Here is a 52,500-nt window from a genome sequence, read left to right as displayed (position 1 = left end):
AATATCAGCCAATCGTCCAGGTAGTTCAAGATCTGGACGCCCTGGAGCCGCAATGGCCTCCATACATTTCGTAAATGTCCGAGGAGCTAAGGCTAGTCCGAATGGAAGGACACTGTATTGGTAAGCTTTGCCCTCGGAAGCAAACCTGAGGAACTTCCTGTGTCTCTTGACGATCTGGATGTGGAAATACGCATCCTTTAGATCGATGGTCACAAACCAATCTCCGATTCGAACCTGAGACAGAATGGACTTCAACATGATTTTGCTCACTCTGAGCGCAAGATTTAAGCGACGTAAGTCCAATATCGGACGCAATCCACCATCCTCTTTGGGCAGCACAAAAGCCTGAGGGGGGGGGGGGTATCTCTTCTAAAGCCCCTTTCTCTAAGAGAGACACAATTTCCTGTCTCAAAGCCGGGGCTCCGCTGGAAAGAGGTGGGCCTTTGAGGAATTGGATGATGTAGGCGTGGCTAATAGTACGTAGCACCCATTGCGAGACCTCGGGCAGGCATTGCCACATCCACTAGGGGGCGCTAACCGCTCTGTTTTTGGCACCTGCAGTACTGTGGGCTCCAATGCATTTCCTCTAACACAGGGGACTGTCCAACCGCCTGATTGGTGGACTGATGAGCGAGTCCTCGGACCAACCCTGGACCTGCGTGGGATGAGTTGGAGAAATTTCTCGACCGCCGTAGTTTAGACTCTCCAAATAGGCCGTCATTGGAAATAAGGGCATCTGACAAGAAAGATTTTTCTTTCTCTTTGACGTCAGTGAGAGTAAGACCTGCTAGCTGAGCTCTCAGCTCCTTCAGTAAACCGGCTTGATGGGCTTGAAGCTCCGCCTTAGAGTGAAGGGAAGCTGCTGCTCGCCCAGCCGCCATGCAGGATCTAACCAAAGAAGAAGAAGAAGAAGAAGAAGAAGAAGAAGAAGAAGAAGAAGTGATTATACACGGTTTGGAGGCAGCAGGGGCGGGACTTCCACTGTGGACTGTGTGTGTGTGTGTGTGTGTGTGTGTGTGTGTGTCGTTCCCTGATGATCTACAACTGTGTGTGTGTGTGTGTATGTGTGTCGTTCCCTGATGATCAACAACTGTGTGTGTGTGTGTATGTGTGTGTGTGTGTATATGTGTGTCGTTCCCTGATGATCAACAACTGTGTGTGTGTGTGTGTGTTTCCCTGATGATCCACGGCTGTGTGTGTGTGTGTGTGTGTGTGTGTGTTTCCCTGATGATCCACTGCTGTGTGTGTGTGTGTGTGTGTGTGTTTCCCTGATGATCCACGGCTGTGTGTGTGTGTGTGTGTGTGTGTGTGTCGTTCCCTGATGATCTACAACTGTGTGTGTGTGTGTGTGTGTGTCGTTCCCTGATGATCCACGACTGTGTGTGTGTGTGTGTGTGTGTGTGTGTGTGTGTGTGTGTGTGTGTCGTTCCCTGATGATCTACAACTGTGTGTGTGTGTATGTGTGTCGTTCCCTGATGATCAACAACTGTGTGTGTGTGTGTATGTGTGTGTGTGTGTATATGTGTGTCGTTCCCTGATGATCAACAACTGTGTGTGTGTGTGTGTGTTTCCCTGATGATCCACAGCTGTGTGTGTGTGTGTGTGTGTGTGTGTGTGTGTGTGTGTGTGTCGTTCCCTGATGATCCACGGCTGTGTTGTGTGTGTGTGTGTGTGTGTGTGTGTGTGTCGTTCCCTGATGATCCACGGCTGTGTGTGTGTGTGTGTGTGTGTGTGTGTGTGTGTGTGTGTCGTTCCCTGATGATCCACGGCTGTGTGTGTGTGTGTGTGTGTGTGTCGTTCCCTGATGATCCACGGCTGTGTGTGTGTGTGTGTCGTTCCCTGATGATCCACGGCTGTGTGTGTGTGTGTGTGTGTGTGTGTGTGTGTGTCGTTCCCTGATGATCCACGGCTGTGTGTGTGTGTGTGTGTGTGTGTGTCGTTCCCTGATGATCCACGGCTGTGTGTGTGTGTGTGTGTGTGTGTGTGTGTGTGTGTCGTTCCCTGATGATCCACGGCTGTGTGTGTGTGTGTGTGTGTGTGTGTGTCGTTCCCTGATGATCCACGGCTGTTCTCATGGTTCATGTTTGTTTAGGTCTTTCCCACTTTTGATCTCAGGCTTCTTTTCTGAGAATTGTGAGTTCTAATGTCCAACTATGAGGGGGAAAGAATGACGTTTTTTTTCTCACAATTGCGACTTTAATAAAAAAAAATTACATTTTTAATTGTGACTTATCTCACTTTAACAAGCAATTGTGAGTTTAAATCTCGCAGTTCTGAGATAAGTTGTGTTGTATAGTTACACTGAGTGGCGGACACAAGCTGAAGCTGCAGCATTAGAGCGGGGGTGAACACTTCCACACAGCCCATCGGCACATGTCTCTAATGCTCTTTAAAGATCATCAATGTTCATTTAGTGCTTCAGAAGCTCATAATGTCTCCCTGACCCTGAGTTCACACACCCAGATCTTCATTTCCTTCTTCAGAATCGGCACTTTCCTTCTGTTTTCTAAGATTGTTTGTGTTACACTTTATTAGTTTTACAAAGTATTCTAAAGTATTTAAGTTACAAAACTTGTGTAATCTAACGGAATACATTACAAATAACTTTAAAAAACAAATATTTTGTAATCTGTAGTGAAACCCTTTTTAAGAGAAGCCTCCCAACCCTGTGATGGACTTTAACACACAGAGGAAGAGCTCGGCCTTTAACACACTCATAACTCATAACTCATAACCAGTGTTTGCTCTTATATAATGCCTGAAGCTCATGCTGGAGAATACATATAGAGCCGTTTATTAAATGAAGCAGGTATTTACGTAAATTCCATGAAATCTGTTGTCATGTGAGTGGTGTGTGTGTGTGTGTGTGTGTGTGTTGATTGACAGGAGCAGCGGTCAGTAACCCAAGAGCAGATGTTTACAGAGTTCGTCCTGAGCAGTTTATACACTTTATAGTGCACTATTGAGCTAGTGTGCATCACACTAGCTCAATAGTGCACTATAAAGTGTATAAACTGCTCAGGACGAACATTCACAGAACACACTGTATATGTGCACATTCCTATAGGCCTCATATGGAAGGCATGCGCACATGAGACATGAGCTGTGAGATATATATGAAGCACATGTGGGATATACTTACATTTATATATAGGCCTAGTACTGTTTACTCAGCACAACATTCTACACCAACTGCATTTATAACTTTACAGCATTCTTTTCTTTTTTAATATTTAACAGCAAACACATAATACAATGCATCAAATAATAAAGAGTGCTTTGAGAGAGAACATGTTTACGTGTGTTTATTGTGGTAAAAACCCTGATCTAAAGCACAAAGAGGGAGCGAGAGCACGTGTAGGCGGGGCTTAGCGCGCTTCTGCGTCTCGATTGGCCGTTGGTTACATCAGTCAAGCGTGGTGTTTACTGATTGGACGGTCCGCGTTATCAATATTCCGCTTAGTCACTTTCTTCGGGGAGTCTGTGAACTTTCAGCGGTCGCTCCCGAGGCGCGGCGTCTTTCCTCCTAAAGAAAAGGCAGTTTGCGGTTCTTCTGCGGGGTACTGTCTCCTTTCATCTCCATCACAAGACACTGGAGTATCAAGCTCAGTTTCCAAATGGAAGAAGCAGATAAAGTTCCATCCAGTGCACCTGACGAAGCTCCGCACGATGTTGCCATGAATGAAGCCGCTGCAGTCGGACCGACACAGACGGACGCGCGGGACGCGGAGGAGGAGATGCCCGGGAAAACTAGTCCTCCTCAGACAACCGAGAAAACTAGTGATACACAGACAAACGAGATAACCAGTGTTTCAAAGATAGATGAAGAAACTAGTTCTTCACAAACAACTGAGGTAACCAGTGCTTCAAAGATAGCTGAAGGAACTAGTTCTTCACAAACAACTGAGGTAACTAACGATAGTCCTCCGCTGATCACTGAGGTAACTAACGATAGTCCTCCGCAGATCACTGAGATAACTAACAATAGTCCTCCGCAGATCACTGAGGTAAATAACGATAGTCCTCCGCAGACAAATGAGGTGACTAGTTCTTCACAAACAACTGAGGTAACCAGTGTTTCAAAGATAACTGAAGAAACTAGTATTCCACAGACAAATGAGGTAAATAACGGTAGTCCTCCGCAGACAACTGAGGTAACCAGTGCTTCAAAGATAACTGAAGAAACGAGTCCTCCACAGATCACTGAGGTAAATAACGATAGTCCTCCGCAGATCACTGAGGTAAATAACGATAGTCCTCCGCTGAGCACTGAGGTAACTAGTTCTCCCGAGCCCGCGGAGGAAAGAGTTGCTCCTGTGAGTGAAGTCCCGGTGAAGCGCACGAGCACAGAGGCAGGAGTAACGGCCACAGATCCGGTGAGCACTGAAGCCGCCGTTACTCCAGAGCCCGCGGAGGAAAGCGTTACTCCACCTGTGAGTGAAGCCGTTACTCCAGCCACAGAACTAACACCACCTCCGCGGACAGAGGCGAGAGACGAGCGCGTGAGCAGCTCATCTGAGGAGAAACACCACCCGCTCACTCTTCCTCCATCCCCATCCCGTGTGTATAAAAGGCTCTGACATTTCAGGGTGCCTTCCCCTTTAAGACTCTTATTCTGTGGTGACGGAAGAGAAATGTGTGGTTAGCGTCAGATATAGCGGGTATGGAAACGAGTTCAAGTTTAACGACATCATTTAGCCTACGTATCTGTGCTGTGCAGCTTCCTTAGTCCCTACTGAACAATCCAGCTTCCAATGTTCATGCGTTGAGTTAATGACGGAAAACTATAATGACAATACTGGATATTGGAATGTTCTGATGAGCACTGCTGAAGTCCAATACAATCTAAAGAAGAAAGAATATCTCCTCGTCTTTATTCCTGTATTCTGACCGATACACCATCCTGTTTATTGCCTGAAACCCTAGATGAACTAGCCCTACTAGATTACCTCTTTTACATTGGTCCTTCGAGCCGGATACAGTATTCAGGATGGAGGCAGATGAAGAGATGTATCCTGATGTGAGACCTAAACGTCAAATACGTCGACCTGTCAGACTTCAGGACTTCGAAGTGGACTATATGGGATATAGTCAAAGAGATCAGTTAAAATGGGATCTGTCATCCCCTGCATTGGATAGGAGGGTGTTCCCCACTCGGGAGGGTCCAGACCAGATGACCCCTTTCCAGACAGCCCACTCTCACTCTGGGGGTTTCCCTGGGAATGCTGCTCACCCTGAGATTTATCAGTTAGTCTCAGACCACGGCCAGAGGAGAGATTTGGATGGGTTTATTCAGCCTGCGCGAACACCCTCATCCCATCAGAGCCCATATCTGGATTCTCGTTTCTCGGAGGAAATTAGAGCTATTCGGGAGGAGAATATTAAGCTGCTCCAAACACAACAGGCCTTCCAGACTGGCATAAAGGAACTCAATGAAGCACGGCATGAGATGAAAGAGCTGTTGGAAGTAGCCCGCTCGCTGAGGGAAAACCTGGCCCAAGTTAATAGTCCAGCCGCAAACTACAGCAACCCCACATCTCCACAGGCCGGTGCTGTGGCCTCAAGAAGTTTCACTGATGCAGCACACTCGAAGAAAATGGAGGATGAGGACTGGCCTGATCCTCCACCCTGGCCTGAACCTGATGAGAACCTGACGGGAGGCATGTGCAATCTCAGGGTCGAAGAACAAGGGCTAGACCGTAACCAGCTCGACCTTTCCCCCGGAGGTAGAGTATGTATGCCTTGTAAGCCTCCACTGCATCCTCAGTACCCCGCTCCTGCTTCTGATAGAGGGATATCATCATACCACTCTAAACGGCCCTCTCAGTTGCTCACACACCCTGCCCCAGCTCATGCACCTGTAATGAAATCGGCACCTGCCCGTGCCTACCATCCCTTAGAGGCCAGATACGGAGCGGTACATGGTATGCCGCCATCTAACCCGTTTATGCAGCCGCTGGGGAATGAACAAGTGTATCGAGGGCCTCAACCCACAATCCCAAGGTTCATTCACCCGGATCCCAGTGAGTTCGCACGGCTTCGCATAGCTTTAGAAAACCTACTCCCATCCACGGCTACAGAACTCTTCAAGTATCAGATACTTGTAGATCATTTAAAGCTGGAGGAAGCCAAGCTGATAGCTGATGCTTATCTAAACTCACCCACCCCTTATAGTGACACTATGTCAGCCCTCCATGACAAATTCGGGCAGCCTCATCAACTTGCCTTAAAGAAGATAGCGAACGTCCTGGAGACTCCCGAGGTGAGGCGAGGTGATACTATGGCATTCCAGAAATTCTCTCTCCAGATACAATCTTTAGTGGGTTTATTGCAGACTCTGGGACCTGAAGGGGAAATCGAACTCAACTGCGGATCACATGTTGCTCGTCTGCTGAGTAAGCTCCCTCCGGAGCAGCGAGCTGATTTCCGTCGACATCAGTTCAAGCAGTTAGGGGCGACCCACACTTTACATGATTTGTCAGAATGGCTCCGCTATGAATCATGGTGTCAGGGCTTCGACAGTCAGGCTACTGGACGCAGCATAAAGGAAAGGCAGAACATGAAGACTGATGGTCGTCCTGGTAGACAGACGGTGACTGTCCTTCATGGAGCTGGTGAGTCGGCAGAGACAGCTTCTTCGTATCTTAAAGAGAGTTCAACTAACCGAGGAGCCAAGAGTAAAGCCTACTGTGCCTACTGTGAGAGTACTGAACATTATCTTAGTCAATGCAGTGCTGTCACCAAACTCTCTAGAGACCAGCTTAGGGAATGGATCCGGGTTAACAAACGGTGCTGGCGCTGCGCACGAACTCATCAAGCTGCTCAGTGCACATTGAAGAAACCTTGCAACATCTGTCAGGGAAAGCACCTACTGGCTCTTCACGAGATAAATACAAGAGCAGAGAGGGGCAATAAAGATGTAGCTGCTAAAGAAGAGAGCTGCTTAACTAGCTCTGCGGCTGATTCGCTCTACCTGGACAGACCTGGAGCCGGGAATCGAGTCATGTTGAAGGTCGTCCCGGTGCTTGTACATTGTGGAGATCGGACGCTGGACACCTTTGCGATCCTCGATGATGGGTCAGAGAGGACCATGTTGTTGCCAGCAGCAGCTAAGTTTCTTGGCCTAAAGGGCAAACCCGAAGCGCTTCCTTTGCGTACAGTCCGACAGGACATCCAGATCCTCCATGGCCACACAGTGTCTTTCAGCGTCTCACCAGTGGCGAACCCTCACATAAGCTATAAGATCAAGGGGGCCTTCACAGCTGGCCGCCTCAGCCTAGCACAGCATACTTACCCCATTGACCGCCTGAAGAGAAAATACAGATACCTAAGTGGTATTCCCCTACCTGCCTTAAGAGATGCTCAGCCAACACTCCTTGTAGGATCTGATAACCCTCAGCTGATAACACCTGTTGAGCCAGTCAGACTTGGTCCATCAGGTGGCCCAGCCGCAGTCCGCACCCGGCTTGGGTGGACTCTTCAGGGCCCCACCCCATTCATGGGGCGGCCTATCCAACCTGCACAGTGCCTGTATACTTCATATGCGCCATCAATGGATGAGCTTTACAAGCATGTTGAGAGGCTCTGGCAAGTAGACACTGTACCTTACCGACCAGAAAGAGAGGTGACTCGGTCAAAGCAGGATCAACAGGCTGTAGCATTGCTTGAATCTAAGACTGTCCGTACTAATGTGGATGGAATTCTTAGGTACGCCACACCATTGCTGCGACAGGCAAGCATGCCACCATTGCACTCGCCAAAGGAGGCAGTTATGCCCATGTTACGTAGTACTGAGAAGCGACTCTTAAAGGACCCCAGGCTGGCGGATGCATACAGGAAGGAAATGCAGAAGCTCATTGAAGCAGGTGCTGTGAGGGAAATCACTGAGGATACCTCAACCAAAGAAGGATGGTATATCTCACATCATCTCGTCAGCCACAACGGGAAACCCCGCCTGGTCTTTAACTGCTCTCACCAGTACCTTGGGCAGACCCTGAACCAGTACCTGTTACCGGGCCCTACTCTTGGTGCCCCTTTGCTGGGAGTTTTACTGAGATTTCGTGAACACCCCATCGCGGTTAGTGGAGACATCAAGGGGATGTTCCATCAAGTCCGCCTCATCCCTGAAGATCGCCGCCTTCTAAGGTTCCTGTGGCGGGACCTGAAGGTGGAAGAGCCCCCAAGAACATTTGAGTGGCAAGTTTTGCCTTTCGGCGCAACCTGTAGCCCGTGCTGTGCGACATATGCCTTACAGCGCCATGTTGTTGACCACTGCGGGCCTGACGATGACCTGAAATTCTCGGTTGAGAACTGCTTTTATGTGGATAATTGCCTGCAGAGCATGGGTACATCGGGTGAGGCCAAACGACTTGTTGATCGACTCAGGGATTTTCTGATATCTGCAGGTTTTGAGTTGCGCCAATGGGCTTGCAACGATCCAAGCGTCCTGCGTCACTTGCCTCAAGAGGCCAGATCGGAAGGCCTGGACCTGTGGCTGGCACAGGATAAGTCCAACCCTCTCGAGTCAACACTTGGTCTCAGCTGGAATTGGGCAACCGACTCCTTGGGCTACAAACATAGGCCTGTGTCCTACGAGGAACCAACCTTGAGGAACATCTACAGAGTTCTAGCTACACAATATGATCCCCTGGGTTATATGTTACCTTTCTCCACCCGAGCAAAGCTCATCATCAGGCAGCTGTGGGATAAGAAGCGAGGATGGGATGACTCGAACTTACCCGCCGACCTCCTGCAGGCCTGGTTCAGCTGGGAGGCTGAACTTGAGTCCTTACCTCTACTTACATTCCCACGTGCATATGTTCCGGCGGACGTTAACCTTGCGGGTGCCACACGTGAGGTGCACATCTTTGCAGACGCCTCTGAGCAAGCATATGGAGCCGTAGCCTACATGAGAACCGAAGACAAGGAAGGACAGGTCCACCTGTCTTTTATCCTTGCTCGTTCACGAGTAGCTCCAAGACGTCTGCATTCTATCCCACGCCTGGAGCTTTGCGGAGCTCTGGTTGCAGCACAGCTGGCTCGCGTTCTCGAGAGGGAACTTACTTTGACAGTGGCTCGAACTGTGATGTGGTCCGACTCCACTACTGTACTGACCTGGCTACACTCTCAGTCTTGTCGATACAAGGTCTTCGTGGGCGCCAGAATAGCTGAGATCCAGGAGTTAACGGAGAAGTGCACTTGGCGCTACGTGGACTCTGCAAATAATCCTGCTGACGATCTGACGAGAGGGAAGACCCTGGAGGCCTTAATAGATCCCAACCGATGGTCTCAAGGACCTCCCTTCCTTCTCCAGAACCCAGCTATTTGGCCAGAAAGACCCAGCACCGAACCATTTGAGGATAAAGCGGAACTCCGGAAGACCACCTTCTGTGGAGTAACGATTACCTCACCAATGTCAATCAGCAGGGATGACAAGCTGTACCGAAACTGGCAGGAGCTCATAGATGCCACTGCTCAAGAAATCCTAGGACAAACCCCTTCTAGTTTCCCACCGAGTGCTGAAGAGTACCAAAAGGCGGAGATGATAGTTCTCCAGCGAGCCCAACAACAGTCTTTCTCAGAGGACTACAAACTCCTTGCAGTAGGGAAGCCTGTCGCACATGGGAGTCGGTTACTCACCTTGGCTCCAGAGTTGGACAAATCCACGGACCTTATAAGAGTAGGAGGTCGGCTGCGACGTTTGGAAGGTCAAGACGACTTGACATTGCACCCTGTGGTTTTGGATGCCTCACACCCCTTTACACGCTTGCTTATCCAAAAGTATGATAGCGACCTGCATCATCCTGGTCCAGAGCGAGTCTTTGCGGAGATGCGGCGGTCATTCTGGATAATCCGTGGGAGGGAGGCAATTCGCAGACACCAGCATTCTTGTGCCGATTGTCAGCGTTGGAGAGCTCAACCCTCCATTCCCCGAATGGCGGACCTTCCCGTTGCTCGTCTCCGATTACACAAACCAGCCTTCCACTCCACTGGCGTGGATTGTTTTGGGCCCATGTTAGTGAAGATAGGCAGACGTCAGGAGAAACGCTGGGGGATAATATTTAAGTGTTTAACAACCAGGGCGGTACACTTGGATCTCCTCAGAAATATGGATGCGGATGCTTATTTGATGGCCCTGAGACGGTTCATCGCCAGAAGGGGGACACCTGCAGAGTTGTTGTCAGATCAGGGAACCAATTTTAAAGGAGGAGAACGGGAAATAAGAGAGGCTTTTGCCAGTATGGAGCCAACCTTGCAGAAACAACTCGCGCGACAGAGGATTAAGTTCCAGTTCAACCCTCCCGCAGCTCCACACTTCGGTGGAGTGTGGGAAAGAGAGGTCCGCTCTGTCAAGTCTGCACTTTACACCTGTGTGGGGGCCCAACCTGTTCATGAGGACGTCCTGCTCACCGTTCTTCTGGAAGTTGAGGCAATTCTCAATTCCAAACCATTGGGTTACGTATCTGCCGACATCGCGGATATCGACCCCGTGACACCCAATAGTCTGCTTATGGGGCGGCCTGATGGATCTCTTCCCCAAGTGGTTTATCCTGAGACGGAGCTCCTGAGCCGTAGACGCTGGAGGCATTCACAGGTTCTCGCTGATCAGTTCTGGTCCAGATTCATCAGGGAATATCTCCCTGGGCTGCAAACTAGACAGAAATGGCACTCCTCTTCCCCTGAACTACTGGAAAAGGCTGTTGTCATGCTGGTGGACCCGCAGCTACCTCGAGCCTTGTGGCCCATTGGGCATGTAATCAAGAGTCACCGCAGCGACGATGGACGCATTAGATCTGCCGATGTGGACATCAAAGGACATGTGTACACCCGACCGGTAGCTCGGTTGGTGATGTTGCCAGCTCTCCCGTCGGGGATGGACGATGCCTCTGTGAGCCCCTCACAGCCTGACTGATAAGCCTTTTAAAGGGAGCAAATGTGCTTGCACATTTGGGGGCGGCTGTATAAAAGGCTCTGACATTTCAGGGTGCCTTCCCCTTTAAGACTCTTATTCTGTGGTGACGGAAGAGAAATGTGTGGTTAGCGTCAGATATAGCGGGTATGGAAACGAGTTCAAGTTTAACGACATCATTTAGCCTACGTATCTGTGCTGTGCAGCTTCCTTAGTCCCTACTGAACAATCCAGCTTCCAATGTTCATGCGTTGAGTTAATGACGGAAAACTATAATGACAATACTGGATATTGGAATGTTCTGATGAGCACTGCTGAAGTCCAATACAATCTAAAGAAGAAAGAATATCTCCTCGTCTTTATTCCTGTATTCTGACCGATACACCATCCTGTTTATTGCCTGAAACCCTAGATGAACTAGCCCTACTAGATTACCTCTTTTACACCGTGAGTATCGCACTCTTCCTCCATCCCCATCCCGGGAGTATCGCACTGATTTCCGCGGTGTTGTGATCGATATGGGCGGCGGGTATTTGTGAATTTGTCGTCGGAGAATCGGAGCGATCAGAACCTGTGAGTGAGACTGAATGAGCTGATGACCGGGATCATGGCTCTTGCTGCAGTGTTGCGGTGGTGTGTGTGTGTGTGTGTGTGTGTGTGTGTGTGTGTGTTTCTGCGGTGGAGATCAGGCGTTATTGTGTGATTATGATGGACGCGGCCCACCCGCTTCCCGAACAAAGACCCGCAGCGGCTGATGCTTTACCGGCACCCGTGTGTGGAAGCCTTGCAGATTATAGGCTTATAAATGAATCGATAGATGGATATAATGTTGACCATGTGACAGTGGGCATTGCTGTGTTTAATGCTACTGTACAGTTGTACGCCCTCGGCCGGTGTGTGTGTAGCCTGAAGGGCCCGAGCCCGACTCCTCCTCCGTCCAGCTGTGGCTGACCCGTCCAGATGTGGCTCTGACCCGTCCAGATGTGGCTCTGACCCCTCGGGTCATCTGATGGGGCAGGTGTGTGTGTGTGAGATGAGGAAGAGTCTTCAGGACGGGTCTCTCAACACACACTTCACATTGTTCCGCATGAGGACGTCTCAGTCTTTATTTAGAGCGGTCCTGAATAACACACAGATCAGTGTGAAGGAGTCAGTCCAACACACACACACACACACACACACACACAGATCAGTGGAGAAGGAGTCAGTCCAACACACACACACACACACACACACACACACACACACACCGAGATCAGTGGAGAAGGAGTCAGTCCAGCACACACACACTCTCTCACACACACACACACACACACACACACACACACACACACACACACACACACACACACACACACACACACACACACACACACACACACACACACACACACACACACACACACACACACACACACACACACACAGATCAGTGGAGAAGGAGTCAGTCCAACACACACACACACACACACACAGATCAGTGGAGAAGGAGTCAGTCCAACACACACACACACACACACACACACAGATCAGTGGAGAAGGAGTCAGTCCAACACACACACACACACACACACACACAGATCAGTGTGAAGGAGTCAGTCCAACACACACACACACACACACACACACACCCTGAACAGAATGCAGCGTTGGAGAAGCGCTAATCCTCCAAGCCGTGTGATTGGCTCTCTGCCGTCTCCCAGTAATCATCTCTGGAAGTTCATAGGGTCTCTGTCATCGGGATTAATCAGTGTGTGTTCTCCTTCAGGTGTGGATGGAGTGTGTGATTTATCTCAAGCGCTTCAGTGTGTTCTCCTTCAGGTGTGGATGGAGTGTGTGTCTGCACATTGTGTCGAAACCTGCTTTATATATGTATAAACTGCAGAATTAGGGCTGTCACGATTATGAAATTTGGCTGACGATTAATTGTCCAATAAATAATTGCGATTATGACGATTAATTGTCTGTTTTAGGGCTTTGGCGATTAATTGCCTGTTTTAGGGCTTTGTCGATTAATTGTCATACAAATTTTTGTGATTATTTAATTGAATCCCTTGTAAGTCGTCACTTGCAATAACACATTAATACACTTAAAGCCTTTAAATATTAAAGTAATTTAATCAATGAAAAATATGTATCTTTCAGAAATGTGTACATTTAAAGAAACAATGTAAATGTATATGAAAGTATAAATAATAGAAACAATCACCATAAAGTTACCATAACACATAAAGGACTGTCAATATCTCATTCCAAACTAAAGTAAAATATAAATATATTTTACAACTTTGAAAATTCTGTAAATAACAGAAACAATGAATCACAAATATAAACTATGACCATAACAGAACAGGCCATAAAAATCTAATTCTGAAATAAAAACAATCATGCTCCTTAATGGCTTGGTAGATTACGGGAAAGAAACACTAGCATGTTGACTTTTTCTGGCTTAAGACAGCATCTAACTGGGGTGACAATGTTGCCAGCTGTACTGAACATTCTTTCAGAAGCAGTACTTGTTGCACATATGCACATGTAGGCTACTTTCTCGCCAACTTGGAAATTAAAGGAAACCTATGACACGCCAAAGGAATTCGCTATGCCATTTTGGAGTGCTATCAAGACGCATAATCGCTTTTTAACGTGTTTATCAACGCCGTTTCATTCTATCCCCCTACACTGCCCCTACCCATCACACACACACACACACTGCCCCTAAACCTACCCATCACAAGAAACATTCTGCATTTTTACATTTTCAAAAAAAAACATAATTTAGTATGTTTATAAATCCATTTACATTCACGCGGAATCACACTGCGTAGACATACACGTGGAGATTATGGTTTGTTTCGGCGTACACATACACGCGGAATCACACGGCGTAGACATACACGCGGATAGCTCAAAATGCGTACAGATAACACGCCATTTGGCTTTAGAAAGTTAAGCAAAGCCATGATGTCATGTTGATTGGCGTTGTCGGCTTTGAAACTAAATCCATCTTTGTTGAATCACTGGGCTGCTCTAACTCAGGATGGAGAAATCAACAGGGCAATATTATTTGAACGTAATGCTCAGCGTAATGAATTCAGAGGGAGACCGGTAGAAGTAGAGTGCTGCAGGTACGTCGTTCATGAACGAATGATTCTTTAATATGACTCGGGACTACCGAGTTGTCTCAGAGAGTGATCCGTTCATTTTGTTGGCCGCGCGTGAGCGCAAAATCCCATAGGTTCTGTACATGAAACAGAAAATGTTAGTTCATCCCTCGAGTTCGGGTTGAGTCTTTCGTTCTTCCTGTCAGTCCTATAGTAGACTATGCTGTCAGAACCGGAAAGAGAAATTATTAGTTCATCTTTCGAGGTTCGCGTTCCGCCGGGTCCGAGTCTTTCGTTCTTCCTGTTATGCTGAAATGACTCAATTATTTTTTTTTTTTTCATTTTGCTGAACGAGATTCAAAGATCCGAGTCTGTAAAATGATCCGAACTTCCCGCTACTAACTACAGGGCCCCCTTGTGTCTTCTAATAGTGGGCAATAATAACGATCACCTGTAATGACCGCGATTAGACCAATTAATCGCGATCAAACGATTATTTTTATAATCGTGACAGGTCTATGCAGAATAGCCTATGGTATTTATTTTCTGTTTAAAGTTACCCTTCAGTGATTTAGCATTAGGCTTTGTATCAGTAGAAATCCTGTAGTATATTTGAGTTATGGTTCTTTCCCCCTCATTTCCCCCTCAGACGAGAGAATTATGCATTTTATTTCTGGAAAAAATCCTCCGATGATGCAAATATCGTCATTTTGCGTCATCGGAGGATTTTTGTCCAGAGCCAAACCTTTTTTCATTTGAGAGCTACTTTTTAAAAGTGAAAGTCAAAGAGAGCTACTCATGTTATACAATACTTAAAACTCTTAAATAATGCATCATAATTCTCATATTAAGAACTATCCTGACAGTTTTACTCCTGAAGGAGTGCAGTAGTAGTTCCAGCAGTCGGGACTAGGGATTTCTGCTGCCGATCCCGATTCCACTGCTTCACTGATTTGCTCTCTGATCACTCTTAAACTTAAAAAAAAACAACAACAACAACAACAAACTATAGATGTTGCCTTTATTATATTTTTGTAAAATGTTTATGGTAATTATGTACTGTAATGTAACTAAATAATCACAAAAATTATTAATTATACAGTGAGCACTTTAAAATGGGGTTTCTGCATAAAACTATGCATATCAGGATACTTAATAGGGCTGTATTTTCTTTGTTTTTCTCTTTGGATAAAAACAAATATGTATTTAATTTAATAATAATTTTATTTCACATCCTGCCCAATGATGTCCTAAAAACAATGTTGATATTGAAGGCTATAAACAAATACAGTGCGCCAGTGTTTAGATAACACAATGAATTACCAACACGAGGAGCTGGTTAACACAAGACTTTAATGGTGAACACCGTCAGACTAATAAGCCATCACACATAGACCCAAATGATGGACTCAACTTTGTAACAATCACTCAGTCGAACTCTATACGAGCCACGTCGTAGCTGTGAGCCTGTAAACTTTCGAATGTTGCTCCATCAGTACTAAGTACCAGATAACGACTCCGGGCCTGAGACTTATTTCGATCACTATACAAGTACACTAGATCTCCTGGGCCAACATCTGGGCAAACTGCAAATCGGTTTGATGGAACTTTAGCCTTACAGCTGTGAGGATGGTTTACCAGACGTTGTGTATGCTGTTGAGCAATTAACTCCTGATCGTGGACCGGTAACTGTTTTAGAGAGAACTGATCACGTTGGAACAGCATCTCACGGGCCGACATGCCCCGTGACCTAATCCGGCTGTTCAACTGAGCGACAGCCATAGACAAAAGAAGAGGTGTGATAAACTGACAATGTGGCTCCAATCGCAAAACCTCATCCTGCAGCTCTTGAATGGCCTTTTCAGCGACAGGGTTTTTGTTAACATTTTTAGCTGCACCCAACTCAATGACCAATCTATGCTGTGCAAGCACCTCGTCATTTGTTAATGCTGCGAATCCTGGTGCCGGATCAGTCCTGACCACTGCCAACGGACCATCGAGTGGACACAGACCAATGCACAAGGTTACGATCCCATCCCGCAATGTCTCTTTTCGCTCATCAGCAATCAAAAGGGCGGTCGTGAAAGACGTCACAGCCTCACGAACAACTAGAATGAGCTGACGTTCACGTTTTAACACATCTGCTGCAAAAGAGGATCCTACAGCCTCAGGCGGGTCACTGCTGGACTGTTCCACTACAAACGAAGGGGACTTTGCTAATGCTGCACATTGATGACAACCCTTATTGGTGTGTTGAATAGCAGCTTCCAAATCCAGTGCATAGAAGTATCGGCTAACTACGAGTCTCAACTGATTTACAGACGGGTGATTCAACCTGATGTGCAATGACATAAGCAAGCCATGCAACACATTCCTTGGAACGACAATGCACTCGGAAGACCTCACCAGCGGTGTATGACGATGTACGACTAAGAGCCCATCCTTTGCCAAAGTGGTATTGTTCAGATAGCGTTTCACATCTCTGACATTGGTCACTCGCTTAGAGGGGCGTATACCTTGGCGAAGATGTGCACATACTCTACGAAGATCTGGACAAGCTGCCTGTATGGACACCCATGACGCTCTATTTGAAAAGGGTACCTTTTGTGCTCCGTGCAAAATGTCACCAACGTCAGACCGGCGTACAACCATATTCATACACTCCTGGACGAATCCACACACCTGACATGTAGGGCTGTTGCACTCTACAGCATTACGACTAGCATGATCTGATGGAAGAATAGCAGCCCCAGCGACATGGCGGACAGACACCTGGAATCGACTTGCAGTTGACAAGAACGTAGTGACACGTGGACTTGCTGAAAACTCACCCCTACATAACTTCTCAAAGGCTTGCACACACGGTTTGCTGTCAGTAAGAACACACGCCTTCTTTGTTGACTGGATAACAAATGGGCCAAAGTGCTTTAATGCAGCCGCTATAGCGAGAGCTTCAATTTCACATGGAAGCCAATTGATCTGGTTTTTGCGAAGTTTAGCACTAAAGTAGCCAGCCACCAGTAATTTTCCCTCACGTGTCACGTACAATGTTGCACCAAGCCCTGGGTCCCTGAAAGCACCGTCAGTAACGATCCAAAGTTGGTCATCGGGTCGTGGTATTGTCACCGCACAGTTACTGGATAATGTCCTCTGAGCCCTGTGAAAACACTGAAGAAGCTCATCTGACCACACGATCGCAGTTTTCGACTCACACCCAGCAACCATATCGTCAAGGGGGGCAAGAACTGAAGCACATCCCTTAAGTACCCGTGCTAAGACTTTATAAGCACCAATAAAAGATCTCAGACCTCTAACACACGTAGGAGGGGTGCATGAGGCTAACGTGGCAATGCGATGTTGACTAGCGCTGATAGTACCCTGGCTCCATACCCATCCTAGGATGTTGGTCTGTGCAGGCGCAACAACTGTTTTTTCTTACTGAGAAAGTGATTATCAGGTCTGTGAGCCTCTTTACATAATGGACATGACTTCCTAAATCGACCCATAGACGACGACGGTCTCTGCCTTGGAAAGTTCGACACAGCAGTGCGCATAGCTCTGGCATCCTCTGACGACTGAAGCTCATCCAATAATGAGCTAAGAGCTTGTGATATCTCTGGTTTTTTAGACGCCAGTGTACGTGATCGTAATTCAGTGCCATACCTCTGCTTTACGAGTTTCGGCAGCTCACTGTGTATAAGTCGAAGCCATGTGAGAACAATAACATTTTCTATTGTGGGAGAGAGTTCTTCATCCTCCACAATAGCTGCCCCTCCATGAGTAATACAAGAGTCTTTACGAAGTAAATTGTCTTCAACAAAGGCCATTAATCTCTGATATAAATCCTCTGGACCCTCATTAGGCTCTAATTTAATGGCAGTAAAGTCAATGAAATGGGCACCCGTGGATTGAAATCCAAAGTGTAGCCTGATTGTCTGCCATATCTGGTCAATGCAAGTGGAGTTCTTAACAAGAGTGTTGCGGGATATAACTGGACAATAATTTGCAAACTGTCCCAGCATAAGCTCAAGCATGCTAACCTTTTGTTGGCGCGTGCGTCGTCGAGCTGCAGGAATCTCCGCATCATCATCGGTGAAACCCCTATATGGTGACGTACGCGTCTTTTTTTCCCATTGCACACCGTCCGTTAAAAACGGGGCAAATTCAGAGTCCAGTAACAGCGTGTATACAAGATTCTGACGCCAATTCTCAAAGGAGTTCACCGTCTCAACTTTAGTAAGGCACCACTGCTTCGGTGCTCTGTGTGTGTTTGCCATGCTTACAACTCGTGTCTCGTCATCAAAGTTACTCCGCTCTTAGTTTACAAACATTCGTAGCGTAAACTGTTCAACGAAAGCTTAACGAATGCATTAAAGGAGTGGATTCGTCACCGCTGCAACCACGCCAGTGTTTAGATAACACAATGAATTACCAACACGAGGAGCTGGTTAACACAAGACTTTAATGGTGAACACCGTCAGACTAATAAGCCATCACACATAGACCCAAACCCCACCCCGCGCTGACATGCCACAACACTGGGGATCAGACGTCACATCCCATCATATACGACACTGGGGATCAGACGTCACATCCCATATATGACACCGGGGATCAGACGTCACATCCCATATACGACACCGGGGATCAGACGTCACATCCCATATACGACACCGGGGATCAGACGTCACATCCCATATACGACACCGGGGATCAGACGTCACATCCCATATACGACACCGGGGATCAGACGTCACATCCCATATACGACACCGGGGATCAGACGTCACATCCCATATACGACACCGGGGATCAGACGTCACATCCCATATACGACACCGGGGATCAGACGTCACATCCCATATACGACACCGGGGATCAGACGTCACATCCCATATACGACACCGGGGATCAGACGTCACATCCAATATACGACACCGGGGATCAGACGTCACATCCCATATACGACACCGGGGATCAGACGTCACATCCCATATACGACACCGGGGATCAGACGTCACATCCCATATACGACACCGGGGATCAGACGTCACATCCCATATACGACACCGGGGATCAGACGTCACATCCCATATACGACACCGGGGATCAGACGTCACATCCCATATACGACACCGGGGATCAGACGTCACATCCCATATACGACACCGGGGATCAGACGTCACATCCCATATACGACACCGGGGATCAGACGTCACATCCCATATACGACACCGGGGATCAGACGTCACATCCCATATACGACACCGGGGATCAGACGTCACATCCCACTGGCGGTGAATGTAATGTAGGCATGTATTAATAATTTTATATTTTAATTCACTGAACTAAAAATGAAAATTAAAACAAAGCATGTGATATTCGCCTATATTTGATTACCCAATTATAATGGCCACTTTCATAAAAATATAGATACTTGTAGGTTTAAAATTTTACATATGGCACATTTATTGTCCAACATCAAATATTTTAGAAATGTGTATATTTTAGTCAGAATTATTGCGCTCCGTCTGTTTTGGCGCGAAGTTGTTTATGATGTTTTTTTAAGATGAGGGTTATGTCCTCATTTAGTGACACACGCAGAGGCTACAAAGACAGTGAGCGAGTGTCACACGTGTGTGTGCGTGCGTGTGTGTGTGTGTGTGTGTGTGTGTGTGTGTGCGCGCATGCCGTGCATGTCTGCACCCACTAGGGTTAGGTATTGTTTGTTTATGGAGGGGTCAGAGAGCTCTGGGGTCATCAGAAATATCTTCACCTGTGTCTGAAGTTGAACAAAGGGCTGATGGGTTTGAGACGACATGTTTTGAAACTGACCCTTTAATGTCCACAACAAAACCTGGCGTTAGTCACACAAACATGGGTTTATTCCTGGGATTTTCTGATTGTGATGGCAGGAGCACAGCTGACTAGAGTTTAAATGGTTTTCTTCAGTGAGTGAAACGTCTTCTTCTGCTGTTTTTCAGATGAGCCGGAACTTCCTGCCGCCCCTCCTGCGCTCTTCCAGCCTCATCTTCCATCAGGTACACTTCTGCCCTCGAATGCTGAAGATGATCTCTGACGTTTGTTTCTTGCTTGCATTTTAGGGTGAGGTTTGACCTGATATTAATGTAAGATCTTGGAAGTTAACCTCTGTTAAACGTGTGTGTGTGTGTATGTGTGTGTGTGTGTGACAGACCTGCTTGTGTTCACTGATCTGGACTAGGGTTGTCATGATGCCAGTAATGCGTACCCATGCCAGTTACTAGGGGTGTAACGACACACACATTACGGTGTGGTGCACGTGTGTGTGTGCTTTAACAGTTAACACTCGGCTTGCTTTACGCCGTAACACACTTCAATCCCAGTTCACACACCAACATATGAAGGGAGATGAACGTCGGTATGATGTTCATCAGCCAAGCCTTCTCTAAAATACCATAATTGTGGCACCAAATGAGTTGGTACTGCCCATAGCACTGTGTTATTAAGATTTGATTGGCACTCTTGACAGCCCTAATGCAGCCTGAGCGAGTGTGTTCTGGAGACGGCTGGGGTTCTGCTCCGATGGCCGATGGATCCTCTGACTTCTCGAGGCTCAGTTAATCTCCGTTAACATCCTCATATATTGCCTATATGTGTGTTAAATGACCAGCTGATTCTAGGGAAAAGTGGATGGTTTCCCTGAAGGAGAAACGGGTGTAATCAAACTCTTGGACGAGTCCTCACCGAGTCTCATTCTGATCCCGCAGACCGCTGGGATTCTCCATCTCTAGCTTCCACCATGGATCCTTTGGGATTTAAGGACCCGGCAGGATTCGACCCGGATGTGCTAAGCCAGTCCGATGACGACTTCATGTTTGAACCGAAGAAGGCGCTTTCCCCTCTCAACGACAACGAGGTGTCTGATAGCCCGTCTCCAGACCTGGTCCAAGACGCGCATGATGGAGACGAAGGTCAAGCGCTGTCCGAGTCCAGAGAGATCCAACGGGAGGCGGACCCGGCGCTCTCAGAGGTCAGCGATGACCGGCCCATGTCTCTCCCAGATATCCTCAAGTCTTCTCCCATGAACCCGGAGAAGGTGGACTCCGGCTCATCAGAAGGAAGTCCCGAGTTCAGCCCGGTTCATCGAAGTGTGAGCGAATCCCCAAATTCCCCATTCTCGGTGTCCGCTAACAACCTGCTGGGACTGGACTCCAAGGTTCTGCTGCTGAAGGAGATGGCGGAGGTCACAGAGGCGAGGATTGCAGAACAGGCCAAGCTGGAGGAAGAGAACCAGTCGGAGCCCAGTTTAGTGGCTTTAGATCTCGTGAAGGAGACAGACGGGCTTCTGAAGGACAGGGACGGTGTGGAGACTTCTGCTCAAACGCCGCTCCGCTTCGAATGCCTCAACTTCCCATTGGGAAAGGCTGAAGAACACTGGGATTCTGAGAGTCCGTCTGCAGACTCCTTCTCCCCGGTTCTGGAGCAGAGGGCCCTGGCGGACGAGGGGTCCGAGCCGTCGTCTGAAGACTTCGAGTTCGTGGAGCGGCCGCCACGAGGAGACGAGTTTCTGGAGACCCAGGATAGCCCGGCGTTCCCCAAACCCTCGGAAGAGCTGCTGGATGAAGAGCGATCAAGCTCTTCCCTTCTTCAGGCGTCAGACGCTTCCTCCACTGGGAGAGAGAAGGCCGGTCTACAAGAACTGTCCCCAACTCCACCAATCAGTCCTCCAGCCGATGAACCCGGACCCGGGAAGCAGGAAGCTGAAGCCAGAGGAGCATGCCCATTGGCCGATGTGAGCGGGGCCGCAGGTAAATTCATCCCGGACCTCCATCAGTGCTCGTTCCCCTTCACTGGACCCTTTCGTTTTCTGTCTGTGTGTGTCTGTGTCCCATCGTTTTCTGTCTGTGTGTGTCCTTTACCCCTCATCTCATGCATCTCACCTTTGGCATGATGTTGCATTATGGGTCTGTTTGCATGATCACCCTCTGGAACATTTGATGTGTACGATGAGCACTTTGGCTCTAATCACAGCTGTCACGATTCCTTGGTTTTAAAAAAATCCACATTTGCAATGTACCCGTGTCGAGTAACCGGCAAAATACCGGAAGTGGTGCTGCACCGACAATGAACCGCATTATTAGACCGTTCTCTACAGCTGAGGAAAAAGCGGGAAACCGGAAGAGCTATCCTGTGTACCCTATATAAACAAAGCAGCTCCGGTGTGTTCTGGGCATCAGAGCGGCACAGTAAACACTGCTCCACATGACCTGAGCGACTCAAACTCTTCTCTGAATGTGCTGAGAGTTCGGCTCGCTTGGGTTCATCTGGGAACATCAGAGATGAGGAAGGTGAATCATTTATAAACCAATAAACACTCTAATAAAAAAGGTTCTATATGGCACCAAAAATGGTTCTTGGCTCGTAATCATAGGGGAACCTTTTTTAGTGCTATATAGCACCAGTTTTGGTGCTTCAGCGGTTCTTCAGAGGTGCTATATAGCACCTAAAGGCCTTTGCACACTGAGTCCGAAATTTTCGCATGTGTTTTTTCGTATACGTGATCCGAAAAATTTGTCACGCACAGAGACCTTGCACACTGAGTCCGATGCGTATTAATGAATGTGTTACGAAAAAAACCCGCAAAACAACACAAAATGGCGTCTTCCACCTCCTTATCAAGGAGCTGCGGATTATCCAGACCAATTCAAAGTTGAATGTCAGTGGCTCAGTTTGATGCTTTGCTAGCGATACTGGAGCCACATATTAAAAAGACCACCAATCTCCAATCCTGAACAGAGACTGGCAGTGCGCGCACACACACACACCAACTCCCTGTAAACCGCGTGTGCTATAATTATAGCTGTGATATTGTTGTATTTTTGATACAATAATATTTGTGTATATATAATTGTAGGTATCTGAGCACTGGCGATTCATTCTCCAGCACTGCCAGCAGGTTTAGGTTGGACATCAGCGCTGTAGATGGGAAAATCGGATGCGAAAAACGCAGAAAATCGAACCTGTTCCGATTTTTTTTTTTTTTTGACGGACGAAAGTTTCGGAGGCAGTGTGCAAGCGTGATTGACATAACGTGAGGTCTAATTTATTTTTTGACGTGCGAAAATTTCGCATGCGAATTTCGGACTCAGTGTGCAAAGGCCTTTAGTCAAAGAACCGCTGAAGAACCACCGAAGCACCAAAATTGGTGCTATATAGCACTAAAAAGGTTCCCCTATGACAGGGGTGTCCAAACTGGGTCCTGGAGGGCCACTGTCCTGCAGAGTTTAGCTCCAACTTGCCTCAACACCTTCCTGGAAGTTTCTAGTATCCCTAATAAGACCTTGATTAGCTGGTTCAGGTGTGTTTAATTGGGTTGGAGCTAAACGTTGCAGGACTGTGGCCCTCCAGGATCAGGATTGGAAACCCCGGCCCTCTGATTACGAGCCAAGAACCATTTTTGGTGCCATATAGAACCTTTTTTTTTTTTTAGAGTGTATGTTTCTAAATGTGCAAACTGTTCATTTCAAAATCAGTCTAAACGCTCGCTCTGAGTTTGTTCTTAATCGAGAAATGACAGCGGCTGAAGCATTTCTATCGTAAAGAAGTGAACAAATGTTAAAGATTAATAAACATTTGGATTAATAAATATGCCCCCGGTTTCACAGACAATGCTTAAGCTAATCCTAGACTAAAATGCATGTTTGAGCTATTTTAACTGAAAGAATCTTGCACTGACAAATCTTAAAATATGTCAGTGGCATTGTTTTGTCTCAAGATGCACACCAGTAATGTTTTTTTCTTGGGCATGTTTATAAAAGTTACTTAAATGTCTTAATTGAACTAAGGCCTAATCCTGGTTTAGTCTAAGCCCTGTCTGTGAAACCGGGCCATGGTGTGGCCAATATTAAAGCAGGATTAGATCTGCTGTAAAGCCGCTGCCGCCCTCTGCAGGCGTTAGTTATTATACATCATGGACATGAGATGATGGTCTATTGTGCATTTAACAGCGTTATTCTATAAACTAGTATAATTACTTGATTTTGATACTTTATTTGAAACTATTTTTATTGCCTCGTTGTTATTATAAATGTATTTTAAATCATTTTAAAGGCTTGGGTCTAAAAAATTTCTGATTAATCATCAAAATAATCACCAGATTACTCGATTACCAAAATAACCGTTGGGGACAGACCAATATAATAATAATTTATTTGCACTTTTCATACATCAAATCACGAGAATACAAATTCACACAGTCAATATAAAAAGATTCAAAAACAGAAAGAGGCAAAATGTGAAATAAAGAATTTGGCAATGTCACCTCAGTATCGATGATATAACTGACAGAACACAGGAAGCAGTAACACATTCACATCATATTGTTTAACACGATGACGGATCGCTGGTCTGATTGGATGAAGGAGTGTGTGTTGAACTATGCCCATTGATCAGTAGAGGATACAGATGTTCAATGTTCAATCTTCAGATATTGAGCTGGTGATAGCAGATACGCTAACCAATGAGAGTCCTCTAAATACAGCTGTATATGATGGCCTGCTATCTTGATTAGGATGGTTTTCCTCACATATAAACGGGAGTGGTGTGTGTGTGCAGCTCCGCAGAGATGAAGCAATGCTTCAGCGGGCCTTAGGTCAGTGTTTACAGGGCCACTCATTGGTCTGAAGCCTTAGGTCAGTGTTTACAGGGCCGCTCATTGGTCTGAAGCCTTAGGTCAGTGTTTACAGGGCCACTCATTGGTCTGAAGCTTTAGGTCAGTGTTTACAGGGCCACTCATTGGTCTGAAGCTTTAGGTCAGTGTTTACAGGGCCACTCATTGGTCTGAAGCTTTAGGTCAGTGTTTACAGGGCCACTCATTGGTCTGAAGCTTTAGGTCAGTGTTTACAGGGCCGCTCATTGGTCTGAAGCTTTAGGTCAGTGTTTACAGGGCCACTCATTGGTCTGAAGCCTTAGGTCAGTGTTTACAGGGCCACTCATTGGTCTGAAGCCTCAGGTCAGTGTTTACAGGGCCGCTCATTGGTCTGAAGCCTTAGGTCAGTGTTTACAGGGCCACTCATTGGTCTGAAGCCTTAGGTCAGTGTTTACAGGGCCACTCATTGGTCTGAAGCCTTAGGTCAGTGTTTACAGGGCCGCTCATTGGTCTGAAGCCTTAGGTCAGTGTTTACAGGGCCACTCATTGGTCTGAAGCTTTAGGTCAGTGTTTACAGGGCCACTCATTGGTCTGAAGCTTTAGGTCAGTGTTTACAGGGCCGCTCATTGGTCTGAAGCTTTAGGTCAGTGTTTACAGGGCCACTCATTGGTCTGAAGCCTTAGGTCAGTGTTTACAGGGCCACTCATTGGTCTGAAGCCTTAGGTCAGTGTTTACAGGGCCACTCATTGGTCTGAAGCCTTAGGTCAGTGTTTACAGGGCCACTCATTGGTCTGAAGCCTTAGGTCAGTGTTTACAGGGCCGCTCATTGGTCTGAAGCCTTAGGTCAGTGTTTACAGGGCCGCTCATTGGTCTGAAGCTTTAGGTCAGTGTTTACAGGGCCACTCATTGGTCTGAAGCCTTAGGTCAGTGTTTACAGGGCCACTCATTGGTCTGAAGCCTCAGGTCAGTGTTTACAGGGCCACTCATTGGTCTGAAGCCTTAGGTCAGTGTTTACAGGGCCGCTCATTGGTCTGAAGCTTTAGGTCAGTGTTTACAGGGCCGCTCATTGGTCTGAAGCCTTAGGTCAGTGTTTACAGGGCCGCTCATTGGTCTGAAGCCTTAGGTCAGTGTTTACAGGGCCGCTCATTGGTCTGAAGCCTTAGGTCAGTGTTTACAGGGCCACTCATTGGTCTGAAGCCTTAGGTCAGTGTTTACAGGGCCACTCATTGGTCTGAAGCTTTAGGTCAGTGTTTACAGGGCCACTCATTGGTCTGAAGCCTTAGGTCAGTGTTTACAGGGCCACTCATTGGTCTGAAGCCTTAGGTCAGTGTTTACAGGGCCGCTCATTGGTCTGAAGCCTTAGGTCAGTGTTTACAGGGCCACTCATTGGTCTGAGGCTTTAGGTCAGTGTTTACAGGGCCACTCATTGGTCTGAAGCTTTAGGTCAGTGTTTACAGGGCCACTCATTGGTCTGAAGCCTTAGGTCAGTGTTTACAGGGCCACTCATTGGTCTGAAGCCTTAGGTCAGTGTTTTACAGGGCCACTCATTGGTCTGAAGCCTTAGGTCAGTGTTTACAGGGCCACTCATTGGTCTGAAGCCTTAGGTCAGTGTTTACAGGGCCACTCATTGGTCTGAAGCTTTAGGTCAGTGTTTACAGGGCCACTCATTGGTCTGAAGCTTTAGGTCAGTGTTTACAGGGCCGCTCATTGGTCTGAAGCCTTAGGTCAGTGTTTACAGGGCCACTCATTGGTCTGAAGCCTTAGGTCAGTGTTTACAGGGCCACTCATTGGTCTGAAGCTTTAGGTCAGTGTTTACAGGGCCGCTCATTGGTCTGAAGCCTTAGGTCAGTGTTTACAGGGCCACTCATTGGTCTGAAGCCTTAGGTCAGTGTTTACAGGGCCACTCATTGGTCTGAAGCCTTAGGTCAGTGTTTACAGGGCCACTCATTGGTCTGAAGCCTTAGGTCAGTGTTTACAGGGCCACTCATTGGTCTGAAGCCTTAGGTCAGTGTTTACAGTTTACTTAGTATTTTTGTCTTGTTTTCAGTCCAAATATGTTCAAAATCTTGTCTTGTTTTGGGGGAAAATAACTCTAAGGGATTTTTTGCTTCAAATAAGCAAAATAGTCTTAATTCAAACAGAAAACAAGATTATTTTGCTTACCCCATTGGCAGATTATTTTGCTTATTTGAAGCAAAAACTCCCTTAATTTTGAGTTATTTTCCCCCAAAACAAGACAAAAACTTTTGTTTGTCTAGTAAATGCTTCTTAATGTAAGATTTTTTACATATTTGGACTGAAAACAAGACAAAAAATGCTAAGTAAGAAAAGCTCCTGATTGGTTAACGTGGCGCGAATATCTGCCAAATTCAGATTTTTCAACTCGGGCGATTCGCGGCATTTGCGCGTCAAACGCTCAATTTGCGGCGCCTCATTCACCCGAATCGCACCACAGAATGTCTATTCACGTCTTTGCATTGACTTAAAGGGTTAGTTCTCCCAAAAATGTAGATTGTGTCATGAATGACTGAGCCTCATGTGGTTGGACACCCGTCAGACCTCCGTTCATCTTCAGACACAAATGAAGATATTTTAGTGTAAATCTGATGCTCTGAAAGGCCTCCATTGGCTCATCTTTACACTCTCAAGACCCTTAAAAGACACTAAAGACTAAAGTTACAAAGTCCATCTCACTACAGCGGCTCTACAATAACTTTATGAAGACGAGAATAGTTTCTGTGCGCAAAAAAACCCTAAATAACGACTTATATAGTGATGACGATTTCAAAACACGGCCTCATGAAGCTTCGAAGCGTTATGAATCAGTGAGTCGATTCAGCAGTTCAGAGCGTTATGAATCAGTGAGTCGATTCAGTGGTTCAGAGCGTTATGAATCAGTGAGTCGATTCATGATTCGGATCGCGTGGCAAACCGCCAAACTGCTGAAATTTGGCGATTCAAACTGCTGAATCGACTCACTGATTAATAATGCTCTGAACCGCTGAATCGACTCACTGATTAATAATGCTCTGAACCGCTGAATCGACTCACTGATTCATAACACTTCGAAGCTTCATGATGCCGTGTTTTGAAATCGGTCATCACTATATAAGTCGTTATTTAGGGTTTTTTTGCGCACAGAAACTATTCTCGTCTTCATAAAGTTATTGTAGAGCCGCTGTAGTGAGATGGACTTTGTATCGACGTCTTTTAAGGGTCTTGAGAGTGTAAAGTGTTGTTCAGGGCTGGTGTTCAGGAGTGTGTCCGTCTGTGGTGTGTGTGTGTGTGTGTGGGTGGAGCTGAGCCTTATATCTGCGGGTCAGCTGATGCAGGAGACTCCTCCCTCCTCTCTAACCTCTAGCTGTCTGTCAGCCGCCCGTCTCACTGCACACATGGAGCCGACGGACCAACAGCCCTCCGCACACTGGACACACACTGGTACGGCTCCGCTCTCTCGAACCCTGACCCTGACCCTAACCCAGCAGATGGAGAGGTGTTGGCCAGCCGCTGGCGCTCCTGCTGTCTTCACCATGCGTTTGGGTTTACGGGATCCAGATCCTGTGGCTGCTGTTGCTCAACCTTTGCTCAGAGAGGAGGAATCGGCTCAGGCTGATAATCTGGCCAAAGGTTCTGGGTGCGGTGGGGCAAAAGTAGCAGTTGTTTAATGATTCGCTGCTACGTCTTGCAAAACTAGGTGGACTAGAACCAGCTTTTTAAAACGGATCTTCAATGGCAGGAGAACATCCCAGCGAATGTGCTGGACTGGGATCAGCATTCGCTAGAGATGTGGTGGTTTCAGGGAATGTGTTTCTCACTGTGGCTGGAGAGGGCCGCTTTACACCTGGGCATGTGCTTTACTGATCAGATTGATCCAAACCATTTGGTCACGTAAATGAAAACAACAGCATTTTATTGATCCTCAGCTCATTTCAGTGGGAGAGAGCGGCATCTGTCCGTTTCTTTAAATGAAGAGGATTGTGTGTTTTATCTGCGGTTCTGTGTGTGTGTGTGTGTGTGTGTGTGTGTGTGTGTGTGTGTGTGTGTGTGTGTGTGTGTGTGTGTGTGTGTGTGTGTGTGTGTGTGTGTGTGTGTGTGTGTGTGTGTGTGTGTGTGTGTGTGTGTGTGTGTGTGTGTGTGTGTGTGTGTGTGTGTGTGTGTGTTGGCAGTGTGTGTGTGTGTGTGTGTGTGTGTATGTTGGCAATGTGTGTGACAGTAGCGCCGTCATATCTGGCTATATCTTGACATATAGCCCATAACACAGGGGTTTTCAAACTGGGCTCCTCCAGAAGGTTCTAAGGGGTCTTCAGAAAATTTCTGAAAATAAAAAGACAAAGGAAAAATTGATAAATTTGACCTAATATTCTAACATTTCTAATGTTTCTTTTCTTTTCTTGCCGTATACATTCCAGAATTGTATATGTTTGCTTTGTATCTCTAGTGTGTTTCTCTCACTAGTCCCCTTTATCTCACTCACTGGGGTTGTAAGGCAGTTTTCTTAACGCAGTATGAGCTGCTTGCATACATTTATTGTGAAATTTGCCTATACAAATAATTTTTAATTGAAAATGTTATTCTTCAGGTTTATACATCCAACATTAATAGCCAATTTAAGTTGGGATACAATATGTTGTATTTATAATGTCACACTTACTATTTATCTACAGTTTAAATGTTTTTTCGTACATAAAAACAGATGGATTTTAGGAAGGCGGTCCCTCATAAAGGTTAGTCATATTTGGGGGTCCTTGGCATCATAAAGTTTGAAAACCCCTGCCATAACACACACTCATGTTTTCAACAACCAGAGCATTAGACCCGTTTCATCTGGGATAGCTCTCCCATCAGAGAAACCACATGACCAGGTGTAAACACTGGAGATGAGGAGATGGGGAAGCAGGTACTACAGGTACTCACTCACCTGACCTAGTGTTCTCCAGTGGGCCACTTCAGATGCTTTGGGAAATCACATGTGAAATCTTCATTTAATACATTTGCAAAGTCACGGTTTTTGTTTTTCGATTTAAAGCAACAATTTGAAGTATTTTAGCATTACAGACTGAAAGATGACGGATCTTGTTTTTGCCCTTTATTCATATCAAATATCAAATAATGTGGGTTTTGAGCAGTTCGTTAGTCAGTCTTAACCGGTTTGTGCCAGAGAAACACGAGTGTGTGTGTGAGAAACACACTCTCCATCATCCTGTAGTGGATCTGTGAGCAGATGGAGGAGATGTGCTGGTGTAGCGAGAGCTTGTGCATGTTGATCCTGACCCGTGTGTGTGTGTGTGTGTGTGTGTGTGTGTGTGTTTCAGCGCTCCAGCTGCTGTACTGGCGGGACGTGAGGTCGAGCGCGCTGGTCTTCAGCTCCAGCCTCTTCCTCCTCCTCTCCCTCACCTGCTGCAGCATCATCAGCGTTCTGGCCTACTCCGCCCTGACCCTGCTCTCCATCACCCTGACCTTCAGGATATACAAGGGCGTCCTGCAGGCGGTGCAGAAGTCTGACGAAGGACATCCGTTCAAGTGAGTCGGAGTGAGTGTGTGTGTGTGTGTGTGTTTAGCAGACGCTTTTACCCAGAGGACTGGCGGCTGAGGAACACGAGCGGCCCATCTCAGAGGCCATGAACATGAGCAGGGCTAGAGTAGCTGAGGAACGGCCAGAGTCTTCCCCACAGGATGAGGAGAGAGTTGGGAAGATCACTCCAGCGGCAGAAGCCAGAGAGAGAAGCTTCTGGAAACGGATGATGTGTGTAATCGTGGTACCATCACACACTCTTATCGATTATGTTCATGTGTGATGGTGTGATTTAGGGCTGGGTAAAAAATATTGTATAAAATATATATTTTAATCTGTTATCATTTTTACGGGCCGATATCGATGAGTTTTCAGAAGAATGAACGGAAAGTTGTAGAGCTCCTGATTAAATCACCGTAATCTCAGTGCTGTGTTACTTCTGATGTTAAACAATGTCTCAGATTTCAAATACATCCATTTTATTATGAAACTCAAAACATAAATACTGTTTCGGCGCTGTTTAATACACCAGTTACAGCCCAAATAAAGATGAATGAGCATCAGATGGTCAGGGCTCCCGCGGGGTTTTTAACTTCTTAACCTGCATCGGATCGTGGGCGGGGGGGTTGACAGAAGTGGGCGTGTCTGTACTTTTATTTCCTTTTGTTTTATACAAAATATTCAATCAACTATCACAAACTATGCATCATTTGAAAGCTAAAACACTCAAGATTCATGTTCCGAACTTGTTTTTGCAATAAATACACCAGAGAGGAAAGGGTTAAATGAAACTCTAAAGGACCAGCCATGTAAACATTAGCATAATATCAGCGTTACTCATCTTTCATCTCCTGTCGTTCAGATCAGATCGGACGAATCCAATAAACACCCGCATACATCTCTGTGTAAGAGTCCACTCTTCAAAATGCATCCCACTTTTTAATCCAAAACAACGAAAAAATAGGGAAAAAACTAAAAATCCTTCGTTGTTTGCAAGAGAGTTTTGAGTTAGCGTGATCAATCATGTCCATTTTCAATGAAATGTCGATTCTAATCCGTGTCTGGCAAACTCCCCCTGCTAGAATAGTCTCTCCCACGTAATATAAACCCTCCCTCATCTCTCTCCTCCAATCAGAGTCTCTCCTGTGATGCATCATATAGAGGAAGCGCCTTACAGGCTTGGTGAGCTGTCAATCATTGCGCCCATGGTTTTCGTTGGATAAAGGCACTCAGTGCCCAGCCAATGCCTTTCCAACAAAGGTTTGATTGATGGACTTAGTAACCAATCAAAAGGCATTATCTTGCGCAGATTACGTAAGTATGAATACTACTAGTGTAAGTGCGTAAGCTTTCAACACACCGGCACGCGTTTCTCATGGCACCCGCCAGTGTTTAGGCAGAAACTGCAGCGCGCAGACTCTGACTGATACTTCTCATCAACTAAATTACTTTTTACACTTTGTGATCTCTGTAAATAGTTGCTTTAGTTTTTCAGTAACTGTTTATCCATTATAATTAGCAGTTTATTGCAGTTTATTGCAGATTTATTTGAATGAAAAACTACTCTTTACAATAGCAAATGTTCTGAAATAAATGGCCTTTTTGAAAGGACGCCTAGACTTTTCTTGACATTAAAGCTCACAGAAGCTCCATTAAATAAGAGAATCATCCTCATATTTCAATCATGACATGATTACACATTCAGTTTTATATTGAAGTTATTTTCAGGCTCTTAACATTAAATTATCATATTTTTTTCCCTAAGTGAAAAGTCACTTACATGTATATTACTCTGTTCCCATATTACTTTGAGTTATTATGACTCTTGGGTAGCAACATTTCAAGTGTCTAGTTTAAAATAAGACCAGATTTATGAATATAGACCATAGGGTTTAAGAGCTGCAGACATTTTCATTTGGGTATATCGTTTTCAAAGAATTCTCAAAAATAGGGGCGCAGGTTAAGAGGATAAAAGTCTTAACATGTCTAAAATTAAATTTTTTTTTAATTTAAAGGGTTAGTTCACCCAAAAATTTAAATTCTGTCAGTAATTACTCACCCTCATGTTGTTCCAACCATGTAAGACATTCGCTCATCTTCGGAACATAATTGAGTATATTTTGATGAAATCTGAGAGCTGTCTCACTCCTCCATAGGCTTTCAGAGGGACTGAAACTTGATGGCCCAGAATAGTAAGTAAAAACGTCATTTAAGGAGTCCAAATGACTACAGTGGCTCTGTATTAAGTCTATCATGCGACGAAAATACTTTTTGAGCGGAAAAACAACAAAAATAACGACTTTATCACACTATTATTGTTGTTCAATTTGAGCCTCTGACGAGAGTTTGCGGGAGCGCCACGACGCATGCGCGAGAACTGAGATTAACCCTACTCCGAAAGAGTGAGCAGCCAGTCAAGTAGTAGTAGAAGAAGAACGCCGTAATCTCAGTTCTCGCGCATGCGTCGTGGCGCTCCCGCAAACTCTCGTCAGAGGCTCAAATTGAACAACAATAATAGTGTGATAAAGTCGTTATTTTTGTTGTTTTTCCGCTCAAAAAGTATTTTCGTCGCATGATAGACTTAATACAGAGCAATAATAATAATACAATAATGTCTTAAGGTCTTAAATTTGACAGCCAAGAACCCTGTGTTAGATACAGTACAACTCACCCAAATCCACATCACATGATCTCTGTGCTCAGAGGGACGTCAGAACCACATCCAGGTCAGGGTCAGCCCTGAGGTCATCCAGCAGATGCTCTCCTCCGCTGTGATTGGTGTTGAGTGTGACCCCTGACCCCTGTCTCCTCAGGTGTGTGCTGGAGAGGGATGTGTGTGTGTCCAGTGAGGCGCTGCAGAGGCACAGTGAGGCCGCTCTGGGCCGGGTCAATGGGGCGCTGAAGGAGCTGCGCCGCCTCTTCCTGGTGGAGGACCTGATCGACTCGCTGAAGGTCTGACCTCTGACCTCTGACCTCTCAGGTGATGTTGTGTGTGCTGATGATGCTAACTGTGTGTGTCCTCCAGCTGGCTGCGCTGCTGTGGGTCTGCACGTATGTGGGCGCCTGGTTTAACGGACTCACACTCCTCATCCTGGGTAAGATCAGATCTCCAGCTGTTCTCAGATCAGCTGTTCTGTGTCAGATATGAAGAGTAATGATGTTCACTCTCACACTGCAGGTCTGGTGTCAGCGTTCAGCGGCCCGCTCGCCTACGAGAGACACCAGGTGTGTGTGTGTGTGTGTGTGTGTGTGTGTGTGTGTGTGTGTGTGTGTGTGTGTGTGTGTGTGATGGGTAGGTTTAGGGGCAGTGTGTGTGTGTGTGTGTGTGTGTGTGTGTGTGTGTGTGTGTGATGGGTAGGTTTAGGGGCAGTGTGTGTGTGTGTGTGTGTGTGTGTGTGTGTGTGTGTGTGTGTGTGATGGGTAGGTTTAGGGGCTGTGTGTGTGTGTGTGTGTGTGTGTGTGTGTGTGTGTGTGTGATGGGTAGGTTTAGGGGCAGTGTGTGTGTGTGTGTGTGTGTGTGTGTGTGTGTGTGTGTGTGTGATGGGTAGGTTTAGGGGCAGTGTGTGTGTGTGTGTGTGTGTGTGTGTGTGTGTGTGTGTGTGTGATGGGTAGGTTTAGGGGCTGTGTGTGTGTGTGTGTGTGTGTGTGATGGGTAGGTTTAGGGGCAGTGTGTGTGTGTGTGTGTGTGTGTGTGTGTGTGTGTGTGTGTGTGTGATGGGTAGGTTTAGGGGCTGTGTGTGTGTGTGTGTGTGTGTGTGTGTGATGGGTAGGTTTAGGGGCAGTGTGTGTGTGTGTGTGTGTGTGTGTGTGATGGGTAGGTTTAGGGGCAGTGTGTGTGTGTGTGTGTGTGTGTGTGTGTGTGTGTGTGTGTGTGTGTGTGTGTGATGGGTAGGTTTAGGGGCTGTGTGTGTGTGTGTGTGTGTGTGTGTGTGTGTGTGTGTGTGTGTGTGATGGGTAGGTTTAGGGGCAGTGTGTGTGTGTGTGTGTGTGTGTGTGTGTGTGTGTGTGATGGGTAGGTTTAGGGTCAGTGTAAGGGGATAGAAAATACGGTTTGTACGGTATAAAAACCATTACGCCTATGGAATGTCCTCACATTTCACAAAAATTGTCGCTCATTCTCTCTCTCTCTCTCTCTCTCTCTCTCTCTCTCTCTCTCTCTCTCTCTCTCTCTCTCTCTCTCTCTCTCTCTCTCTCTCTCTCTCTCTCTCTCTCTCTCTCTCTCTCTCTCTCTCTCTCTCTCTCTCTCTCTCTCTCTCTCTCTCTCTCTCTCTCTCTCTCTCTCTCTCTCTCTCTCTCTCTCTCTCTCTCTCTCTCTCTCTCTCTCAGACTCAGATTGATCAGGTCATCTCTGGGGTCAGTGCTCAGCTGAAGGGTGTCATGGGGAGGTGAGTGTGTGTCATCATCACAGGTCACATGACCCTCAGCTCTACAGGTCACATGACCCACAGGTCACATGACCCTCAGCTCTACAGCAGTCCTGAGCTCCAGTGTTCATTTCGTTGACGAAGAATTTGTCATAATTTTCGTCAACAACGAGACGATAACTAAATAAAAACTAGTGTTGGAGGACAAAAACTATGAGGAAAATCTACTGTCATTTTGGTCATCAGATAAAGTGAGAGGAGAATAGTGAGGTTAGGGGAGGAAAACACACGGCCTACAGGCTCACACACACCCAATCCAGCTCCAGAGCGGCTCAATCAATAACACACACACACACACACACACACACACACACACACACACACACACACACACACACACACACACACACACACCCCCAATCCAGCTCCAGAGCGGCTCAATCAATAACACACACACACACACACACACACACACACACACACAAACACACCCCCAATCCAGCTCCAGAGCGGCTCAATCAATAACACACACACACACACACACACACACACACACACACACACACACACACACAATCCAGCTCCAGAGCGGCTCAATCAATAACACACACACACACACACACACACCCAATCCAGCTCCAGAGCGGCTCAATCAATAACACACACACACACACACACCCAATCCAGCTCCAGAGCGGCTCAATCAATAACACACACACACACACACACACACACACACACACACACACACACACCCAATCCAGCTCCAGAGCGGCTCAATCAATAACACACACACACACACACACACACACACACCCAATCCAGCTCCAGAGCGGCTCAATCAATAACACACAATAATCATAATAACACATAATCACAGTGTTTACTTTATCATGTTTATATAGTAATATGTTTTAGATGGTTGTAATAATGGATATTTGATCTCCTGAACTTGAATGAGCTCCTGCAACTGCAATAGAGGCGCAGACATTTCAAAATAAGAGTCCTGGTGTATTTCCAGCTGGTTTATAATTAAAAGTCACGCATTATATATTCGTTTTTGCTTACACAATAAACTGTATTTAATTGAATTACCATTTATTCATATTCATATTCAGGAGGAAAGACCAGTATTAGACACATTCAATATAGTATCAGGGTTATGATAGTTCACTAAAACCATTAAAACAATCTTCATTACTTGAAATAGAATAAATTAAATTAAAAAAATTAATAAATAAACAAATTTATTTGAAGCTTTAGCTTAACCTGATATGGCCTACTGACTAAAACAGAAACACACAGTTATAAAAACTATGTAGATGTTTTTAAAAAAGTGAATTGAGCTCTTTCGTGTATTTTTAATGTCAAAAACTAAATGATGTCAGAATGTCAGTAAGTGTCAGTCGGTTATGTGACGCTTAAACGCTTAATTTATTACAATTGACCAGGGGTGGTAAAAGTGCTCAAGTTATACTCGAGTAAAGTATATATACCTGAATAAAAAACGACTCCAGTAAAAGTAGAAAGTCCTCCATTCAAACATCCCTTGAGTAAAAGTACACAAGTATCCAATTTAAAACGTACTCAAGTACCGAAAGTAAAAAGTAAATATTCAAATGAACTGTAAATATCAATAATTAAGCAGATCAATAGTTTTGGGAGTGATATGCAATGCTTTAATTGAACAAATGATAAGATTAGAGACTGCAATTAAGAATTAGTTAGATTTGCAATCATAAGAGGCACTGAAGCGCCAGTGTAGGGGTTGATCTTAAAATAGACATGCTCCATAACATCAGCTGCATCACACAGAAGATGTGCAAGAGACTATTAACTCATTTCAAATAGATTCAAAAGCCATAACCACAATGACATATTCATAACAATGAGTTAACAGTGATCCAACAAGTGAAGTCATGACATAATGAAACCTTTGCAAATCTTTATCTAATGATTAATTAAAGCTGACAACTGGAAGCTGAAATGCGTGGCTTTGACCCGTTGTGATAATTAACAGATTAATTTACATTTATTAGTTAATATAATATGTTATTAGGGAATTAATACATTGTCATATTTAATTAATAGAAATTCATGTATAACTTAATCTATTAATCATATATAATGTTCATTAGTTGCTGATGCAGTGATCATTAATAAATGCTTTAGTTCTTCATGAGTCACACATTAACTCTTGATTATCTGTGCATTAGTCAAGCATGAATTAATGCATATTAATGCACACGTATTGTAAAGTGTCACCGATGCTTTCATAGTAAATAATGTGCCGTGAAATAAACTCTCACTAGCCGGATTCTCTGCTGACCGATCGACAGCATGCGGATAACCAGTCGTGCTGGGGTTAGCGGTTAGCAGTTAGCGGTTAGCAGTGGATTGATTAAACTCATCTTCAGTTTGTCCGTCTGTATTCCCTCAGGATTCAAGCGATGGTTCCAGGAGCCAAGAAGAAGCCGGAGTGACGCAGACCTGCTCTTCTCACACACACACACACACACACACACACGTCTCTGTCTGTCTTCACTCTTCAGTTTGATCACATGACTGCGCATCATCGGCTGCTCTGATACTGACTGCAGAATAAAGGAATGATCTGCTAATGATGAAACCCTTCACTACGAGCGTGTGTGTGTGTGTGTGTGTGTGAGACAGGACTGATGCTGCTTGTCATGATTTGATGACTGTGATTTGAGCGTCCCAGTGCTGATTGGCTGGAGAGTGTGTGTGTGTGTGTTAACTGTGTTTATCTGTGGCGGCTGCACTGACCCCTCGAGAGCCAATCACTGATGACGATCTGCTTCTGCTCTGAGATGTAAAGAGTACCAATAAAGCTTCTGACTGAACCACTACAGCCTGACCTCATTCTCTCTCACACACACACACACTACAGCCTGACTCATTCTCTCTCACACACACACACACTACAGCCTGACTCATTCTCTCTCTCTCACACACACACACACACACACACACACACACACACACACACACACACTACAGCCTGACTCATTCTCTCTCACACACACACACACTACAGCCTGACTCATTCTCTCTCTCTCACACACACACACACACACACACTACAGCCTGACCTCATTCTCTCTCTCTCACACACACACACACACACACACACACACACACACACACACACACACACTACAGCCTGACTCATTCTCTCTCTCTCACACACACACACACACACACACACACACACACTACAGCCTGACCTCATTCTCTCTCTCTCACACACACACACACACACACACACACACACACACACACACTACAGCCTGACGTCATTCTCTCTCTCTCACACACACACACACACACACACACTACAGCCTGACTCATTCTCTCTCTCTCTCTCTCTCTCACACACACACACACACACTACAGCCTGACTCATTCTCTCTCTCTCTCTCTCACACACACACACACACACACACACTACAGCCTGACTCATTCTCTCACACACACACACACACACACACACACACACACACACACACACACACCACACACACACACACACACACACTACAGCCTGACTCATTCTCTCTCTCTCACACACACACACACACACACTACAGCCTGACTCATTCTCTCTCTCTCTCTCTCACACACACACACACACACACTACAGCCTGACTCATTGAGCTCTTCTGATGAACACACACACACACACACACTACAGCCTGACTCATTTTCTCTCTCTCACACACACACACACACACACACACACTACAGCCTGACGTCATTCTCTCTCACACTCACTCACACACACACACACACACACACACTACAGCCTGACTCATTCTCTCTCTCTCTCACACACACACACACACACACACACACACACACACACACACACACTACAGCCTGACTCATTCTCTCTCTCTCACACACACACACACACACACTACAGCCTGACTCATTCTCTCTCTCTCTCACACACACACACACACACACACACACACACACACTACAGCCTGACTCATTCTCTCTCTCACACACACACACACACACACACACACACACACACACTACAGCCTGACTCATTCTCTCTCTCTCACACACACACACACACACTACAGCCTGACTCATTCTCTCTCTCTCTCTCTCTCTCACACACACACACACACACACTACAGCCTGACTCATTGAGCTCTTCTGATGAACACACACACACACACACACACACTACAGCCTGACTCATTCTCTCTCACACACACACACACACACACACTACAGCCTGACGTCATTCTCTCTCACACTCACTCACACACACACACACACACACACACTACAGCCTGACTCATTCTCTCTCTCTCTCACACACACACACACACACACACACACACACACACACACACACACACACACACTACAGCCTGACTCATTCTCTCTCTCTCACACACACACACTACAGCCTGACTCATTCTCTCTCTCTCACACACACACACACACACACACACACACACTACAGCCTGACTCATTCTCTCTCTCACACACACACACACACACACACACACACACACACACACACACTCTACAGCCTGACTCATTCTCTCTCACACACACACACACACACACACTACAGCCTGACTCATTCTCTCTCTCACACACACACACACACACACACACACACACACACTCTACAGCCTGACTCATTCTCTCTCTCACTCACACACACACACACACACACTACAGCCTGACTCATTCTCTCTCTCACACACACACACACACACACACACACTACAGCCTGACTCATTCTCTCTCTCACACACACACACACACACACACTACAGCCTGACTCATTCTCTCTCTCACACACACACACACACACACACACACACACACACACACACACACACACACTCTACAGCCTGACTCATTCTCTCTCTCACACACACACACACACACACTACAGCCTGACTCATTCTCTCTCTCACACACACACACACACACACACACACTACAGCCTGACTCATTCTCTCTCTCACACACACACACACACACACACACACACACTACAGCCTGACTCATTCTCTCTCTCACACACACACACACACACACACACACACACACACTCTACAGCCTGACTCATTCTCTCTCTCACACACACACACACACACACACTACAGCCTGACTCATTCTCTCTCTCACACACACACACACACACACACACTACAGCCTGACTCATTCTCTCTCTCACACACACACACACACACACACACACACACACACACACACACACACTCTACAGCCTGACGTCATTCTCTCTCACACTCACTCACACACACACACACACACACACACACACACACACACACACACACACACTACAGCCTGACTCATTGAGCTCTTCTGATGAACACACACACACACACACACTACAGCCTCACTCATTCTCTCTCACACACACACTCTCTACAGCCTGACGTCATTCTCTCACACTCACTCACACACACACACACACACACACTCTACAGCCTGACTCATTGACCTCTTCTGATGAACACACACACTACAGCCTGACGTCATTCTCTCTCACACTCACTCACACACACACACACACACACACACACACACACACACACACACACACACACACACACACACACACACACACTACAGCCTGACTCATTGAGCTCTTCTGATGAACACACACACACACACACACTACAGCCTGACTCATTCTCTCACACACACACACACACACACACACACACACACACACACACACTCTACAGCCTGACGTCATTCTCTCTCACACTCACTCACACACACACACACACACACACACACACTACAGCCTGACTCATTGAGCTCTTCTGATGAACACACACACACACACATATAATCTAATTAGAATATCATCAAAAAGTTGATTTATTTCACTAATTCCATTCAAAAAGTGAAACTTGTATATTATATTCATTCATTTCACACAGACTGATATATTTCAAATGTTTATTTTAATTTTGATGATTATAACTGACAACTAAGGACAATCCCAAATTCAGTATCTCAGAAAATTTGAATATTAAGACCAATACAAAGAAAGGATTTTTAGAAATCTGAGCAGTCTGAGCATGTTGACCTCTGACCTCAGAAAACACAGTGGACCAACACCAGCGCATGACATGGCACCCCAAACCATCACTGACTGTGGGAACTTTACACTGGAGCTCCAGCAGTGTGGACTGTGTGTCTCTCCTCTCTTCCTCCAGACTCTGGACCCTGATTGACTTCATCAGAGAACATAACTCTGGCCACTCAGCAGCTCCAGTCCTGTCTGTCTTTAGCCCAGTCCAGTCTGTCTTCAGCCCAGTCCTGTCTGTCTTTAGCCCAGACGAGACGCTTCTGACGCTGTCTGTCTTTAGCCCAGACGAGACACTTCTGACGCTGTCTGTCTTTAGTCCAGGCAAGACGCTTCTGACGCTGTCTGTCTTTAGCCCAGGCGAGACGCTTCTGACGCTGTCTGTCTTTAGTCCAGACGAGACGCTTCTGACGCTGTCTGTCTTTAGCCCAGGTGAGACGCTTCTGACGCTGTCTGTCTTTAGCCCAGGCGAGACGCTTCTGACGCTGTCTGTCTTTAGTCCAGGCGAGACGCTTCTGACGCTGTCTGTCTTTAGCCCAGGCGAGACGCTTCTGACGCTGTCTGTCTTTAGTCCAGGCGAGACACTTCTGACGCTGTCTGTCTTTAGCCCAGGCGAGACGCTTCTGACGCTGTCTGTCTTTAGCCCAGGCGAGACGCTTCTGACGCTGTCTGTCTTTAGCCCAGGCGAGACGCTTCTGACGCTGTCTGTCTTTAGTCCAGGTGAGACGCTTCTGACGCTGTCTGTCTTTAGCCCAGGCGAGACGCTTCTGACGCTGTCTGTCTTTAGCCCAAGCGAGACGCTTCTGACGCTGTCTGTCTTTAGCCCAGGTGAGACGCTTCTGACGCTGTCTGTCTTTAGCCCAGGTGAGACGCTTCTGACGCTGTCTGTCTTTAGTCCAGGTGAGACGCTTCTGACGCTGTCTGTCTTTAGCCCAGGCGAGACGCTTCTGACGCTGTCTGTCTTTAGTCCAGACGAGACGCTTCTGACGCTGTCTGTCTTTAGCCCAGGCGAGACGCTTCTGACGCTGTCTGTCTTTAGCCCAAGCGAGACGCTTCTGACGCTGTCTGTCTTTAGCCCAGGTGAGACGCTTCTGACGCTGTCTGTCTTTAGCCCAGGCGAGACGCTTCTGACGCTGTCTGTCTTTAGTCCAGACGAGACGCTTCTGACGCTGTCTGTCTTTAGTCCAGGCGAGACGCTTCTGACGCTGTCTGTCTTTAGCCCAGGCGAGACGCTTCTGACGCTGTCTGTCTTTAGTCCAGGCGAGACACTTCTGACGCTGTCTGTCTTTAGCCCAGGCGAGACGCTTCTGACGCTGTCTGTCTTTAGCCCAGGCGAGACGCTTCTGACGCTGTCTGTCTTTAGCCCAGGCGAGACGCTTCTGACGCTGTCTGTCTTTAGTCCAGGTGAGACGCTTCTGACGCTGTCTGTCTTTAGCCCAGGCGAGACGCTTCTGACGCTGTCTGTCTTTAGCCCAAGCGAGACGCTTCTGACGCTGTCTGTCTTTAGCCCAGGTGAGACGCTTCTGACGCTGTCTGTCTTTAGCCCAGGTGAGACGCTTCTGACGCTGTCTGTCTTTATCCCAGGTGAGACGCTTCTGACGCTGTCTGTCTTTAGCCCAGGTGAGACGCTTCTGACTCTGTCTGTCTTTAGCCCAGGCGAGACGCTTCTGACGCTGTCTGTCTTTAGCCCAGGCGAGACGCTTCTGACGCTGTCTGTCTTTAGCCCAGGTGAGACGCTTCTGGCGCTGTCTGTCTTTAGCCCAGGCGAGACGCTTCTGACGCTGTCTGTCTTTAGCCCAGGTGAGACGCTTCTGACGCTGTCTGTCTTTAGCCCAGGCGAGACGCTTCTGACGCTGTCTGTCTTTAGCCCAGGCGAGACGCTTCTGACGCTGTCTGTCTTTAGCCCAGGTGAGACGCTTCTGACGCTGTCTGTCTTTAGCCCAGGCGAGACGCTTCTGACACTGTCTGTCTTTAGCCCAGGTGAGACGCTTCTGACGCTGTCTGTCTTTAGCCCAGGCGAGACGCTTCTGACGCTGTCTGTCTTTAGCCCAGGCGAGACGCTTCTGATGCTGTCTGTCTTTAGCCCAGGCGAGACGCTTCTGACGCTGTCTGTCTTTAGCCCAGGCGAGACGCTTCTGACGCTGTCTGTCTTTAGCCCAGGCGAGACGCTTCTGACGCTGTCTGTCTTTAGCCCAGGCGAGACGCTTCTGACGCTGTCTGTCTTTAGCCCAGGTGAGACGCTTCTGACGCTGTCTGTCTTTAGCCCAGGCGAGACGCTTCTGACGCTGTCTGTCTTTAGCCCAGGCGAGACGCTTCTGGCGCTGTCTGTCTTTAGCCCAGGCGAGACGCTTCTGACGCTGTCTGTCTTTAGCCCAGGCGAGACGCTTCTGACACTGTCTGTCTTTAGCCCAGGTGAGACGCTTCTGACGCTGTCTGTCTTTAGCCCAGGCGAGACGCTTCTGACGCTGTCTGTCTTTAGCCCAGGCGAGACGCTTCTGACGCTGTCTGTCTTTAGCCCAGGCGAGACGCTTCTGACGCTGTCTGTCTTTAGCCCAGGCGAGACGCTTCTGACGCTGTCTGTCTTTAGCCCAGGCGAGACGCTTCTGACGCTGTCTGTCTTTAGCCCAGGTGAGACGCTTCTGACTCTGTCTGTCTTTAGCCCAGGCGAGACGCTTCTGATGCTGTCTGTCTTTAGCCAAGGCGAGACGCTTCTGACGCTGTCTGTCTTTAGCCCAGGCGAGACGCTTCTGACGCTGTCTGTCTTTAGCCCAGGCGAGACGCTTCTGACGCTGTCTGTCTTTAGCCCAGGGGAGACGCTTCTGACTCTGTCTGTCTTTAGCCCAGGCGAGACGCTTCTGATGCTGTCTGTCTTTAGCCCAGGTGAGACGCTTCTGACGCTGTCTGTCTTTAGCCCAGGTGAGACGCTTCTGACGCTGTCTGTCTTTAGCCCAGGTGAGACGCTTCTGATGGTGAGACGCTTCTGACGCTGTCTGTCTTTAGCCCAGGTGAGACGCTTCTGACTCTGTCTGTCTTTAGCCCAGGTGAGACGCTTCTGACGCTGTCTGTCTTTAGCCCAGGTGAGACGCTTCTGACGCTGTCTGTCTTTAGCCCAGGTGAGACGCTTCTGACGCTGTCTGTCTTTAGCCCAGGTGAGACGCTTCTGACGCTGTCTGTCTTTAGTCCAGGTGAGACGCTTCTGGCGCTGTCTGTCTTTAGCCCAGGCGAGACGCTTCTGACGCTGTCTGTCTTTAGCCCAGGCGAGACGCTTCTGACGCTGTCTGTCTTTAGCCCAGGTGAGACGCTTCTGACTCTGTCTGTCTTTAGCCCAGGCGAGACGCTTCTGATGCTGTCTGTCTTTAGCCAAGGCGAGACGCTTCTGACGCTGTCTGTCTTTAGCCCAGGCGAGACGCTTCTGACGCTGTCTGTCTTTAGCCCAGGCGAGACGCTTCTGACGCTGTCTGTCTTTAGCCCAGGGGAGACGCTTCTGACTCTGTCTGTCTTTAGCCCAGGCGAGACGCTTCTGATGCTGTCTGTCTTTAGCCCAGGTGAGACGCTTCTGACGCTGTCTGTCTTTAGCCCAGGTGAGACGCTTCTGACGCTGTCTGTCTTTAGCCCAGGCGAGACGCTTCTGACGCTGTCTGTCTTTAGCCCAGGCGAGACGCTTCTGGCGCTGTCTGTCTTTAGCCCAGGCGAGACGCTTCTGACGCTGTCTGTCTTTAGCCCAGGCGAGACGCTTCTGACACTGTCTGTCTTTAGCCCAGGTGAGACGCTTCTGACGCTGTCTGTCTTTAGCCCAGGCGAGACGCTTCTGACGCTGTCTGTCTTTAGCCCAGGCGAGACGCTTCTGACGCTGTCTGTCTTTAGCCCAGGCGAGACGCTTCTGACGCTGTCTGTCTTTAGCCCAGGCGAGACGCTTCTGACGCTGTCTGTCTTTAGCCCAGGCGAGACGCTTCTGACGCTGTCTGTCTTTAGCCCAGGTGAGACGCTTCTGACTCTGTCTGTCTTTAGCCCAGGCGAGACGCTTCTGATGCTGTCTGTCTTTAGCCAAGGCGAGACGCTTCTGACGCTGTCTGTCTTTAGCCCAGGCGAGACGCTTCTGACGCTGTCTGTCTTTAGCCCAGGCGAGACGCTTCTGACGCTGTCTGTCTTTAGCCCAGGGGAGACGCTTCTGACTCTGTCTGTCTTTAGCCCAGGCGAGACGCTTCTGATGCTGTCTGTCTTTAGCCCAGGTGAGACGCTTCTGACGCTGTCTGTCTTTAGCCCAGGTGAGACGCTTCTGACGCTGTCTGTCTTTAGCCCAGGTGAGACGCTTCTGATGGTGAGACGCTTCTGACGCTGTCTGTCTTTAGCCCAGGTGAGACGCTTCTGACTCTGTCTGTCTTTAGCCCAGGTGAGACGCTTCTGACGCTGTCTGTCTTTAGCCCAGGTGAGACGCTTCTGACGCTGTCTGTCTTTAGCCCAGGTGAGACGCTTCTGACGCTGTCTGTCTTTAGCCCAGGTGAGACGCTTCTGACGCTGTCTGTCTTTAGTCCAGGTGAGACGCTTCTGGCGCTGTCTGTCTTTAGCCCAGGCGAGACGCTTCTGACGCTGTCTGTCTTTAGCCCAGGCGAGACGCTTCTGACGCTGTCTGTCTTTAGCCCAGGTGAGACGCTTCTGACTCTGTCTGTCTTTAGCCCAGGCGAGACGCTTCTGATGCTGTCTGTCTTTAGCCAAGGCGAGACGCTTCTGACGCTGTCTGTCTTTAGCCCAGGCGAGACGCTTCTGACGCTGTCTGTCTTTAGCCCAGGGGAGACGCTTCTGACTCTGTCTGTCTTTAGCCCAGGCGAGACGCTTCTGATGCTGTCTGTCTTTAGCCCAGGTGAGACGCTTCTGACGCTGTCTGTCTTTAGTCCAGGCGAGACGCTTCTGACGCTGTCTGTCTTTAGCCCAGGGGAGACGCTTCTGACTCTGTCTGTCTTTAGCCCAGGCGAGACGCTTCTGATGCTGTCTGTCTTTAGCCAAGGCGAGACGCTTCTGACGCTGTCTGTCTTTAGCCCAGGCGAGACGCTTCTGACGCTGTCTGTCTTTAGCCCAGGCGAGACGCTTCTGACGCTGTCTGTCTTTAGCCCAGGGGAGACGCTTCTGACTCTGTCTGTCTTTAGCCCAGGCGAGACGCTTCTGATGCTGTCTGTCTTTAGCCCAGGTGAGACGCTTCTGACGCTGTCTGTCTTTAGCCCAGGTGAGACGCTTCTGACGCTGTCTGTCTTTAGCCCAGGTGAGACGCTTCTGATGGTGAGACGCTTCTGACGCTGTCTGTCTTTAGCCCAGGTGAGACGCTTCTGACTCTGTCTGTCTTTAGCCCAGGTGAGACGCTTCTGACGCTGTCTGTCTTTAGCCCAGGTGAGACGCTTCTGACGCTGTCTGTCTTTAGCCCAGGTGAGACGCTTCTGACGCTGTCTGTCTTTAGCCCAGGTGAGACGCTTCTGACGCTGTCTGTCTTTAGTCCAGGTGAGACGCTTCTGGCGCTGTCTGTCTTTAGCCCAGGCGAGACGCTTCTGACGCTGTCTGTCTTTAGCCCAGGCGAGACACTTCTGACGCTGTCTGTCTTTAGCCCAGGTGAGACGCTTCTGACTCTGTCTGTCTTTAGCCCAGGCGAGACGCTTCTGATGCTGTCTGTCTTTAGCCAAGGCGAGACGCTTCTGACGCTGTCTGTCTTTAGCCCAGGCGAGACGCTTCTGACGCTGTCTGTCTTTAGCCCAGGCGAGACGCTTCTGACGCTGTCTGTCTTTAGCCCAGGGGAGACGCTTCTGACTCTGTCTGTCTTTAGCCCAGGCGAGACGCTTCTGATGCTGTCTGTCTTTAGCCCAGGTGAGACGCTTCTGACGCTGTCTGTCTTTAGTCCAGGCGAGACGCTTCTGACGCTGTCTGTCTTTAGCCCAGGGGAGACGCTTCTGACTCTGTCTGTCTTTAGCCCAGGCGAGACGCTTCTGACTCTGTCTGTCTTTAGCCCAGGCGAGACGCTTCTGATGCTGTCTGTCTTTAGCCCAGGTGAGACGCTTCTGACGCTGTCTGTCTTTAGCCCAGGTGAGACGCTTCTGACGCTGTCTGTCTTTAGCCCAGGTGAGACGCTTCTGATGGTGAGACGCTTCTGACGCTGTCTGTCTTTAGCCCAGGTGAGACGCTTCTGACTCTGTCTGTCTTTAGCCCAGGTGAGACGCTTCTGACGCTGTCTGTCTTTAGCCCAGGTGAGACGCTTCTGACGCTGTCTGTCTTTAGCCCAGGTGAGACGCTTCTGACGCTGTCTGTCTTTAGCCCAGGTGAGACGCTTCTGACTCTGTCTGTCTTTAGCCCAGGCGAGACGCTTCTGATGCTGTCTGTCTTTAGCCCAGGTGAGACGCTTCTGACGCTGTCTGTCTTTAGCCCAGGCGAGACGCTTCTGACGCTGTCTGTCTTTAGCCCAGGCGAGACGCTTCTGACGCTGTCTGTCTTTAGCCGAGGCGAGACGCTTCTGACGCTGTCTGTCTTTAGCCCAGGCGAGACGCTTCTGACGCTGTCTGTCTTTAGCCGAGGCGAGACGCTTCTGACGCTGTCTGTCTTTAGTCCAGGTGAGACGCTTCTGACGCTGTCTGTCTTTAGCCCAGGCGAGACGCTTCTGACGCTGTCTGTCTTTAGCCCAAGCGAGACGCTTCTGACGCTGTCTGTCTTTAGCCCAGGTGAGACGCTTCTGACGCTGTCTGTCTTTAGCCCAGGTGAGACGCTTCTGACGCTGTCTGTCTTTAGCCCAGGCGAGACGCTTCTGATGCTGTCTGTCTTTAGCCCAGGTGAGACGCTTCTGACTCTGTCTGTCTTTAGCCCAGGTGAGACGCTTCTGACTCTGTCTGTCTTTAGCCCAGGTGAGACACTTCTGACGCTGTCTGTCTTTAGCCCAGGTGAGACGCTTCTGACGCTGTCTGTCTTTAGCCCAGGCGAGACGCTTCTGGCGCTGTCTGTCTTTAGTCCAGGCGAGACGCTTCTGGCGCTGTCTGTCTTTAGCCCAGGCGAGACGCTTCTGACGCTGTTTGTCTTTAGCCCAGGCGAGACGCTTCTGACGCTGTCTGTCTTTAGCCCAGGCGAGACGTTTCTGACGCTGTCTGTCTTTAGCCCAGGCGAGACGCTTCTGACGCTGTCTGTCTTCAGCCCAGGTGAGACGCTTCTGACGCTGTCTGTCTTTAGCCCAGGTGAGACGCTTCTGACTCTGTCTGTCTTTAGCCCAGGCGAGACGCTTCTGATGCTGTCTGTCTTTAGCCCAGGTGAGACGCTTCTGACTCTGTCTGTCTTTAGCCCAGGCGAGACGCTTCTGATGCTGTCTGTCTCTAGCCCTGGTGAGACGCTTCTGACGCTGTCTGTCTTTAGCCCAGGTGAGACGCTTCTGACGCTGTCTGTCTTTAGCCCAGGCGAGACGCTTCTGACGCTGTCTGTCTTTAGCCCAGGCGAGATGCTTCTGACGCTGTCTGTCTTTAGCCCAGGTGAGACGCTTCTGACTCTGTCTGTCTTTAGCCCAGGCGAGACGCTTCTGATGCTGTCTGTCTTTAGCCCAGGTGAGACGCTTCTGACGCTGTCTGTCTTTAGCCCAGGTGAGACGCTTCTGACGCTGTCTGTCTTTAGCCCAGGCGAGACGCTTCTGACGCAGTCTGTCTTTAGCCCAGGCGAGACGCTTCTGACGCTGTCTGTCTTTAGCCCAGGTGAGACGCTTCTGACGCTGTCTGTCTTTAGCCCAGGCGAGACGCTTCTGACGCTGTCTGTCTTTAGCCCAGGCGAGACGCTTCTGACTCTGTCTGTCTTTAGCCCAGACGAGACGCTTCTGACGCTGTCTGTCTTTAGCCCAGGTGAGACGCTTCTGACGCTGTCTGTCTTTAGCCCAGGTGAGACGCTTCTGACGCTGTCTGTCTTTAGCCCAGGCGAGACGCTTCTGACGCTGTCTGTCTTTAGCCCAGGCGAGACGCTTCTGACGCTGTCTGTCTTTAGCCCAGGCGAGACGCTTCTGACGCTGTCTGTCTTTAGCCCAGGTGAGACGCTTCTGACTCTGTCTGTCTTTAGCCCAGGCGAGACGCTTCTGATGCTGTCTGTCTTTAGCCCAGGCGAGACGCTTCTGACGCTGTCTGTCTTTAGCCGAGGCGAGACGCTTCTGACGCTGTCTGTCTTTAGCCCAGGGGAGACGCTTCTGACTCTGTCTGTCTTTAGCCCAGGCGAGACGCTTCTGATGCTGTCTGTCTTTAGCCCAGGTGAGACGCTTCTGACGCTGTCTGTCTTTAGCCCAGGTGAGACGCTTCTGACGCTGTCTGTCTTTAGCCCAGGTGAGACGCTTCTGATGGTGAGACGCTTCTGACGCTGTCTGTCTTTAGCCCAGGTGAGACGCTTCTGACTCTGTCTGTCTTTAGCCCAGGCGAGACGCTTCTGATGCTGTCTGTCTTTAGCCCAGGTGAGACGCTTCTGACGCTGTCTGTCTTTAGCCCAGGTGAGACGCTTCTGACGCTGTCTGTCTTTAGCCTAGGCGAGACGCTTCTGACGCTGTCTGTCTTTAGCCCAGGTGAGACGCTTCTGACGCTGTCTGTCTTTAGCCCAGGTGAGACGCTTCTGACGCTGTCTGTCTTTAGCCCAGGTGAGACGCTTCTGACGCTGTCTGTCTTTAGTCCAGGTGAGACGCTTCTGACGCTGTCTGTCTTTAGCCCAGGTGAGACGCTTCTGACGCTGTCTGTCTTTAGCCCAGGTGAGACGCTTCTGACTCTGTCTGTCTTTAGCCCAGGTGAGACGCTTCTGACGCTGTCTGTCTTTAGCCCAGGTGAGACGCTTCTGACGCTGTCTGTCTTTAGCCCAGGCGAGACGCTTCTGACGCTGTCTGTCTTTAGCCCAGGCGAGACGCTTCTGATGCTGTCTGTCTTTAGCCCAGGTGAGACGCTTCTGACGCTGTCTGTCTTTAGCCCAGGTGAGACGCTTCTGACTCTGTCTGTCTTTAGCCCAGGCGAGACGCTTCTGATGCTGTCTGTCTTTAGCCCAGGTGAGACGCTTCTGACTCTGTCTGTCTTTAGCCCAGGTGAGACGCTTCTGACGCTGTCTGTCTTTAGCCCAGGCGAGACGCTTCTGATGCTGTCTGTCTTTAGCCCAGGTGAGACGCTTCTGACTCTGTCTGTCTTTAGCCCAGGTGAGACGCTTCTGACTCTGTCTGTCTTTAGCCCAGGTGAGACGCTTCTGACGCTGTCTGTCTTTAGCCCAGGTGAGACGCTTCTGACGCTGTCTGTCTTTAGCCCAGGCGAGACGCTTCTGACGCTGTCTGTCTTTAGCCCAGGTGAGACGCTTCTGACGCTGTCTGTCTTTAGCCCAGACGAGACGCTTCTGACGCTGTCTGTCTTCAGCCCAGGCGAGACGCTTCTGACGCTGTCTGTCTTTAGCCCAGGCGAGACGCTTCTGACGCTGTCTGTCTTTAGCCCAGGCGAGACGCTTCTGACGCTGTCTGTCTTCAGCCCAGGCGAGACGCTTCTGACGCTGTCTGTCTTTAGCCCAGGTGAGACGCTTCTGACGCTGTCTGTCTTTAGCCCAGGCGAGACGCTTCTGACGCTGTCTGTTGGTCAAGAGTGCGACAGCTGAAACCTGTCTGTCATACGTCTGTGTGTAGTGGTTCTTGAAGCACTGACTCCAGCTCCAGTCCACTCTTTGTGAATCTCCTCCACACTTTTGAATGGGTTTTGTTTCACAATCCTCTCCAGGGTGCGGTTATCCCCAGAGCCGGCTCTCCCTATAAGCGAACTAAGCGGCTGCTTAGAGCCCCGCCGCCACTAGGGGGCCCTAACTACAGATTGCACTCGCCAGCGTCGCCGCAGTTTATCACGCAAGACACGCGTCATTTGCACAGCGAGAAAAGCGCCTTCCGCGCCGCGGGACCTCCAGACGCGCGTCAACGCGCCTTTCCATTGACTTAACATTGAAATCAAATCACTCGCGTCAGACACTCTATTTGCATTTGGTGTGAACGCAGCATAACGTTAGCTGTCCGTCGATTATGCTGAATCAACATTGCTTGCGCTATGGTCCAGCCGTCGGCCCCAGCTCTGGGCTACAGACCGCGGAGAGACAGACCCACCTCCTATGAATGTATTTTCTTTTTAACAGTTAACGTTACATGACCTACACTAGTTCTGGGAAAGAATAAAACGAAAAATCTTTGTCTCAATAGAAGCTTATTACAATAAAAAATTGTTTAATTATTGAACATTCGAGAGAAAGAAAGTAAAAAGGAAGAGAAAGAGCAATCATTTGACAGTCAAAATCAAAATGAAGTTTAAAATAAAGCGGTTAAATACAAGCTTTTTCTTATGGTCTTAACTGAATAGGCAATTAAAGATTATTAATAAATATTAATCTATATACTATTATGAAATATTTTATATATTGTTAAGCTAAATCGCCCAGACCGTTTAAACCTAAAGAAAACACAGTGTCCTCTCTGAAACATTATTGAATGATGATCGATACAAGACACCTAAAAGCAAAATGGATTTGTGGTCAATTTTAGTAAAGAACACTGTAAAAAAAAGCAGGTCCCCAATTGAACATTTTCTAGTGAGCGATCATATCTAAATTTTTCAGTTGGCCAAATTGAATTAATGTGAATTGATGCATTTTAATTCAATTAAAATTCAAGAAATTAAATTTGGCCAACTGAACATTTTAGATGCGATCGCTGACTAGAAAATTTTCAATTGGGCACCTGATTTTTTTTTACAGTGAATGTATTACTGTATGTAATCATAAAAGGTAAAAAATATCTCACTCCATGCTGTGAAGGTTTCAAATATGAACAGTATGTAAGAGTTAATCAACCAATAATTAAATAATATAATCTAACATTGGATTTCTTTTAATTTACCTTTAACATAATTGTAAAAAACAAAATGTCACTTTCTCAGGAGGAGCCATTCTTTAATATATTAGTGGTCGTGGAGAAACATTTCATGAGGCTGACACCAGAGATGACACAAGGAAATATTTCCCACTGCCTTTCTTTTGAATAGTTTTGTGCTCAACTTCAACATAGCTAATTTTCCTCTTGCCAATAAAAAATTTAGTTTTATAATCATAATTCACTATGTTGTCTAATTGTACTTTAATATTAATTTAAAATGCATGTGTTTTATCTACTCTGCATACTGTATTTATTATTAATTATATGATAATCTCAACAGCTGGAGGAGGGGACGCTACTGCTGCTTCAGTAGAGCATAGCGAGCCGCAGACCACTGTGGCTAATGTTGTAAGTTAGCTATATATTGTTAATGCTAAATTATTAATATTTATTTGTTTACAACAAATTGACCTTATGTATGAAAGAAATTTGCAGATCTGTAATCTTTACTTTTACTATTTTTTCAGTGAGTGTACTTTAATAAGCAGTAAAATAATTGTAGGCAATCATGTTAAAAGATATACAGATGAAATATGTAAGTGTTAGATTGTATACAGTTGCTGGTTTGCGGTGCAATACTCCATTATTCACTGCAAGGCAGGGCCCCAAAATTATCCTGCTTAGGGCCCCCAGATTTACAGAGCCGGCCCTGGTTATCCCTATTGCTTCTACACTTTTTTCTAGCACATCTTTTCCTTCCCTTCGCCTGTCTATGAATGTGCTTGGACACAGAGCTCTGAGCCTCTTTTGCAATGACCTTTTGTGTCTTGCCCTCCTTGTGCAAGGGGTCAAAGGTCGTCTTTTGGACAGCTGTCAGGTCAGCTTCTTCCCCATGATTGTGTGGCCTACAGAACTAGACTGAGAGACCATTTAAAGGCCTTTGCAGGTGTTTTGAGTTCATCAGCTGATTAGAGTGTCTTCAATATTCAACCTTTTCACAATATT

At 47.5% G+C, this 52,500-nt stretch overlaps 1 protein-coding gene across 2 annotated transcripts; it reads left to right on the top strand.

The window, feature by feature from the left end:
- Nucleotides 1–3,476: 3,476 nt before the first annotated feature.
- On the top strand, nt 3,477–37,385 carry rtn4b (reticulon 4b). Of its 2 annotated transcripts, XM_079843025.1 has the most exons (8): nt 3,477–4,560; nt 19,995–20,051; nt 29,953–30,160; nt 32,966–33,104; nt 33,178–33,247; nt 33,331–33,377; nt 34,479–34,537; nt 36,957–37,385. In XM_079843025.1, exons 1-8 carry the CDS (start codon nt 3,618–3,620, stop codon nt 36,997–36,999), a joined length of 1,566 nt encoding a protein of 521 aa, XP_079699151.1. In that variant the 5' UTR covers nt 3,477–3,617; the 3' UTR covers nt 37,000–37,385. The 2 variants fall into 2 exon arrangements, with proteins under 2 accessions (XP_079699151.1, XP_079699150.1); XM_079843024.1 differs by lacking the exons at nt 3,477–4,560; nt 19,995–20,051 and adding an exon at nt 20,766–21,800 and having other exon boundaries at nt 36,957–37,378.
- The last annotated feature ends 15,115 nt before the right edge of the window (nt 37,386–52,500 follow it).

Source organism: Gobio gobio, assembly GCF_949357685.1.
Source record: "Gobio gobio genome assembly, chromosome: 18".
NCBI lineage: Eukaryota > Metazoa > Chordata > Actinopteri > Cypriniformes > Gobionidae > Gobio > Gobio gobio.
This window is presented reverse-complemented; position numbering and strand designations above follow the sequence as displayed.

Bases quoted from the DNA above. Each gene is read 5' to 3' on its own strand.
- rtn4b (XM_079843024.1), top strand. From the start codon at position 20,792: ATGGATCCTTTGGGATTTAAGGACCCGGCAGGATTCGACCCGGATGTG. The intron at 30,161-32,965 runs GTGAGTCGGAGT...CTGTCTCCTCAG, and splicing joins GACGAAGGACATCCGTTCAA to GTGTGTGCTGGAGAGGGATG. The intron at 33,248-33,330 runs GTAAGATCAGAT...CTCACACTGCAG, and splicing joins ACTCACACTCCTCATCCTGG to GTCTGGTGTCAGCGTTCAGC.